Below are 72,089 nucleotides of genomic sequence, written 5' to 3'. Positions count from 1 at the left end.
TTACCCATCACTTATCTTTTCAATGAGACTTGTAAGATATAAACCAACTCCAGCCTCATTAGACCATGCATAGAAGTTGAATAGGAGGAGACTAAGTCGACTTATAGGTTTGGTATGTACAATCTAGATGATTCGGCTCCAGGACATAAACCTTCCTAGGGATTGTAAGATATACACTAACTCGATCCCATCACAACAATAAGTGCTTGCATATAATTGAGAACACGTTTGTATGATTTACTCCCATGAATCCCCTATGAACCCATGATATCCTAGCACTTTTAATCATTTGTTTACATCCTTCCTTCTATTGCTTGTTTTACTTTATTGCTTTCATTAGTCTAGAATACAACTACAAACCCAAATCAATTGTGACACTAGTATAAATTGAGATAGATAGACTTAGAACCTAAAACACACCATCCCGTAGATCGACCTCAACTTAACCACTAACTAGTTGTTTGTTGAGAAATATAAATGTGTTTAATTGAGAGCCCCAACGACACTCTCGTCACGCGGATCATGTATCAACTCCCAAGGAAATCTGCGCGGATTGGCCTGAAGAGAAGGCCTGCTGTAGAACGATCCTCTCGTCCTGGCATCGGGATGCGCGTATCCTAGGTCTGGGATGCGCGGATTGAGTACGGGATTCACGGATTGCCTCACAGGGTTTTGTGAAATGGCAAAGCAGCACTGGGACGCGCGGATTGAGTTCGGGACGCGCGGATCCTGGGACAACTTGTCTATTTAAGCTTGGATTGTAAAACGGATATCATTTCCTCATCCGGACTCCTATTGGAGTGATTCAAAAGCCTAGACCACTTGATTTTCCGACGCCGTTTCATCTAGCATATTTTCAGAGCCAAACATGAAACTATTTGTTTGGTTCCAAGCAATTTCTTCTTGTAATGGCTTCCTTCTCGTCATCCTTTCTTTTAAGCCTATGATCCTTCTATATAGTCTTTATTCCTACATCCTTGGTCATCATTCTTGCCTCCTCTTTATATTAGTCCATCCAAGATCGTCAACAAGCTTCCGAATATGCACGAGAGACGGGGATTCCGCATTATTATCCTCTTTCCTACAAGACATAGAGAATGCAATAAGAAAGCAAAATAGGAAGGAATTGACGGATAAAATGGCCATGAAATGATATATTAGTATGCAAAATGGGTTCAATTAGGGGACTAAATGTGCGCAATTAAGAGTCATATCAAACATCCCCAAACCGAACCTTTACTCGTCCCGAGTAAAGAGGTGACTAGAACTATTCCTTTATTTAAATTATTCTAATAATATAACCGATGTGAGACAATTAGCGGGTCTCACTCCGCCCCTTAAAATCACAACAAGACATCCATGAGGTAAGATGCCTTCTTGTAAGGCAAGGTGGGGCTTGCCAAAATGGCGATACATCCAAGCATTAAGCATACAAAACAAGTAAAGAGGTGACTAGAACTAGACCTTTATTTTTGCTCCTCATTTCATTTGATGCATTTTGCAAACTTTTTTATTTTAATTTTGGTACTTGATCTCAATTTGGAGATTTTTGTGCCCATTCCCTTTATGTTAGCAAAATATGATGATAGAAGTGTAAGAATAGTTGCATGGTTTCAAATGTCACCTTGGAATAATAAACGGTAGCCAAGGAGTTATCATACCACAAGGTACTCTTGACTAGGCCTTAGTCCATGGGTCGAAAGATACTAGTATGACACATCCTAAGGTGTCTTGAGGGTATTCTAGCAAAGAAAGTCTCAAGGAGAAAATTTATCTACAAGGGACTTATATACACTTGTCAAGCTTCCCAAATAGGTATTCTCACAAAATTTTCTAACCATGCAACTACATGCCATGATGCAACTATCATATATAGAACCTAATGCATATGTTTCTATCAACTATTATGCCACATGAACTAAATGTAAACTACTAACAACACATTGGTTCATACCGCATCAATCAAAAGATAGCCACATTGTCATTAACATATAAAAAAGAGGAAGGAGATTTGAAAAGATCATACCATGTGGTCTTCTATTTCCTTCATGCCTCGAAAGTGGCATAGTCGACCCAATGGGATAAGAGTGACAAACAAACAAACGAATATATACAATATATACAATTCTACACTACAAAGAAAAGAACATGTTTTTGGAATTTTTAAATTTTTTATGGATTTTGTTTTTATGAAATAAAGAACATATTTTTGAGATTTTTGGAAATTTTTCATTTTTTATGTATTTTGGAATATAAATTCCCACCCTCCAATTTATTTTGGACATTGTCCTCAATGTACATGTAGGAGTAGGAATGAAAAAGAAATACATGTTTTTGGATTTTTAATTTTATGGAAACGAAGTACAAATGCAATGATATGATATGAATGAATGCATTGCTCTAACTAAATGCAATTCTATATGACATATATAATAAATAAATGCAATCTAAACTACACCAGATGATGCATGCTATATATAGATGCTTGGGTCACCTATGAGCAAACCTCCCCAAACCGATTTAAGCACTATTTCTAGTGTAGAAAGGAATAGGTTTGGTCATTAGTGGCTATGCATGAATGCAACTAACTACATGAAATATGTGAGATATATTACAATGCAAACTATACTATATGAACTCATTAATGTAAATGCAATATGAAATATTTCACAAATGCAAGCTAAATGTAAATGTATATAACTAAATGCAAGTGTACATGTAATGCAATGACAAAGGATATGATATCTTACAAATGGTGGTTTGAGGGAGGACTCCACCAAACTCATTCCTTGTTGCCATAGACACACGGAATTTTGAAGTGGTTCAGTTTCACAAGTCGAAACCTACATCCACTTTTCTCGATTAATAAATTTAGTACCTTTTTACGGATTACAAATTTACTAACCCAACTCGTACAACTAACCCTAGTTGTAACTCAAGTGAGTATCCCTAAATACTCGAGTGACTAACTTACGCTAATAAGAAGGCACTAATGATTCTTCTAAAGGTTCACGTTAATAAACGAGTAAGAAATCAATTAAGCACTATTATCTTATAACGATAACGAAAGGATGAATGCACAAGTTTATATGACGCATGACCTTTTAAAAATAACAAAACGGTTTTTGCTTGTAAAACACGGTTTTTGCTTTTTAAAATAAAATCAAATTATGCTCAAAGGTCTTACATTCGAATGTTGCAAAGTGTAAAGTATTTAATGTAAGAGAGGAAGCAAGGTACTCGGTTTACACGAAACCCTAGAGGCCGAAAATAACAAACATGTAAACAAATCATATCTTTGTTATTTCCTTCCTTAAAACCCTAAGAGATAATAGAGAATATTCCAAAAGATAATTATAAATTATTCTTCTATTATCTTTTCCTTAAATCTTAAGATATGACAGAATTTTCCATAACAAAAATATCCTTATCATAAATAACCATATCAAGCTAAATATAAAAGATATGCTAAGATAATTTTAGAGAATAAAATCTTAACAATAGACAACTTTTATCCTTAAGCTCACACGAAATAAACACGGCTCATATGCCTTGTTTTTCGTGAAAACCCTAGCTTGAAGTTAGGTTAGATTTTAGGGTTTAAGAGTATGCTTTGTTAAAAACCCTAATTAGTAATATGGCTCAACTCATAAGTTGATCCAATATAATTACTAATTATAAGATTTAAAATAAAACCACACTCTATATGAATATGGGCTTCCTTGTTAAATAAATATTTTTGCTAAGACATTTAAAAGGGACAAAAACATTTTTCAAAAATAATTTGAAAACCTCTTAAGTCGTGCGTTATATATATTTGGCATCTCAATGTTATAGTTGAAGAGCTATTGTTAGAATTCATTAATCTCAAAAGTTTACATATTCATATATTCGATTATTTATTTAGTCATAAAATAAGTACTAGATCTTATGCATGCAAACATAAGACAAATTAGAGAAGAAATCACCACTTCTTACATTTGTGTGTCGGATTTTTGGGCACCAACAAGATCTCCTTCTTGTTAGTTCTTGAACTTTCCAACAATGGATGAACAAAGGTCCAAAATAGAACCTCTCCCAAAAGTATATACCCAAGGTGTTACTCTTAATAATTAATAATATTATGAACTAGTAATATTATTAATCTAGCTTAAAATTGACCCAAAATATTTATTTTATTCTCCTCTATTTCGGTTTAGAGAAGAGAGTTTTTGTGGTTTTTCTTTCTCTAAAATGTCTCACCAAATGTAGAGAATAATCAATTTTCTTATACTAGAAAATTATTTGTTGAAGAAGTGAATGATGAAAGAAAAGCCCTTGTCTTTTCTATGTAGAAAACCGGTTGGAGGGGGAAGGAGAGCCCAATGCATGGGCTAGTTTTTCTACCCAAAAATCATAGGTATGCAAGGCTATATATGGTTGTAAATATAGTGTTTTCCACTTAAAATAAAAACACAATATTCACCTTAAACTCCCTCCAAATTTCGGCACTTTTAACATAAAATGGATGGTCCATTTTATTTTGTCATTTGTCAATTGTGACAAATGTGACATGTTACTTGACATGTGAAATTGTAATGTATTTTTAACATATTAAAAATCAACATACTCATAAAATATGTCATATACAAAATCGATTAGTAATTCGTAATTACTTGTGCCAAAATGGTTTATCAAATTATAAATTACAACGTCTTGTATTTATAATAAATTATTCATTCAATTTCAATTTCAATTGTTTCGTAAACAATAATTTTATCTAAGTAATAAAACAATTCGATTACTTAGACCGTATCTCATTTAATCAAATTACAATAAGACACGTTAGCTTAACACACAAAATCACCCGTCAATTTTAAGCAATTTAATTAACTCGTATCGACATACAATTAATTAAATAATCAATTAAGAGCGTCACGCTTTAGGTATGACCTAAGGGGATCAACTGATCACCACCGTCGCACGACAGTAATGTCAAACTCTAGTCAGCCAATCATTACCGATATGTGTGGACCAGTTGACTGTAAAATATTACATCCCACACGTATTCTTAAAATGAGATTTAAACATGTGATCATTATGATCGACAGTTGTGATCGCATTATTGTCGGAGGACACTTATTCCAACAATTTCCCACTTGTCCTCGACAAGTGTGCGTCACCAATTCTCTTGTCCTATTACTATCTCCCACTCAATGCAAGGTGTCTTTCAGGTCGTACTTGCAAGTGATCATATCGAGAGTGGTTTCCTCGATCTGGAGAATAACTGATTGACCGGAATTATCTACCATAGATACCTTCCGAGCGTGGCTACGCATTTCCAGTTCATTACTCCTCGAGTGGCCCTGAGATATTGTTTTAACCCTGACAAGGGGTGGACAATTCCTATCGCACTTATCCCCTTCGACTAGCCACAACCATCATAACCCGAAATATGCCCACTTGACCCCATTTACGAAGGTCGTAGTAACATAAATCAAAGTTAATGTGAAACTGTGCCACCTTAGGCGAACAGTCTTTAGTCAAAAGAATCGACTCATCAGAATACTATAGTAGCTCTTGCCACGACCAAGCTATAGAAATTTGCCAGAACTCTATAAGCGGTCATAAGGCCCAACAAAGTGTTCCTAACAGTCTGCCTATGTGATCGACTAGTCATCTCACATGACTCTATGGCACTTGAACTTGCCATCAATCGCATCACACTCTAGTCACTTCGAGACGTCGCCTCATACAAGTGACTATGGGCAAATACCATGTTAATCCGAGTTCACTTTAACGGGGTTCAATATTGTCTCTACAACCCGTTTCGATGTAACAAAGTATAAAAGGAGTTTTTAGATTTAAAAACTCGAACGACAAATGTGAGTATCACATATGAATAGTCAATACTTGATTAGTACTTCATATTCTATAATCTAGTTTGATCTTGACTGTAGTTATTCATCTCAATTCAATTGAAATGACATGACTCATCATGTTAAGCCTATGAGAAGGCTTTGGTTAGTAGGTTTTATCAACTTCTTGTACCTTACTCAACCTTACTACATACTGGTTTTCCTTTGTAATGTATACATTTGCATTACAAAATTTTCTGAGTACGTGTTGAGATCCAATCAAGACATAGGCCCTCTAGCCTTAGAATAGCTCCCACTGTTTTCACAGTGTGTGGGACTCATCCTTCTTGCACATCTCATGATTGCAAGTGTACTCAATTTCCGTTGTAAATATCTCTCATTGTTCTTTATTGCCAAGAACGATTCTAGCAAATCTATTTCTTAAATGACATAGCCACAATGGTTCCTTAACCATCTTCACGTGTTTTGAATATGGTTTTGTCTGAAACCTTCCGCAATCTCAATTTTCATTTGTATAACACCCTTACACAAATTAGTTGATTGCATAAAAAACACTTAACTTTCCATCCTTAATGCTTCTTCAAGCACTTAAGATTAATCTATATGGCTACTTGGTAACTATTACTTGAATTCGATTTTGAAACGATTCATCATACTCAAAGTATATGAAGTGTTATACATCATTACTCATTTAATTGATCCAGCAGCGGAAGCAAATGGAATCAATCAAATATGTTCAACTCGATTGAACTAATCATGAATCTTATCAACATAAGACTTCTTATTTGACGCTAATATCATGTGGATTTATCTCCATAAATCTGGATATTAAAGATGTATTATATTTCTCCCAGTCTTAAATCATTCCCAATGATCAATATGTCATCCACATATAAGACTAATAAAAATTTCCGTAACTCCCACTAAACTCTATGTATAAACACAACTTCTCCACTTATCGAGAAAAGTTTTATAACATGATCAAAACATTGATTCCAACTCATTGATGTCCTACTTAAGACAATCTCTTAAGTTGCACATTATCTTAGGATTGTAAGAATCTATAAAACTCATGACATGTATTGAATACATTCCTTCTAATTGAAGAAGTGGGTTTTAGATTCACTCGTTATATGTAGATCATCATAATGAAATACAATCCCTAAGAAGATCCGAATAGTGCAAAACACTTTGCAACTAATCAAGCTTTGATATCTCTCTTTGATATCCAACAATTCCATTCGGAATTTATTTCGGATTTTCATGGCTCTAAGCCTTGTATTGAGTTGTGACTTAAACACTCTCATGTAAGTCATATATTCATTACTTTCCAGAAGTAACTTGAATCAAACAATTTCTTTGTAAGTTGTAAGCTCTTTACTTTAAGCTCTTTACTTTCTTAAAAGTAACACTAATTCATCATCTTCAACAAGTGATGGCTTTAACCTCCTAGGTTTTGAAGAAACAAAGTCTTACACAAAATGTCTCATGTAGCCAAGAAAGATCAGTTTCTTGCGACATAACATTCTTTGTGGCTCTTGAATAATTTCTCCCACTCTGTCTTCTAGAAATAAACTTGTATTTTAGAAAGACAGCTTCACGAGCCACAAACTCATTGTACTCGTGATTATAGGAAGGGAAAAATGAGCATTTGTTTCTTGTGAAAACTTACAAGCATGGTACCCTACCATTTCATATCTCATATGAGTCGTTTTAGATTTAGTGGAAAAATAATTTAGACAAAAATGATAAATTCCCCAAAAGGATCAAGTAACTCAAAGTAACTTGATTGAAGTCCAAACCATATCGAATAGCGTTTGAATTCTTTATCCAACCACACATTATCCCATAATGTATGCTAAGAGAGATTTACTTGTGATACTATATCACATTTCCTTTGGCTTATATCAAAGTCTTCACTTTGATAATCCCATCATGACTAAATCGTGATTCCTGGAACTCTTTGAGCTTCTTCAAAGATTTCTCTATTTACCTTATTAAGTGAACACATTAGTGTCAACTTAAATTGTTGGTAAAAGAAAATGATTAACCTATTCTGGATCAATGATTTACAACCTCGATCTCCTTTTCAACCAAAAGGCACGAGACATCTTGCTTTGAATACAAGATACGCATATACCATAAGATCTAATGGTTTCAAGAGTACTCGATAACTCTTTGCGTTCACCATTCCAAAATCTAAGGTTTAATCTTGGGTTACCAATTTGAGTCTTGCATCATCTTCATGATATATCATTCTAGTTTGGTTTAGAATATAATCACCTTGATAATGGGCTAGCCATACATCGGGTCACAAAAGTGAAACCTCTTTTGTATCTTAACAAGTTTATATTCTTATTTAGAGTTTATGTACTTAATAGTCACAATTAAGTACAACTCTAAACCCAAAAACTAGATTGAGTACACAATGACTCTATCTCTCAACATCATTGTTGCTAGTCGTCATATTCTAATCATCCTATGTATCAAATACAATGATGAAAACCACCACCGGTCTCTAATATTGACGAAGTAGTACTAGCAAAATTTATGTCAATAAAATAACATTTAAAGAAGAAGGTCCCATTAGATGTCCCACAACTAACTTGTTGATTCTTCAATAATTTGGGGTAGTTTCCTTTCTAGCGTCCAACACTTCCAAAAGGAAACTTTATCGATTGGAATGATAGGTTTAGTCTTTACTTTTACCTTTGTCGTGTCAATTCCATTCTAATCTTTACTTCTTGAACCTCGTCCTTTTCTTAACGATTTAAGAGAATGCTCCCACTCATTTCAAAGAATCTTTACTTAGAGAAGCAAAGTTGAATCATATGAAGACTACTCTTCAATTCAATCGTTTTAGTCTTAAAACTTTCATTGAAGTGGTTGCGTTATTTTGGTCAATTACGATTTCTAACAAATCTAATTACCAAAATAATTTATCGTTTCAAGGTACTTAATTCAATTAAGTATATGAAAAACAATCCATTGTAAGTAGATGTGTTACTCAAGAATCAAAAGCCTGTTTGATAATGAATAACTTTTATCTATACTCTTCACAAGAGATCCTTCCAATGGATAACACCAGTTTTTAGAAGAAAAATTCAAGTTTTGTCTTTAGGTACGATGTTTTAATGGATATTTGAATCAAAAATCAAAATGATATCGTATATAAATTGTGGTAAAGAAATAGAACAATATGATAACGGAATAGTGGAAAACTTAACATTTATCGTTTTATTAATACTTGTAAATAACAAGTAAAGCATTTACATAGTGACCTCTACCCAACTACGATAAATGATTCCAAGATCCAAATTCATATTAACTTGGGCATCGGTAAAGCCGAATACAACCCTCATCAATATAACTCGATGGATTAACTCTTTAATCGATTCTACTTTTAGAACTCTTGGTCGATAAAATTACATTAATATTTATCTTTAGCCCGAAACACATCCGGCAACCGTCGAGAATACTTTCGTTGTGTTCAACCCAAATTTCGAATAAATGTGTCCATGATCCAAATTTACATCAACTTGGGCATCGGTAAAGCCGAATACAACCCTTATCTTTATAAATTCGGTGGGTAGACATTTATCACCCACTTCCCCTACGTAGCAAGGTTTGTACCCCGGTAAGGCCGAGCACACTCCCTCACGAAATAGGTTTTCATGGTTTCTAATTTTTGGTAAGGCTAAGTCTCAATTGTTTATTTAAGCGAGAGGTCATGTCAATTTATTATTTCTCACATTTTAAGTGAACTAAAGCGGTGAACTACGATAATTGTAATTGACACGGTCGATTTACTCTATATAAAATGCATGTTTAGTTATGACGATTTAGCGATGCATGCAACATATAAATAAAATGCAAAGCATAAAAATAAAATCCTAGTATGGCCTTCCTAAAATAGTAAATCTAATAAACTATTACAAATTCGGAAACCAACTCCTTTGGTCCCTTGAACTTCGGTCTTGGCACGTATTTCAAGGCAACACATTCTTTGATGGATCGCCTTCTCGAGTGGCACCGTCTTCAAGGTACTCCGGAATAAATAAATTACAAAATGAATTAAATAATTTCCTATTATACATTTGTAATTAAAATTTAAATCTATTAAATTACAAAACGGTGATACGAGATCACAAAAATTACAACCGAATCGATATTCCCATACATTTCGGGTAATACCATTTAAAACTAAGGCCATACTAAGTAAAATTACATAAATAAAAAATTACATAAATTTAAAATATGACAATCATAAATAAAATGCAGCATTATAATATGTATGAACATGCTAGATTTTGGCCTTTAATTAGAGCCAATATCGTATATTAATCGGTTTTTACGGTTTTGCGTGATTTAACCTATTAAAATCACAATAATTACATAAATTCATATTTATGTACAAGTTAAGTACCCTAACTATCTTAGGACTCAAAATTAGTCTCCACTAATATTTTGACAATAATTAAACTTGATTTCTTAATATTACTCATAAAAGGACCTAAAAATACAAAATTATGCTATAAACTTCAAATTAAATTATAAATATTTCAAATAAATTTGAAATTTGAAATTTAAACTCATGAACATTCTGGAAAACTACCATGACACTCATAATGTTCAAAACTTAGGTAATGTGAACATTATTTGCACACATGTAGTCCCCTAATTGAGCCTATTTTGCATACTATTATAACATTCCATAGCCATTTTATCCGTCAAATGATTTCTATTTTGTTTTCCTAGTGCATTTCGTATGTTTTGTAGGAAAGAAGATAATAAGGCGGAAATTCCCGTCTTTCTTGCATATTTGGAAGCTTACTGATGATATTAGATGGACTAGTATGAAGAGGAGGCAAGAATGATGGCCAAGTATGTAGGAATAAAGAATATATAGAAGGCTCATAAGGTTAAAAGCAAGGATAACGAGAAGGAAGGCATTGCATGAAGAAATCGCTCGAAAACCGAACCAAGGGTTGCTCCTTTGGCTCTGAAAATGTGCTAGATGGAACGGCGTCGAAAAAACAAGTGATCTAGGCTTTTGAATCACTCCAATAGGAGTCCCGATGAGAAAATGACGTCCGTTTTACAATCCGAGGTCAAACAAAGAAGCTGTCCGCCAATCCGCTCGTCCCGAGACTCAAGACGCTCGGATTCCTGAGACCCAATCAGCCCGTCTTCCCCTCAAGACGCTCGGATTCTTGAGACGCAATCCGCCCGTCTTCCCCTCAAGACGCTCGGATTCCTGAGACCCAATCCGCCCGTCTTCCCCTCAAGACGCTCGGATTCACCCAATCCGCTCGTCTTCCCCTCAAGACGCTCGGATTGTTAGACAGAAAGAAAAAAATAAATACCTAATGATGCTCTATTATATATACCCCATTTGTAATAATCAAACCATCAAGTTTCTTTAGATTTAATCAAGTTCTCTTAGATTAGATTAGGAGTAGATTAGAATATATTACTCTTTAATCTTTCCACAAATTACACATTAATCTCTCCTTAATTATTGTTCAAGTTTATTATTCAAGTTTATTATTGGGTAATTGAAGATTATTGGGTTATTATTGGAGAATTGACAACTCTTCATCAATCAATCAAGTTTGTTCTATTATTCTTTGCTTTATTATTTGGATCATCTTAAGTTGGTATAATTCTTTTACCCTTTACTCTTTATTGTTTATTTCCTCATTCTCTTATCATGTTTACACTTGTTGTGATGATTGGCACCATTAATGACATGTTTACCATGATAATAAGTGAGTAGTCTCTTAACTAGGATTAGTGGGTAATTAGGGGAAACCAACATGGGATTAATCATGCTTAATCTAATATGTTTTCATAATTAAATTGCTTGTTTGTTGTGATGTCAACCTAAGCACATGTTATGTTTGATGAAATGCTAAGCCTATGAATCCTTGTATTTATAACCATCTCTTATCTACTCAACAAGACTTATAAGATATAAACCAACTCGAGTCTTGTTAAACCATGCATATAAGTTGAATAGGAGGAAATTAAGTCGACTTGTAGTCGTTGTACAATCTAATCGATTCGGCTCCGGGACCCAACTCTTCCTATGAACCGTAAGACATAAACCAACTCGGTTCTTTTATAACATTAATTGCTTGCAACTTTGTAAACATGTTTGTATGGTCAACTCCCATGAATCCCCTATGAACCCATGATATCCTAGTACTTTTAATAATTTATTTACATCCTTCCTTTTATTGTTTGCTTTACTTTATTGCTTGCATTAATTTAGACACAACTACAAATCCAAACAAATTGTGACACTAGCATAAATTGAGATAGATAGACTTAGAACCCAAAGCACACCGTCCCATGGATCGACCTCGACTTACCGCTAACTAGTTGTTTGTTGAGAATTATAAATGTGTTTTGATTGGGTGTACAACGACATGCCCATGTCAAAAATGGCGCCGTTGCCGGGGATGGTGCTATGTGATTAAGTTCTTACTTGTTTGTCTATTTTGATTTTGCTTTAACCTTGAGGAACTTGTTCCTCAAGGATTGTTCTTACCGTTTTTGTGTTGTTTCCATGCTTGTAGTCGTTTCCTTGTCTTAGCTATGATGGCTCAAGACTTGACATATGGAGTATGTGGTAGATTCTTTGAGAATGACTATGGGTATGGGGAGTTTGAGGAGCAAGTCAACACAAACCTACCTTACTATTTGTACAATGAAAATCCTAACCACTACCCCAATTTTTCCCACCAAAATCACCACATCCAATATCAACAACCATCCACCCAAAACTCACTGTAAAACCAATTCCAAATGCCACAATATGAGCACTTTCACACCCACCCACAACAAAAAGATGAGACCAACTTTGACATTCAAGATATGGTTCTCCAAATGATGGGAGACCAACAAAATTTCTTCACACAGATTCTAGAGGAGAGCCAAAATAGGAACAATGTTCTCCAAAGCATTGTTACCCATGGTGAGGAGTTGGCAATTCGAATTGCCCAAATGAAAGCAACCCAATCCTTGAGCATTGAACATGAATGTGAATTTGAGGCAATGACCTTTGATGAAGAAGATGTGAAGTGGGAAGAGCCAATCTCCTTGAGCTCTTGTGTGTATGAAAGTGGGGTATTTGATGAGGAAGATTTGAGGTTAAGTAAGCCAAATACTCTTAACCTTTGTGAGTATGAGGGTGTGACCTTTGATGTGAATATTGAGATGGTGGAGGAAGAATTAATGAAGAAGAGTGAAGCCCCTATCTATGATTCGTATGGAGATAGCGATGATGACAAGCCTATGAGATTGCCTCACTTGAGGAGCCTATCCTTGAGAAGTTTGAGGTATGCTTCCATGAAGAAGACGAATTCCTCTTTCCTATTGACCATGAAGACCTCTTCGCACCCACCATGGAACCTATGATTGTTGGAAATGATATGGTGGACCTTCCCCAAAAGGTCAAAACATCATATAAAGGGTACTTGGTGGAGAAGCTCAAGAACAAAGTTGCAAATGAACTTGCTTGTGGAAATTTTGCACCCACAACATCAATTCCTAAGGTATCCGGTCATCAATGTTATGAGAATTCTCCTTCTACTCTTGAAGGATTGATAAATCCAAATGCTATCATCAGCACAAAAATTGAAGGATAAGGTGGTAAGTGGAAGTCTCCGGACGAATATGAACCATACTTCATACCTTATGTTGGCAAGAATCATGGGCTTATCGGTTTGAAGCATTATAAAGACTCAAGTGCAAAGGGCAAGGTGAATGAGAGAGTAAGTGCCAAGCTACCTTGGCCAAGCTTCATATTGAATTGGAACAAACCGTATTCATGCTTATTTGAGGATTGTGCTCAAGCATTTGACCGATTATTGAGAGCATTGAGCAACATGGACAACATAAATCACCATGGAAACAAGAAATGAGTTTAGTGGAGTCCTCCCTCAAACCACCATTTGTAAGATACCCTTTTACTCTGACTTTGCATTACATTTACACTTGCATTTAGTTATATACATATACATTTAGCTTGCATTTGTATTATATTTCATATTGCATTTACATTAGTTAGTTTATATAGTATAGTTTGCATTGTAATATATCTCACATGATTCATGTAGATAGTTGCATATAGACTAGAATTCATGCATAGTCACTAATGACCAATCCTATTCTTTTCTACACTAGAAATAGTGTTTAAATCTGTTTGGGGAGGTTTGATCATGAGTGACCATAGTTTAATAGAAATCATGCATCATCTAGTATAGTTTAGATTGCATTCATTTGTTCAATATGTCATATAGAGTTGCATTTAGTTAGAGCATGCATGCATTCATATCATATCATTGCATTTGCACTTTAATTTCCATAAAATCAAAAAAATCCAAAAACATGTTTTCCTTTTTATTCCTACTCCTACATGTACATTGAGAACAACGTCCAAAATAAAGTGGGGGGTGGGAATTTATATTCCAAAAATATATAAAAATTGAAATTTTTTGAAAAAATCCCAAAAACATGTCATTTTATTTCATAAAATCAAAAACCATAAAATATGAAAAATTGAAAAAATCAAAAACATGTTCATTTCCTTTTTAGTGTAGTCTTGTATATATTGTTTTGTATATATTGTGTTTGTTCACCCTTGTTCACATTGATTGACTACGCCACATCCGAGACATGAGGATAATGAAGACTACATGGTATGATCTTTCCAATCTCTTTTTTCCTCTTTATGTTAATGACTATGTGGCTTTATTTTGATTGATGCGGTAAAAACAATGTGAATTTAGGATTGCATTTAGATTATTTGGCATACTAGTTGGTAGAATCATATGCATTAAGATGTATAAATGTTAGTTGCATCATGGCATGTAGTTGCATGTTAGGAAAATTTTTGTGAAACCGTCTACTTGGGAAGCTTGACAAGTGTATATAGGCCGTAGTAGATGCTTTTTTTCTTAAGACTTTGCTTGTTAGAATACTTGTAAAACACCCTAGGATGTGTCATGCTAATATCCTTTGACCCATGGATTAAAGCCTAGTCAAGAGTACCTTGTAGTGTGATAACTCCTTGGCTACCGTTTATTCCAAGGTGACCCTTGAAACCATGCAACCATCATTCATCCATGTTCTACCATACATTTTGTCATCAAAAAGGGAATGGGCACAAAAAGAAATTGTTCAAAAATTTGAGTTCAAGATAAGAAAAGAAAAGAAAAAGTTTGCAAAATGCATCAAAAGAAAAGAGGAGTAGCAAAAATAAACTCCTATGCTTCAAATATAAGGCACCCTCACTACATATGGGGTGACTTTGAAAATGTTCAAAAGAAAATGCAAAAAGTTGAAAGTCGTCAAGTATTGAAATGCCAAACATCAAAAGAAAATGGCAAAAGGAAAATGTTCTCAAATGTCAAATGCCACAAATTGGGGGGAAAAACAACAAAAGCAAACTCCCACATGAAACTCAAATATCTATCGATCCCTTTATCCATCGTATCCATTTTTGTGCATGGTAGAGAGGGGACGACTCTTCTTCTTGTCTAGGCAAGAGGGGGAATTCCGCGATCCTCCAGTGTTTCTAACACCATAGGGAGCCTATTCTTGACAAAAACATTTAACGATTGAGGACAAAGGTACCCTAGCTTGACACAACTTGGAGGTGATTTATTAGTATCCTTCTAGGCTTAGTAGTTTGAAGAAATTGCATCTATGAAGGAGTGTGTACCCTTGAATTGCTTCCCCTTTAGATAATTTCCGCCACTTAGATGAGGAAAGTGGCTATTCATTTTTGTAGATGCATCCATTACTTGTTTTGCGTGCTTTAATGCTTGGATGTGTCGCCATTTTGGCAAGACCCACCTTGCCTTGCAAGAAGGTATCCTACCTCATGGTTGTCTTGTTGTGAGTTGAAGGGGCGGAGTGAGACCCGCTAATTGTCTCACATTGGCTATATTAGTAGGTTAGTTTAAATAAAGGTCTAGTTTTTGTCACCTCTTTACTCGGGACGAGTAAAGGTTCGGTTTGGGGATATTTGATGTGAACATTATTTGCACACATTTAGTCCCCTAATTGATCCTATTTTGCATACTATTATAACATTCCATAGCCATTTTATCCGTCAAATGCTTTCTATTTTGCTTTCGTAGTGCATTTCGTATGTTTTGTAGGAAAGAAGATAATAAGGCGGAAATTCCCGTCTTGCTTGCATATTTGGAAGCTTATTGATGATATTAGATGGACTAGTATGAAGAGGAGGCAAGAATGATGGCCAAGTATATAGGAATAAAGAATATATAGAAGGCTCATAAGGTTAAAAGCAAAGATGACGAGAAGGAAGGCATTGCATGAAGAAATCGCTCGAAAACCGAACCAAGGGTTGCCCCTTTGGCTCTGAAAATATGCTAGATGGAACGGCGTCGAAAAAACAAGTGATCTAGGCTTTTGAATCACTCCAATAGGAATCCGGATGAGAAAATGACGTCCGTTTTACAATCCGAGGTCAAACAAAGAAGCTGTCCGCCAATCCGCTCATCCCGAGACTCAAGACGCTCGGATTCCTGAGACCCAATCCGCCCGTCTTCCCCTCAAGACGCTCGGATTCCTGAGACCCAATCTGCCCGTCTTCCCCTCAAGAAGCTCGGATTGTTAGACAGAAAGAAAAAAATAAATACACAGCCCAAAATCCGAGCGTCCCGAGACCAATCCGCTCGGATTCCCTTACAACAAATTTCGTGTTCTTCTTGTTCTATGAAGGATGCGCATATTTTTCAAAGACCGGCAAAAAGGAGACCGGAGTCTCTCTTGAGACCGGCGATTCCCTACCCAACAATTAACATTGTTAAATTACTATTTTACCCTTGTTTAACCTAATGATGCTCTATTATATATACCCCATTTGTAATAATCAAACCATCAAGTTTCTTTCGATTTAATCAAGTTCTCTTAGATTAGATTAGGAGTAGATTAGAATAGATTACTCTTTAATCTTTCCACAAATTACACATTAATCTCTCCTTAATTATTGTTCAAGTTTATTATTCAAGTTTATTATTGGGTAATTGAAGATTATTGGGTTATTATTGGAGAATTGACAACTTTTCATCAATCAATCAAGTTTGTTCTATTATTCTTTGCTTTATTATTTGGATCATCTTAAGTTGGTATAATTCTTTTACCCTTTACTTTTGATTGTTTATTTCCTCATTCTCTTATCATGTTTACACTTGTTGTGATGATTGACACCATTAATGACATGTTTACCATGATAATAAGTAAGTAGTCTCTTAACTAGGATTAGTGGGTAATTAGGGGAAATCATCATGGGATTAATCATGCTTAATCTAATATGTTTTCATAATTAAATTGCTTGCTTGTTGTGATGTCAATCTATGCACATGTTATGTTTGATGAAATGCTAAGCCTATGAATCCTTGCATTTATAACCATCTCTTATCTACTCAACAAGACTTGTAAGATATAAACCAACTCGAGTCTTGTTAGACCATGCATATAAGTTGAATAGGAGGAAATTAAGTCGACTTGTAGGTGTTGTACAATCTAATCGATTCGGCTCTGGGACCCAACTCTTTCTATGAACCGTAAGACATAAACCAACTCGGTTCCTTTACAACATTAATTGCTTGCAACTTTGAAAACATGTTTGTATGGTCAACTCTCATGAATCCCCCATGACCCCATGATATCCTAGTACTTTTAATCATTTATTTACATCATTCCTTTTATTTTTTGCTTTACTTTATTGTTTGCATTAATTTAGACACAACTACAAACCCAAACAAATTGTGACACTAGCATAAATTGAGATAGATAGACTTAGAACCCAAAGCACACTGTCCCATGGATCGACCTCGACTTACCGCTAACTAGTTGTTTGTTGAGAATTATAAATGTGTTTTGATTGGGTGTACAACGACATGCCCACGTCATTAGGTTAAAAATTTCGAAAAATTATCGTGAAAAACAATGTTGCGGTTTATCGATTTTAACAATTATGACCATAAAAATATGAGAAAAATTATTTTTATCAACTTTTCACTTTTAGATCTTAAATATATGATAAAATGCAACATGTGACGTTTTTCCTTAGTCATGAAATATGTTTTATCATTATTAGTAATTTTAGTCACTATTTATGTGATTTTTCATAAAAATTCATAAATCATGCATTAAAACTTCATTATAGCCAAATATTTTACACACATCTTGTAAAATTGCATATGACAAAATACTAAATTTCCATGACCAGATTCGAAATATAACTCATATTAACTTATTTACCCATTTAAATACGAGTTAATCTTGAAAAATCCATATTTCGAGCAATACAACTCATTTTATCATGAAAATTTACAGGACATCAGTAGATAATAAATGTGAAAACATAACCAAAAACCACTCGAAAAAACTATAAACCGATTTGCATGCAAATAACCTAATGCTCTTGATACCGCTTGTTAGAATTCATTAATCTTAAAAGTTTACATATTCATATATGTGATCATTTATTTAGTCATAAAATAAATACTAGATCTTATGCATGCAAACATAAGACAAATTAGAGAAGAAATCACCACTTCTTACATTTGTGTGTCGGATTTTTGGGCACCAACAAGATCTCCTTCTTGTTAGTTTTTTAGCTTTCCAACAATGGATGAACAAAGGTCCAAAATAGAACCTCTCCCAAAAGTATATACCCAAGGTGTTGCTCTTAATATTTAATAATATTATGAACTAGTAATATTATTAATCTAGCTTAAAATTGACCCAAAATATTTATTTTATTCTCCTCTATTTCGGTTTAGAGAAGAGAGTTTTTGTGGTTTTTCTTTCTCTAAAATGTCTCACCAAATGTAGAGAATAATCAATTTTCTTACACTAGAAAAATTATTTGTTGAAGAAGTGAATGATGAAAGAAAAGCCCTTGTCTTTTCTATGTAGAAAACCGGATGGAGGGGGAAGGAGAGCCCAATGCATGGGCTAGTTTTTCTACCCAAGAAATCATAGGTATGCAAGGCTATATAAGGTTGTAATCATAGTGTTTTCCACATAAAATAAAAACACAATATTCACTTAAACTCCCTCCAAATTTCGGCACTTTTAACATAAAATGGATGGTCCATTTTAATTTGTCATTTGTCAATTGTGACAAATGTGACATGTTACTTGACATGTGAAATTGTAATGTATTTTTAACATATTAAAAATCAACATACTCATAAAATATGTCATATACAAAATCGATTAGTAATTCGTAATTACTTGTGCCAAAATGGTTTATCAAATTATAAATTACGTCTTGTATTTATAATAAATTATTTATTCAATTTCAATTTCAATTGTTTCGTAAACAATAATTTTATCTAAGTAATAAAACAATTCGTTTACTTAGACCGTATCTCATTTAATCAAATTACAATAAGACACATTAACTTAACACACAAAATCACCCGTCAATTTTATGCAATTTAATTAACTCGTATCGACATACGATTAATTAAATAATCAATTAAGAGCGTCACCCTTTAGGTATGACCTAAGGAGATCAACTGATCACCACCGTCGCACGACAGTAATGTCAAACTCTAGTCAGCCAATCATTACCGATATGTATGGACCAGTTGACTGTAAAATATTACATCCCACATGTATTCTTAAAATGAGATTTAAACATGTGATCATTATGATCGACAGTTGTGATCGCATTATTGTCGGAGGACACTTATTCCAACAGCTATAACATTGAGCTCCGACGTAAGTAATGTTATTGCTGCCAAGCTATAACTTTACCAACATAAGAAATCCATTCTTATGTTACCATTACGAGATAATCACCTACACTATTCTAATCTTCTTAGGAGATCTTCGAGTGTAGGCTACTTCATCATTCAAGCTTGATCAATCTTTAAATAAGCTTCATATTCTCATGAATGCTTGAATATTTCTTTCACTATCTTGTAATATCTTGATCCGTAATTGAGGACTTGATCACAATAAAGTCTTGTATACTTTCATCACAATTCTTTAAGCTTTGAAAATAGTAAGTCTAATATGAAGGGACTAAACAAACAATTACGCGCAATGATTATATAAAGTAAAGTACTCTTGACATCATCAAAACATAAACATATATTCTGTATGGTTCAACATCCATGTTGCTCAATGCTCTCAATAACCGGTCAAAGGCTTGAGCACAATCCTCAAATAAGCAAAGATAGAACCATGGCTACTTCAAAATGGAATAGAGCCAATCCTCCACAAGGGAATTTTCATTGAAATTTCTCCCCTTCACCTTGGCCTTTTCATCATAGCCTTTTTGGCTCTCCAAATTAGCAAGCTTAAAATTCTTGTTATCGGGAGGCTTCCATTCTCTCCCGTCTCCCTCAAATATGGTGATGATGATAGCATTTGATTTATCAATCCTTCAAGAATATAAGGATAACTCTCATAGTATTGATGACGGGGTACCTTAGGAATTGAGATTGTGGGTGCCAAGTCTCCACAACTAAGCTTATTCATAGCTTTGCTCTTGAGCTTCTCCACCAAGTACCTTTTGATACAACAATTTGAGATTTTGGAGAAGGTTTACCATATTATCTCCAATAATCATCAGTTCTATGATGGGTGCGAAAAGGTCTTCATGGTCAATAGGAAAGAGGCATTCATCTTCTTCATAGAAGCATACCTCAAACTTCTCAAGGATGGGCTCCTCAAGTGAGGCAATATCATAACTCCTTTCCTCTTCTACATTCCATAAGTCATTGAAAGACACATATTCCGCATAAGCTTCTTCCATAGGCTTGTCATCATCGCTATCTCCATATGAATCATAAATGGGGGCTTTACTCCTCCTCATCAACTCTTTCTCCAACACCTCAACATCCACATCAGATGACAGACCCTCATACTCACAAAGGCTAAGAGTACTTGGCTTACTCAACCTCATATCTTCTTCATCAAATACAATACTTTCATACTCACAAGAGCTCAAAGAGATTGACTTTTCCCACTTCACATTCTCGTCACCAAAGGTAATTACCTCAAATTCACATTCATGGTCAATGCTCAAGGATTGGTGGGGGGTGGTTGGTTGGGTGTTTTCTTGGGTTGCCTCCATTTGGGTAACTCGAATTGCCAACTCTTCACCATAGGTAACAATGCTTTGGAGAACATTGTTCCTATTTTGGCTCTCTTCTAGCATTTGTGTGAAGAAATTTTGTTGGCCCCCTATCATTTGGAGAACCAAATTTTGAATGTCAAAGTTTGGCTCATCTTCTTGTTGTGTGTGGGTGTGAAAGTGGTCATATTGTGGCATTTGACATTGGTTGTAATATGGGTCTTGGGTGGGTGGTTGTTGTGGGTATTGGATGTGGTGATTTTGGTGGGGAAAGTTGGGGTAGTAGTTAGGATTTTCATTGTATGAGTAGTAAGGTAGGTTTGTGTTGACTTGCTCCTCAAACTCCCCATACCCATTGTAGTCATACTCGAAAGATCCACCACATACTCCATGTACCAAGTCTTGGGTCATCATCATAGCTAAGATACTACACAAAAACGGTAAGAACGACCTTGAGGAACAAGTTCCTCAAGGTTAAAGCACAATTAAAATAGACAAACAAGTAAGAACTTAATCACATAACACCGTCCCCGGCAACGATGCCATTTTGATGGTCACGTGGTCATCACACGCCCAATCAAACACATTTATAATCTCAACAAACAACTAGATAGCGGTTAAGTCGAGATCGATCCACGGGACGGTGTGCTTTGGGTTCTAAGTCTATCTATCTAAATTTATGCTAGTGTCACAATTGTGTTGGTTTGAAGTTGATGAGTCTGTAGATACCCAGTATCTGTTGAGTCTCCAACAAACACCCGATGATTATCGGACTACAACATGCTTAGGAATCGCGGCGTTTGATCGACAGTTTGTGTACAACTATACGTCGGAAAACTTAAAACGATTTCGAAAATAAAACATTTCAAAAATTTACAAAAGTACCTGGAGTGTTTAATGCATGACGACGGGGGCGCAATGACACTAATTAGTGTCAAAACCGACACCGGACCAAAAACCGACTCAAAATTCAAATCCCAACTCCAACAACGAGTCAAACACAAAAAACAAACCTTTCAAATGCTTCCATGTTAAGATTTCCCGGAATCATACATGGTCAAGTACAAATCAAGTTCTTCCAAATCCTAGGATAGAAAAAATCATGACTTCCTCGTGTGATAGTGACAAGACACCTCGAAGGCGTGCGACGTGGCCCGCGCCTCTTTGAGCAGCCCATGTGGCCACGTCGCTCAAAACTCACACAACCACCCATTTTCCTATAAATACCCCTCTAATGCCACCATTTGAGAGTTATGCGAGTGTCCGCCCCTCTTTTCTCCCTTTAAATTCTAGACTCGACTTCTCAAGTCACAATCTGACACGTGTTTACGACCTATCGATCGTAAACACAAGCCTTACACATGGTTTGGTACCATCATCATGCATTAAATCACTTGATCGACCATCTCGACCACTACACCATCACTAAACTTAACAAAACACTCTTTTACTTACTAAAACGGTTTTAAACCAAGTTTTCCGACCAAACAAGTTGATACACTTACGTTGATTTCTCGCCATAAGCCTAGCATGTAAGTATGACGGTGTAAAAATCCTCTTTTATCATGTTTTCATTTGTTTCAGGACTATAACATGCTAAATCATGCATAACATGGTCCAAAACATGGGAAGAATGAGCCAAAACCTGATTTTTGGTTGAGGCAGAGGCTACTTACGTAGCACACAGGCTCGCGCCTAAAGCAGCCTGCCCAACCTTAAATCCAAACCGTGTTTGGTCTCTTCATCTCCTTTATTTTTATTTCATGTTTGCAATCGGTTTTTACCATTTCAAGTATTTTCAAGTCATTTTTATGAATAGTTTAACCATAAACCATTTTTCACCCTTGGTTCTTAATACCATGACGGTTTAATCCGTGTTTCGGTGATAATATTTTGTTAATTACATTTCAAAAGGTATTTTAAAGCCTTTTGTTTCATTTATTTACATTTTGAAGGGTATTTTAAAGCCTTTCTAATTTCTTTACATTTTCAAAATAAATGTATTAGTCATCAACACAAAGTCATCCTTGGTTCCATATACCATGTCGGATTTTAACCCGAGTACGATGATGAATATTGACTAATTACAAACAAATGAACTTAAAATAATTAGTTCATATTTATTTTCAAAACTATTCATGTCAAGCTTGCAAAATCGAACCGATATCAAATATTGTCAAAACAATGACGATTATTCAAGTCTCGTTCTTCAAATCAACACAAAAGCGGCCTAAACGGTCTTTTCAAATCAAGACGGTTTCAAATACCCAATTTTCAAAATGTTTTACGAACTTTTTCAATGGTCAAAAGACGTTTTCCATCGTCTGTTGACCCGCGCCTAAACAGACCACTCACTTTTCTATTTTCAAACCAGTGCACACCTGTTTGCATCGCCAACCGGATTGCGCCTCTTATGCTAGTCTGATGTAGACCAGGGCAGACCCCTTTGCATCACCAACAGGCTCGCGCCTCTTCTAGCTGCCTGATGCAGGGTCTGTTCCCTTTCCAGCATTCGTCTATGATGATCCCGACTACGGTTAACCCGAATTCAGGACGGATCAGACGACGAATTTGCCCATTCAACATCATATTTGCAAAACGCCTTACTAAGACAAATGGATCACGTTATGCACCATAAACCTAATTTGGTAAATGGATGTTTAATTTCCGTCTTTCATGCAAATCAACGTTAAATCCAACTCGACATCTTATACTTGTATTAAACAAACTGACATAGAAAGCTCACATGTTAGGTTTAAACTTTTGGATGCGCATTCATGCATTTAAACCGTTTTATCAACTTTTGCATTTAACCAACCAAGATCTATCAGTAGCGGCCGATACTGCGGGCGGGATTGGGTGTCTGATTAAAGGGCTTCCCAATTCATACCTTCACCTCTTACGCAGAAACTTTGAATAGTGGACGACCTTATCCAGGGTGTACGAGAGCCATTCTAGAGATAGGATGCTATAGAGGGACGATTCCTTATCTTTAGTACCAATGTCAAACCCTGCTTTGTGCTTCGTTTAACCGAGGTATAAAGTGGATTTGAACGGGTTCCAGGCATCCCATAAATGCTTGGTGGTGACTCTGAACATCTCTTGCATCATTTCGAGACCCTTGCCGAGACGAAAGCGACCGATCTAAAATGATCCGGTCGAAAGAATTCTTACGACGCCGAGCGTGGCTTTTAATAGACCGCTATACGTCCACAGATTGGCTTGGCATGTAGGTGGATATGTCCACAGATTGGCGACTCCGCTGGGGAGAACTAGGACACTTGTGTCTTTGTGATCCCTAGATGGTGAGACTCAAACGAGGTCTTGGTTGAAATGTATTAATTGATATTACGGTCACGGTCGGGTTCCTTGTTCGGGCCCACAACATAACCCGTTTCGACCAATTGGCTCGTCCCGTCGGCGTGAGTTTTCTCATCCCCGCGTTTCGAATCCCGATTGAGTCAAGCATACCATTGACGATACACATTTCTATTTCATCAAAGAGCTTTCATCACCTTCGAGCACGAGGCTAGGGCACCCTCTTTACACATTTTGTTTGGATTGGTATGTTAGAAATCTATATCTCATTACTTGACATATTCATATATGTGTTGATTTAATTTAGTCATAAAATTAAAAGTTGATCTTATGCATGCAAACAATAATAAAATTAAAGAAGAAATCATCATCTTACATTGAAGATTTCGGATTTTATGGGCACAAGTGAGTTCTCCTACTCACTTGTTCTTGAGCTTCCTTAAGTGGATGAACAAGGATTCAAGTAGAGAATCCCTCCCAAGGATTTATACCCAAAGTAACAACTTAATAAAATTAATATTATTATTACTAGAACAATATTAATTTTGTATAAAATTGACCAAAAAATTTCTTTGCTCTCTCAATATTTCGGTTAAGAGAAAGGGAGAAAAGAGGAAGAATTTATCTCTCTAAAACTCTTATTTTAGATGTGTAGAATGAATGATACACTAGTTTCTCATGTACTGTATAAGGTAAATTATAGAGCAAAAGACCCTTGGCCTTGCTCTTGAAAAAACCGGGTGGGGGGGGGGGGGGGGGTGGAAATAGCCAATGCATGATCAAGGTTCTCTTCACAAAGACAAGTAGGTTTGCATGGCTATTTCTTAGGTTAATGATTGTGTTTTCCATATAAAATAATCAACACAATATTTTGCCTAATACACGCTAAATTTCGGTCATAATAGATAAAATGGACTCCATTTTATTTTTGTCAATTTGTCAATTTCTCACATGTCACATGTCACATAAAATTGTTATGTATTTTTAACATATTAAAAATCAACGCATTAATAAAAATACGTCATATACAAAATCGACTTAGTAATTCATAATTACTTGTACCAAAATATTTTACCAATTATAAATCACAACATCTTGTATTTATAATAATTTATTCATTCAAATGCAATTGTTTCCTTAAACAATAATTTCATCTAAGTAATAAAACAATTTGATTACTTAGACCGTATCTTATTTAATCAAATTACAATGAGACACGTAAATATTACTTCCAAAATTGTCCGTCAATTTTAAGTAATTTAATTGACCCGTATTATCATACGATCAATTAAATCATCAATTAAGAGTGTTACCCTTTAGGTATGACCTAAGGGGATCAACTGGTCACCACCGTCTCACGACAGTAATGTCAAACTTTAGTCAGCCAATCATTACTGATATGTGTGGACCAGTTGACAGTAAAATATTACTTCCCAATTGTATTCTTTAAAATGAGATTTAAACATGTGATCATCATGATCAACAATTGTGATCACATTATTGTCGGAGGACACATATTCCAACAATCTCCCACTTGTCCTCGACAAGTGTGCGTCACCAATTCTCTTGTCCTATTACTATCTCCCACTCAATGCAAGGTGTCTTTCAGGTCGTACTTGCAAGTGATCATATCGAGAGTGGTTTCCTCGATCTGGAGAATAACTGATTGACCGATTTATCCACCATGGATAAATTCCGAGCGTGGCCACGCATTTCCAGTTCATTACTCCTCGAGTGGCCCTGAGATATTGTTATAACCCTGACTAGGGGTGGACAATTCTTATCGCACTCATTCCCTTCGACTAGCCACAGCCATCATAACCCAAAATATGCCCATTTGACCCCATTTACGAAGGTCGTAGTAACACAAATCAAAGTTAATCTGAAAATGTGCCATCTTAGGAGAATAGTCTTTAGTCAAAAGAATCGACTCATTAGAATACTATAGTAGCGCTCGCCACGACCAGGCTATATAAATTTGCCAGAACTCTATAAGCGGTCATAAGGCCCGACAAAGTGTTCCTAACAGTCTGCCTATGTGATCGACTAGTCATTCTCATGTGACTCCATGGCACTTGAACTTGCCATCAATCGCATCACACTCTAGTTACTTCGAGACGTCACCTCATACAAGTGACTATGGGCGAATACTATGTTAATCCGTGTTCACTTTAACGGGGTTCAATTGTCTCTACAACCCGTTTGGATGTAACAAGGTATAAAGGTGAGTTAATAATAACTCAAACGACAAATGTCGACATCACATTCGGGTAGTCAATACCGTATTACAACCTTGTGATGCATATCATAAGTGTATAAACACCAGACGATTGCAATAGAAGTTTAACATACCATGTGTCCATGTGTTCAAACTTCTTTTATCGCATTTTCCTTTGCATTCATGTTATCTCTCATAGCATGAACCTCACCAAGTACACATACAGGTTCCCAACCTCGGTTTGGGTTCTTTATCTTGAAAGAACCTTCTGGTTGTTTATCACATAACCAACGAATTTGTGGTGAATGATATAACTTGCACTGATCAAGTACTCTACCCACACATAATGCACTAGGTAAATATTTTGCAGAGTCTTGCAACAATTGTCAAGATGATTAGACTAGCACTTCTCACAAGTCCTAGCATATTAGAAAATATTAGTTTTGAGTAACTTCTTAATTCAACTAAGTATCTTTCCAAACTTCCTATTTCTCCTTTTAGCTTGAAAAGCTTAGGATTTTCATAAATCCTTACATGTGTTCGAACTTTAATATGTGCAACCTCTTGACACATAACAGAGTCTTTTGTCCAACACTGAAATCGCTCATCGGTTCTCCTCGAGAATTCATGACGATTCTTCTATGGCTTGCCAATGATCTATCATGCTCTTATGCATATGATTCATCATTGGACATGTGCATGATTATTCCAATGGCGGAAACATTAGTAACTAATAATCATGTGATCAACCATTCTTAGGTTCAATGAACGACCATGACTGCTAAAGGCAATTCCATTTTCATTTACATGAATAACCTACATTTCTCGTTGATTCGATGTCTATATCTCAATACTTATCTAACATCTCATGTTGTAATTGGATTCATCATAGTCTATTTTCATCCCGAATTGAAAACTCAAATACTTCTTTGTGAAGGAAAGTATTAGCTCGTCATTCTCAATGAGTAGTGAGTTATAAATTTTACAAGATGATTGCTCCCACTAAATTCCATGTCTTCACATGATAATTTCCAAACTCCCACTTAATTCCACATGTTTCGAAATTGACTACTCAATCGAAACATTTCAAGAATTGAAATATATTTTGCTTCGCCAAGTTATTAAGATGAAACCATATATGTTCCCATCATATCCTTTCAAAATACCTATTTTGAAGAGGTCTCATCTTAACCTTATGGAAAGAGATTTTAATCTCTAATTCATTCATTTTATAATGATGTGTAGCAATGTCATTATTTAAATATGAATAATATCTAATACACGTCCTTCAAAATACCCTTTTCGGAAGGAGGTTTAACCATTTCATTATCATAATGAGGTTAAGTAATGACATTAGAGTTGTTAATACTTAACTTAGCTATTGTGGATATCGGTATATCAATCCTTGCAACTTCTAGTCATAAATCTCATTTATTTTCTAGGATGTAACTTTGATTCATTTAGGCTCTTAAGTAAATATCAATATTGAAACTATTGGTCAAAATATCATAAACTAGTCAATTAAGACTTTACATTTGTCACTCTTCTTCCAAAACTTTCTTTTGGTCTCCTCGTGTAGTTATCTTGAGATCATATTCTTTTCCTCGTGTAGTTATCTTAAGAACATATTCTTTTGATTACTTCATTTGGTCTCTTTTGTCATGTAGACCTATTCAAAACCATATATCTCATCTATTCGTGTATACTATATAAATAGATATACCTTTATTCAAATCATTCTTCCTTGCGTAGATCTCATTTTCACAAGTACACAAATTTATCTTGGTGTTCTTCGTGTCTTCATTTTTTCGCCCACTCTATCTTTAGAATGAATACACTAGAGATTCAAAGATAGCTTATGAGACACAAATAATGATTTTGAAGTAGAAGGAGGACTATCTCATAGGTTGACTAATTGTTTTAAATTTGATAAGTGTACTTGGTGATGTACATTCCTTTAAGAGAGTTCATCAACTCAATATGACTTTATAATTGATCATATACAAGCCTTAAGCTTGTTGACATATAATGAATCCCATCATTATAGTTGTCTATTAGATCACTTTAAGTGAATGATCATATGTTTCTATGAGCAAGCGGATGAAGACGAATTTTAGAACAAGGATAAAATACGATAAAACGGGTGACTTGGGTTGCAAACCAAGCCACCATTATCCAAAATACAACCAATATCCAAAATACATTTCCATGTCGAACATGGAAATCAAAAGGTTCTAAAATCCGAAACATAAATTAAAATAAGACAATAAAAAGACAAGCTTCATGGAAGCTACTCCTAGCTTCTCGATGGTTTCTCAAGCTTGCTTTTCTTTTCCCTTGTCCTTGCTTGGTGGAGGCCCTATTTACAAGAAAAAGGGGATACATTATCACAACTTTGTATCACAATACCTTAGTTGAATTAGAAACATAAAAGAAAGGATAGTCATTTACCTACTGGAGTGATCTTTTCAGCTTTAATGTCACCAAGGTTTTTGGAACAATTTTTTTTTGAATGTCCAACACCATTACAATAATGGCATTTGTCAAGAGGACCCTTCTTGATCTTGGAGGTGCTAGCTTCATAAGTCTTAGCTTTGGTGAAAATGGGAGCTTGCTTCTTACCCTTCTTCCCATTCTTCTTGAACTTCCCCTTGCTCTTGGTGCTTATGTTAAGCACATCCTTAGGTGGGTTGACATTTAACCCCATGTCTCTTTCGGCTTGCACAAGTAACTTGTGCAATTCTTCAAGAGACACGTCCTTGTCTTGCATGTTAAAATTCACCCGGAATTGAACATATGCCTTGACTTTGGATAAGGAGTGTAGAATCCTATCTACAATGAGTTCTTTGGGGATTTCAACCTTTTGAATCTTCAAAGTCTCGACTAGCTCCATTAATTTGAGCACGTGAGGGCTAACCTTTTGGCCCTCTTTGAAGTCGAGATCAAAGAATGCCGCGGCCGCCTCATATTGGACGATCCGCGGAGTTTGTGAAAACATTGTCACAAGCTTGGAGTAGATTTCATTAGCGGTGCCCATCTTAAAGGCTCTCCTTTTGAGATCCGCCTCCATCGCAAAGATCAATACATTTTTCATTGCGGCGGACTCCTTATGGTAAGCCTCATATGCTTCCCTAGTAGCGGCACTGGACCTAGCATTAGGTTCGGGTGGAGAGGCCTCGGTGAGGTAACGAAGCTTGTCGTCACCTTGGGCGGCTAATTTGAGTTGGGCATCCCAATCGGAGAAATTTGACCCATTCTTTTCAAGTTTACAACGATCCATGAAGTATTAGTGAGAGGTGTGGCGTTTGGGTTTGGAGTAGCCATTTGTTATGAGAAATAGAAGCGGTCTACAAAACAAAATATAGAAGGAATAAAACATATGTCGTTTTCATAATAATAATAATACTCGTAAAATATTAATTTAAACAAGTTTTATTGCATTTTTCTAGTGACCTCTACCCAACTAGATAAATGATTCCAAGACCCAGATTCATATTAACTTGGGCACGGTGTGGCCGATGAAACCCTTATCAAAAACTTTTGTTGAGTTCAATCCAAATTTCGAATAAATGTGTCCATGATCCAAACCCACATTAACTTGGGCACGGTGTGGCCGATGAGACCCTCATCAACATGAATTCGGTGGATAGACATTTATCACCCACTTCCCCTACGTAACAAGGTTTGTACCCCGGTGTGGCCGAGTGCACTCCCTCACGAAATAGGTTTTCATGGTTTCTACTTTTTGGTAAGGCTAAGTCTCAATTGATTATGTTAGCGAGAGGTCATGTCAATTTATTATCTATCAAGTTTTAAGTGAACTAAAGCGGTGAATCTACGATAATTGTAATTGACACGGTCGATAAACTCGATTAAAAGAATAATGCATGTTTTAGTTATGGCGATATTCGGACCCTAACCAACTTAGGACTCAAAATTAGTCTCCACTAACTATTTGACTATAATTAACTCATATATCTTAAAATTGTTCATTAAAGGTCCCAAAATTCCAATAAAATGCTATAAACTTCAAATAAATCACAAAAATTTCAAATAAATTTGAAATTTGAAATTTAAACTTATGAACATTCTGTTAAAGTAACATGACACTCATAATGTTCAAAAACATAGGTTAAAAATTTCGAAATTTATCGGGAAAAATAATGTTGTGGTTTATTGGATTTATCAATTATAATCATAAAACATGAGGAAAAAATATATTCATCAAATTTTCAATTTTAGATCTGAAAAAGATAATAAAATGCAACATGTGACGTTTTTCCTTAGTCATGAAGTATGTTTTAGCAATTATTCACTAATTAAGTCACTATTTATGCTATTTTTCATCAAAAATTCATAAATCATGCATAAAGACTTCAATATAGCCTATTATTTTACACACATATTGTAAAATTGCATGTGAAAACATACTAAATTTCTATGACCAGATTCGAAATTTATCTCATATTAACTTATTTTTCATTTAAAATCGATTTTTATCATGAAAAATCCATATTTCGAGCATAAAACTCCAAAAATTATGAAAATTTACAGGTCATCTAAAAATAATATATGTGAAAACAAATCCAAAACCACTGTAAAGTTCGAAGTTTAGCTAATTTTAGTCCGAAAATGACATTATAATCATAAAAACACATTTTTATTGCCATTATTATATAAGATGAACAATAAAAATCCATAAATTAACCAAAATATCCTAAATACATTTTAGGATCAGAAACTTTAACATGCATAAATTATTTCGTGATATATCATAATAACACAAATTTACAAGTTTTATATGTTAATCGTATAACTCGGAAAAACTATAACCGATTTGCATGCAAACAACCAAGGCTCTTGATACCGCTTGTTAGAAATCTATATCTCATTACTTGACATATTCATATATGTGTTGATTTAATTTAGTCATAAAATTAAAAGTTGATCTTATGCATGCAAACAATAATAAAATTAAAGAAGAAATCATCATCTTACATTGAAGATTTCGGATTTTATGGGCACAAGTGAGTTCTCCTACTCACTTGTTCTTGAGCTTCCTTAAGTGGATGAACAAGGATTCAAGTAGAGAATCCCTCCCAAGGATTTATACCCAAAGTAACAACTTAATAAAATTAATATTATTATTACTAGAACAATATTAATTTTGTATAAAATTGACCAAAAAATTTCTTTGCTCTCTCAATATTTCGGTTAAGAGAAAGGGAGAAAAGAGGAAGAATTTATCTCTCTAAAACTCTTATTTTAGATGTGTAGAATGAATGATACACTAGTTTCTCATGTACTGTATAAGGTAAATTATAGAGCAAAAGACCCTTGGCCTTGCTCTTGAAAAAAAAACGGGTAGGGGGGGGGGGAAATAGCCAATGCATGATCAAGGTTCTCTTCACAAAGACAAGTAGGTTTGCATGGCTATTTCTTAGGTTAATGATTGTGTTTTCCATATAAAATAATCAACACAATATTTTGCCTAATACACGCTAAATTTCGGTCATAATAGATAAAATGGACTCCATTTTATTTTTGTCAATTTGTCAATTTCTCACATGTCACATGTCACATAAAATTGTTATGTATTTTTAACATATTAAAAATCAACGCATTAATAAAAATACGTCATATACAAAATCGACTTAGTAATTCATAATTACTTGTACCAAAATATTTTACCAATTATAAATCACAACATCTTGTATTTATAATAATTTATTCATTCAAATGCAATTGTTTTCTTAAACAATAATTTCATCTAAGTAATAAAACAATTTGATTACTTAGACCGTATCTTATTTAATCAAATTACAATGAGACACGTAAATATTACTTCCAAAATTGTCCGTCAATTTTAAGTAATTTAATTGACCCGTATTATCATACGATCAATTAAATCATCAATTAAGAGTGTTACCCTTTAGGTATGACCTAAGGGGATCAACTGGTCACCACCGTCTCACGACAGTAATGTCAAACTCTAGTCAGCCAATCATTACCGATATGTGTGGACCAGTTGACGATAAAAATATTACTTCCCAATTGTATTCTTTAAAATGAGATTTAAACATGTGATCGTCATGATCAACAGTTGTGATCGCATTATTGTCGGAGGACACATATTCCAACATGGTATCCCTCTCGAAAATCAGGGTTTGATTGCTTGGTGTGTAACACACCCTTTAAGCCAAAACCCGTGTCAGCATTATGCATAATATAATGAAACTGCGAGTGCTTATGTGTTATGTGATCATAAGTCCTTCCGTGTCATTTTCAAACTTTCAAGAACACCTTTTTGAGCCTTTATAGTGGCCATTTCAAACCTCGGTCGTCCGCCGACCGTTGCATTTCAACACGCCTTTCTAGGCCGTCGTAATGACGATTTTTAAACCTGGTTTTCTATAACCATTTCAATACGCCTTTCTAGGCCGTCGTAATGACGATTTTCAAACCCGGTTTTCTATAACCATTTCAACACGCCTTTCTAGGTCATCGTAATGACGATTTTTAAACTCGGTTTCCTACAAACACCTTTTTACCCCGTTAAAATCGCCGCGTCAGGAAACGGATTTTAACCCGTTTCGCGCCGACAATGGCTCTTTCAAAAACCGAGGAAAGCACACACCCTTTTCTCGAGACACTTTCAAGATCCCGAGGACCATTCACCGTCCCCAAGACCTTTTCAAACATTTCAAACTTCGATTTTCAAAACATACAATTTTGAATTTCAAAAACCGTCTCCGGAAATAGTACATTGTTTTTCGAGCCGACTCAAACTCAAACCGTCTTTTGCAAACAAACTTAAGACGACCTTTTAACCGACCGACTTGCAGAGATCCCTATTCTTCGGAAACCGTCCATAAAGCGACAAACGAATCTTTTTGAAAATCTCTATTTTCGAAAACTCCAGTCCACCATTCCAATTCCGCCTCGTGTCTGTCGAGTCAGAGCAAACGTACTTATGGGTATTCACTTATGAGTCGTCTCACCACGAGACTTGTCTAACAGCTTCACGCCACTACATTGGATGCAAGTCAAAGTCCGGTCAACATCGTCACGTTATAAATCGAGTCAGCACCGAGGTACCACGCACGATCATCCTCGTCTTGTTGAATCTGATCTTTGTTCCGTCCTTTGTGTTGTCTGCGTTCAATCTTTAAACCGTGTCGAGTTGAGTTATAATGTGAGTCGTTTTATGCCTCAGAACCATGGCCTTGTCTTCAGCTTCGTCCAACAATAATGACAACAGAGATGTTACAACTGCTTAGCTAGCCAGCCTACTAACTGCTCTTAAGGTCACCCTGGACCGTGTCGAGACCCTGGAAAACAAGGAAACTGGAGAACACAACACTCCGCCTTTGACTGAAACTGAGAAAAGACTCAAACTCTTGGAAGAACAACTCCTAGCCCGGGGTAACAATATCCACCTTGAGAACAATCAGAGATTTGAACTCGTTGTGGATCAACTACCCGACAACTTTACATTGACTGATGTGCCTAAATTCAAGGGAGTGGAGGAGCTACTCAATCACATTCGAGCCTTCAAAGACTACATGGCCATAAAGGGGGTCAAACAAGAAATCTTCACCCGGATCTTCCCATCATCCCTGGAACCGATCCCTCGCCAATGGTACTACTCCCTTGACCCGAAGAACCTCACTACCTGGGATGAGGTTGCAGTTGAATTTGCTAAGCAATATGCCGACAATGTCGAGATTCAAGCCAACACCCGTACTCTTGAGGTCCTCACTCAAAATGATAAGGAGGGATTCACGGAATTCCTAACCCGTTGGAGGAGGGCAAGCACTCAATTGGTCAGCAAGCCAAGCGAGTCAACTTCGGTGGAAAAATTTGTCAACAATCTCCGCCCGGTATACGCCAACTTACTGAGATACCAAAACATCAAGACATTCCAGGATCTGCAAATCCTTGGAACCCGCATTGAAGACGACCTTCGAAAGGGTGTCCTAGCCATAACCACCGGTAGAGGCTACCAGGGATCTACATCAACCGGATCTCGCCCTTATGGTCAAACAAACAAAACTGACGAGGTCAACCTCCTTGAACCAACCGTAAAAAGAGCTGAGCGCCCTCAAAGAGTGTTCAGCAACCTAGGTTCAACTTATGCAAGCGCCCTAAAAAGGCTCATGGACCAAGGGAAATTAAAACCAATCGGACCCACTCCGAATCCGTCTGATGCTATGAAATCCCTTTTTGGAACCCTAATGCCTGTTGCCAGTACCACCAAGGGAAAGGTCATGACACAGAAACCTGTTTTAAGCTCAAACACATCATTCAGGACATGATCGAGAGAGGGGAATTACCTTTACCTCCACCAACTAAACAAAACAACAAAACGAACCGTTTGGGAATCCATGTTATCTCTGATGACGAGCCAACTTTGGACTGCTCACATCTCATCTTACCAATTGATGACTAGGTGAATGACCTACAGAAGGATGCCTCGGACGGGGTATTCGTATTCAGCGCCACAACTATGCTCGCTATGTTCCAACAGGTTAAGGAGGCTATAGCCAGTCTCTTCGAAATGATTACTCGACCTGACGATTCCTACCGACGATTGATTTTCAATCCTCCAACACCGCGCCCGAGGGAGGGTCCCCCAAGCACCCAAAACTACCCTCACCAGGAAGGATTGCTCCCGCGACCAATCTGACACGCACCCCACAATAATCACCCTCACAATAATCAACGCCACAAAAATTACCCTCACAAAAATTTCCCTCAAAAAAAATTCCCTCACAAAAATTGCCCACCGAGGAAAACCCCTCCAAGGTACCCTCGAGATCCCGAAGTCAATGGTATCTGAAGAGATGGCGTTGAGGACGTTTATGTGGTCCCGGGAAAAGAGAAACAGGCAAAAGAGATCGGTCATCTTACCCGGTCCGGACGCCTCTATCAAAACCCGAACAATTCAACAGTCGTTCCAACGACGAATGACCAAGTTGTCCCAGACGTAGACACTCAACCAAAGGCTCCCGAGAATTCGATCCTCAAACAACTGCAAAAAGCAAAAGCCAAAATTTTAATTTGGCAACTGATTGCTACATCCCTCGAGCATCGGCAAGCTCTACTACAAGCGTTGGGAAAACTGACTGTGCCATCTACCTCCTCTCTTGAGGAAGTGGTTGCACACATGATAAGGGATGTCCTCGACCTGAACAACCCGGTCATCTTCTCTGATGAGGATATCCCTCCCTTCGGAGCCAACCACAACCTCGCCCTATTGATGCATGTATTTTATATAAGGTTTTTACCTCATTTTTAAACGCCTTTCTGTACTATTTATGTATCATCTAGCTACAAATACCTCCGAATAGTCTACTTTGGTTTGTTTTGTGTAAATTGTAGGTACGGACCAGAAAGAAGATAAACCGAGCCTAAGTTTGTCTCATTTGCATGCTTATGTGGAGAATAAGGAATCGGAGCTTGGAATATATCAATTAAAAGATGCGTGAGCTGATCTCAGAAGGTGTCAAGGTGTCCTACGTGCTAATATAGCTCGATCGACCACTTTTTAGTCGCTTTATCTATTGAAGATTCACTCGATCGAGTTGTTATGAGGCTCGATCGATGGGGCTGAAACAAGAAGTACTCGATCGAATGGTTTTTCTATTCAATCGAGAGGAATTGCTGGTTATGTCCTCGATCGAGTGGTTTCATTCCACTCGATCGAGAGGTTTCACCTTGTACGTGTGTTTTTGCGTTATTTCGTGTTGGGCTTTGTAATTAGTTTTAAAATTAGGTTAAGGAGGACGTGTTACTTCTTCTTCATCATCTCTTAGACTATGATACTCTCTCTTCCTCCCTACTCTCTCATACACTTACTTTAGAACTATTGCTTGGATCGAAACTTGTAATCGGTATCTCTTCCTTTAATTTTAATCTTAGTCTTTTACTTCTCTTTAATTCTTTCTTTCTCTCTTATTTGCATTTGTTATCATTAATCTCTTATTACCATGTTTAATCCTTCTTGTTTATGTATGATTGTTTCTACTCCGATAATTATGCATAGCTAATTCCCCTTACTAAGACATAGGGGAGCCATGATTTTAAGGGACTTGTAAATCAAATCATTAGGTTTGATGCTAGTTTAGTTTATGTTGTTAATCATTACATTTAATTGTTTCTGCCTAATTGAGTCGACACAATTAGTCATTAAATCGCAGTAAACCTTGACCTAGATCGGAAGATTGGAAAGGGTGAGACCTGTAGCGAACATTAGGGCACGTAGTGAGGGAGGAAGCTAAGCTATCTGTGCTTTAGGGCGAATTGTGACCGGAAGGAGATATTCACTGCCCCGTAGACCATATTTGCATGGACCCGAGACCTAGATTGCATGACTGAAGAATCATGGTGAACCGACTGTCTTAGCTGTTTTCTATCTGTTTGCTTAATCTAAACTCCTTTGCTTTTCTTCTCTTTCTTGATTTCTTTTTAGATTAGAATAAACAATTAAAACCCCCAGAACTGTTACCTAGACGGACTTAATCAAGGCTGACATTTTCCCATCTCCCTGTGGACATCGACCCTGCTTGATGCTAACTTCTGTTAGTTGTATTTAGGTATTTATTTTTGGTACCTGACGACGGTATCAAATTTTGGCGCCGTTGCCGGGGAGGCGGCGTAATTTTGTTGCTTGTATTAAGTTTGTCTCTCATCTCAAGGATTTTATTCCTTGAGATAGATCTCATATTTGTTGTTAGTTCTTAATAAGTTTTGCAGGATACCCGTTCTAGTAGAGAACATTGTCGTACCTGGTTCACTGTAAATTCTATCTGCTAGGATGCCGAATATAGCCAGTCATTCATAACCTACAGTGGATTCCCTTCCAAAAGGTTTCCTATTACCCACTACTGATTCGGGGACCTTTGGAATCCACCCCTTTTACATACAACTGGTCGAGAGAAATCTCTTCAGGGGGGTACTTGGAGAAGATCCGTTCAAGCATATAGAATTATTTACAGAATACTGTTCCACCATTCCTTTTGGTGCTCGGGTGACACAAGATAGAGTGAAGGGAGTCCTTTTTCCCTTCTCTTTGACTGATGATGCCCGGGAATGGTTGAGAGATTTAGACAGGGAAACTGCTGGTGTAACCGACTGGAATTCCCTTGCCTTGCCTTTTACAGGCGATATTTTCCACCACAGCGCACTAATGCGTTGAGAGCTCAAATTACTGCATTTGAGCAACTACCTACTGAAGACTTGAACGGGGCTTGGACTAGGTTCAAGAAGCTCGTCCGTTCTGTGCCTCGTCATGGTTTCAAGCGCTGGTTCTTATGTACCTAATTCTACAATGGGTTGTATCCAGATCAGAGGACTGTTCTTGATAATGCAGCCAAAGGGAGATTTCAGAAGAACGTAGAGGATAGTCATGGGTGGCATCTTATTGAGGAAATGGCCATCCATGTTGCTGAGTATGGAAATCCCCGAGGAGGTAGGAATGTAAACGAATTGGTAGTAGCTGAGGTGGAGAATCCTAGCGGAAGTCTAGGTAGTCCGGAGATTATATAGACTACGGGTGAGCATGCACAAGTTTGTGCTATTACTGAGCACGAGACAATATGTGGTAGATGCGGCATGGAGGGGCATGACCCTATTAGTTGTATGACAAATGTAGAGCGTGTCCTTGCTCATCAAAAAATCAAGCAAGGAGTTCCTTTTTCCAAATTATATGAAGACTTGACCTCAACGAGTGCTTCTATTCCTTCTACACCAACGCCGCTGATGCCTGTCATTGTGTGCACCAAAAATAATATTTATAAAACCAAACTACAACTAGCAAGTGGTAGTAAGGGTCGATCCGCAGGGAGGTAGGGAGATAATAGTTGCTTTATATTTCAGTCTATCGGTAACAGTGAGGGGGGTTTTGATGTGAATTAATTCTAAAACTAATAACATAAACTAAATAAATAAATAAAAGTTGCAAAAGATGTAAACAATGATAAAAGAAATGCTAAGATGGTCGGTTTACTATAGCTGCGATGGCACATAATCCTAGGTAAGTCCGAAATACAGTCGTGTAGGATGGGTAAAACAAGTCTTCTCGGTCCAAGTTAACTAGTAGTTCCTTTCGACCTATGCTACCAGTCCCTAAGTCTCACTAATACTAGCTCTCGCCCTGAAAAGTGATTCCTAAAGCCTAAATTACTTATCTCTCGATCTCATCAATTTAGTCGTCTCAACTCGTTAATTAATGCCCTTCCCTATCTTTCGATCTACGGGTTGGTCAAAACTAAGCATCTAACAAGTCTCCTCTCGGTCTCATTGTTAAATATTGCACATAACGATTCAGAAGATGCAAATCAGACACGAAGTCGGTCGATCGACCAGCTACCCCAGTCGATCGACTAACCGGCTCCGTCGATCGACTAGTTAAGCCAGTCGATCGACCAAGCCCTAATTCGGGGTCACCTATTCTAATGCCATCTACGCTATAGTTCCCCTACATCCTAGCACGGGGTATTTAGCTATTCATAATGGTATTAATAACGAAAACAAAATTAAAGTTGCGAATAATGGAATTCATAATTAAATTGAATAAACAGTAAAACCGCATAAAAGAGAAATTAGGGCTTAGGGATTCTAAACTAGCAAGAACTAATTCTGATGAAACGAATACAACAATACGGAAATTAAGGGTCTAGAATTACCGAAGCAAAGGAACAAGCCGTGAATCCGAAAGTAAGATGCGAACTTTATTGAGAATTCTAAACTACGAAAATAGCTACTGTATTTTAGGAACTGAATTAAACTAAGCTAATGAATGATGATTAATGAATAGGAAGGGGTTATGTTATATAGGAATGTCACGTAAAACCCTTATTCTGAAACCTAATTACAATGGGCTTCCTCGTCTTTTAATTTGCGCATCAGCTCGTGGGGTGGTCGATCGACCACTAGAACCAGTCGATCGACCACAGGCGCTGTACAGTAATGCATTCTGACAATTCCTGCAGCGCGCACCGATCTTAAAACAGCTGCCATTTCTTCGTTACTTGGTCAAATCAGGCATTCTACACGGAGTTGGAAAGATAAGAGGATAAGCTTTCACCTCCAATAGGAATCTCTCGATTATCAGGTCTAGAACCAGAGATATAGCCATCTGAAGCAGGCTGCAATATCGTGAAGTGCTTCTTTGCTTGTAAAACTCGTACGCACCCATGCTTTTGCTATCTTTAGGCCTTGAAACGCGCACCAAGCTCATTCCTCGAGTCAATAATTCATGTCAAATCCTATGCTAAACACTCGGGTACGGATTCAGCTCATTTTCCGCTGGATTCTTCACATTTCTGCAATATTATACAAAAACACGAAAGTAGACGGAAATAGGGAAAATAGTAGCATAAACTACATAAGTGAGCTTTGAAATGCGTGTAAAATAGAGTGTAAAACATCATATAAATGACACGCATCAAACTTCCCCAAACCAAACCCTTGCTTGTCCCCAAGCAAGAACTAGACTCGATCCTAAAACCTAATGGAACGAGTTCAATCTCAGAGCGAAATGCAACTGTAAAGCCTAAACCAGTTTAATGCAACAACTAACAATCAATTAGCAATATGAATCATGCAAACGAGTTATATAGTCGTTAAAAATTGCTGAACTGTCAACTATAGAGACTTAACATTATGGACTCTCACGGGTCACTCATATCACACATAAGCACAGGTGAATATATGTAAAAGATAGAAAGAAGTAATTTTGTAATGACTCTCACCTAACTACGACCTATAAGAACATGACTGCAGTCTAATATGAAAATAATCTCTACAACCGTACATATGCATTCCAACCAAACAAATGACCATGACACATACCGAGGTAAATATGGATATGTGAGGTAATGGGTAAGAAGAGGCAAAACATTTATGGGAATGTGGAGGTATAGGTGATCGAGCTAGTACCTAAACAAAACCATATGACAACATCCACTTCCTTACTCAAAATTAAATCGATGAAACGGTGCTATAACTAGCACTAAACTCACAACCCAACAACAAGTCAACTCCCCAACAATTAGAAATAATACATGGGAGTACAAAATCACCAACTCATAATAATTGCAACATGTGATTTTTCGAATTCTCTTTTTTTTTCTCTTTGATGTACTCAGTCGATCGACCACTTGGTTCCGTCGATCGACTGGCTTCTTTTTTTTCGAACTCTCTTTTTTCTTGTCCTTTTTTTTTTTCTTTTTTTTTCTTTTCTTTTCATCTTCCCAACATCATCTCAAAATGAGCATTAGCCACCAAAAACAAAATAACAATCCCGAGAACATAATCTCCTAGCTTGACAAGGGGAGGCTAAATGTAGGATGTAGTAACGGGACAAAAAGGCAATTTTTGGCAGTGTGGAGCTTATGGGCAAAATGAATAAGGGCCGACCTCTTCCACATGTGTCAACTAACCACGAACCCGAATGCATAAAGGTATTAAGCAGATTAAGTTCATATTTATGCATATTAATGTAACATGTCTCATAAGGAGTACTACTCACAATCCTAGATAAACTGGTCATGAATGACACCAGTTATAAGGCTCTAAAACTCAGAATATAATGTAGTTTGCCAAAAATCTAAGTCAAGTCTCAAGATTCAGCGAATAAATTAACGAAAACTCGTAGACTATGCAAATGATTCTACTAATAACATGTTAATTAAGCACGGCTTAAGCAAAAACAGCTGAAAATGCAATTCATCATTGAAATACTACCGTTCCGACTCAACCTATATGCTAAAATAAACATGCATTTTTTGAAATTTTCAAATTTTTTTGGTATTTTGTATATATAAGAGAAATGAAATAAACAATGCAAGCTGAAATGCAATAAAACATGTGAATGCAATGCAAAACCCTTCCCCAAACCAAATCACACAATGTCCCCATTGTGCAAAATCATGTAATGAAATAAAAGGGAAACGGGAATTTGCGTTATTATAACTAAACAAGACATGAAGTTAAACTCGGAAACTCACAAGACTTTAAGCGCAGCAGAAGGAAACCTCCCCAAACCAGCGTGAACTAGGAGGTTTCAGTAGCCAGCAGTGCTACCATAGGTACCTGAAAAGAAACAAAAGTACCGCGCGTAATTCCGAGAAAGCAACTTAATAAACGCAAAATTTATGTGTAAAATAAGAAAACGGAAGAAAACAGAAATGAATCGGAGAATTAAGTGGAGAAAAGACTCCCTCAACTCCGCAAATCGACCAAACACAGCAGGGGAATGGTCGTGAACAGGTACAGCAGCGGGTATCGGTCGATCAACCACCTTACCCAGTCGATCGACCAGGGTGACAGGAACAGAAGCTCTTGGAACTGTAGCGGTCAGTCGATCGACCACACAGTCCAGTCGATCGACTGAGATAACTGCTGTAAGTTTCTGTTGTCTTCGAATTTGCTCAATAAATTGAGCTAATATGGCCTATGAATCTGCAAATACACATAATAACGCGCCCAAAATTGCGCAAAACCCAAAGTAACAGTCTAAAGCCTAAATAAATCCTAAGCAAACTTATTAAAGCGAAGTCTCGCGCACACGAAAAACGATAAATAGTCTAAAAGCAATAAAATAGTCTTTAAAAGGTCTATGAAACGCATAGATCAACGGAAACTGCGGAAAATCTCCGACCAAGGCTTCTGTCTACATGAAGTAGCTTCCGCAGTGCTCATCTCAGAAGCTAGACTCCACTCTACTCCGACTGGGATACTCAATGGATCATCTCTAGCATCTTCCCAAGCATGGCCATCATCTTCTAGCTCCTCACACTCAAGATCCGACTCCGAAATTTTTACTGGCTCCTTCTTCTTGGGCTCCTCATCTGGCTCCTCGTCAGTTGCATAGCTCAGACATCCCAAACCGCCTCTCTGAACAATGGGTTCCTTCACAGCTGGAGCGATCCGCGGTTCTTTCTTCCCCAAACCAGTTCCTGCAACAGTCAAAACAGAAAAATCTTCCTCCAATTTGCTTCCAATCTGGGGCGGAGGTGTCATAACAGGAATAGGCACAGGTAATGAAGGAGGAGTGTCAGTAATTACAACATAAGACTTACGAGTAGAAATCGCATTACAAGTCACAGGACACATAGCATCTTTCTTCCTATAAGTCTGGGCAAAACTTGATACTGTCGTTTCGTACCAAAAATAAATACCTAAGTACTACTAACAGAAGTCAGCGGTAAGTAGGGTCGATCTCCACAGGGAGGCGGTTTACTATCTACTTGTCTATTTATCTGTCTAATGTCACAATGCTGGGGGTTTGATTGAATTGGACTAACTAAACTACTGAAGCTAAAGGCAAGAGAAAAGGGGTAAAGGAAATTAACAAAAACAGAAAGGAAATATGCTAGGAGTCGGTCAACCGTGGCAGCTATACTATCGGGTATACTGAGGCGATTAGACTATTGATAAGAAGAGCTATGGTCGTCACCTTTCGGTCCTTAAACCGCCCTAGAGCGTAAATAGCTTAGCTTTCGCCCTCACTACAATACCCTATTATAACTAAGCAAGCCTCCCCTTCCAATCTTTCGATCCAGGTCGGGGTTAACTAGATTTATTGGTCTCCTGCATGCATTCATTCGACCTGATAACAATTAAATTGCCTAATACAATTCTTATCGCAAGACTAATCTATTCAAGTCAATTAAAACATGCTACCACGGCTTCCCTAATCCTAACATACTAAGGAATTAGCTACGCATTGCTCGGGATACTACACTAGCAATTGCTAATCTAATAACATAAGACATGATAACTAAATAATAAAGAAACAATAAAAGCAATAAAGGAACAAGGAAGAATAAAAGGGAAGAGAAATGTTACTGAAATAAATCCGGAAATAGGGAAGAACAAAAGTAACAGTGTTTAGGAGATAATTAGAGAGGAGAAGCCCCCAAATACTCACGTCCTAACTCCTATTTATAAGAAAATAGGAGTATAGTTAAACCTAATGACGGAAATTAAGTAAAAAGCCCAGCCCATAGCAAAATCCACTCGATCGAGTGATTTAAAACCACTCGATCGAGCAACTGAAGCTTAAACCACTCGATCGAGTAACTCAATAGGTGCAACTAGTCGATCGAGTAGAAAAAGGACTCGATCGAGCAAAATTCTACTCGATCGAGTACTTTCCAGCGACAGTTTCCTGCTTTGCGCACTGAACTTCAAACGGCTGCCATTTCTTTGTTACTTGGGCAAAAAGGGTGATTACGGTGGCATTGGAAACTAAAAGGACAAACTTTCATCTCCAATTGGAATCACTTGAATATCTGTTGTAGAACTCGAGATATAGCTCTTCAAAGTAGGCACTAGCAATTTGAAGTTCTTCCTTTGCTCGCCTAGCCATCTTTCTTCTTTGCGCATCTCAAAATAGCTTCATTCCCGCTCCAAATTCACTCTTTCTCCCACTGCATGCTAAACGGACGGTAAAAGGCTTTATTTCATTACTTTTGGGTTCATTCCTGCAAATAAGACAAAATAACCCAAAGTAGCATATTCGGGGCATTTCGTAGCATAAAACTACGATAAAAGCATAGGAATACGTGCATGAATTAGGCTAAAAAGACTATATAAAATGCACGTATCAAATCTCCCCAAACCAAACCTTTACTTGTCCTCGAGTAAACTAAATGCAAACTAATGGAACGGAAAAGATAACTCAGAGCTAGCTACAAATGCCCACTTAAGCCAATTTAATGCAAGCAAACTAACACTTATAGCTAACAGTCAAATGCAAACGAGTTATAAGATGTTTATAATAAAGCTGAACCGTCGACCTTGCAAGACCTTTAACAATGGACTCTCGCGGGTCACTCTTCCCTCATGAAGCAAAGGGTGAACATATATATGTAAAGGAGAGAAAGAGGAATAGTCGCTCACCTAGACTACGACGCACATAAACATGCATGCAACTAATATGATAGACAATTCTAGCTACCGTTCACACATTCCAACCAAACAAGGTCCTGTCACAGCCGAGGGATTACAAAAATATGGTAAAGTGAGGCAATGGGTAAGAAAAGGCAAAACATTTATGGGAATGTGGAGGTATAGGTGATCAAGCTAGTATCTAAACAAAACCATATGAAACATATCCATTTCCAACTCAATTATGAAATTAGCACATGCTCTTCATTTGGCACAAAACTCACCAAACCGATCTGAAAATACTCCTCAAATGATATAAATAAAGCATAGGAGTGAAACCGTCTCATATCAAACAACTTCTTTTTTTTTCTTCTTTTTCTTGGTTTTCTTCTTTTTATGACTTTTTTTTTTCGATTTCTTTCTTGTTTTTTTTCTTTTCTTTTTTTTTTCATTTCTTTTTCACGTCTTTTTCATCAACCTTTTTTTTTTCTATTTTCCTCCTTTTCTTCATAAATACCAACTCCAAAACAATAGATATAAGCCAAACTTGATACAATAGACAATATACCGCAAAAACAATCTAAACTAGCTTGACAAGGCAGGCTAAATTTGGAATGTAGTTAAGGGTCAACAGGCAAATTTGGCTAATGTGGAGTTAAATGGGTAAAAATGAAAGAAAGGGAAATTGTAAGCACCTCCCTGCATGTGACACCAACCACTAACCCGAATGTATGTAGGCGAAAAGCAATTGAATTTCATATATGTGCAAATTGATGAACATGCTATGCAAGGAGTAACTACTCACAATCCTACATGAAACTGGTCACAAATGACACCAGTTTATAAGACTCTAAATCTTAGAAATTATAAGTAGGTTGCCAAAATCTCAGGTCAAGTCTATAAGTTCAGCTAAATTTTAACATAAACTCGTAGATTATGCAATAAGACAAAGCTAAAAGATAACAGTTTATTGCAAGGCTTAAGCAAAAAGACAGGTATAGTGCAATTTCATCATTGAAATCTACCGTACCGACTCAACCTATATGCAAAAATAAACGTAAAATTTTTTGAATTTTTGAAAATTTTTCAATTTTTATGGAATTTTTGAATTTTTAACAAAAATAAACAACAATGCAAACATAAATTAAACGTGATAACTGAAATGCCATGAAAACAAAATGCAGACACAGATATGGATGTATAACCTCCCCAAACCAAACCGTACAATGCCCCCATTGTACCAAAACATGGAAAGGAAATGCAAACTGAAGGAGAAAGAGAGTAAAAGCGGAAAAACTCACAAAATGCACGAATAAAGGGACCTCCCCAAACCGACGATGAACATGGGAGGTTGCTAAAGGCCCGGAAAACCGTCTCAATAAGCTAATCCAAGTCAAAAACACTCGATGGCAGTTGAACAGTAGTGGATCGAGTGAAATGGGGATTCAAAACTGCTCGATCGAATGGTGTTGTGGTCGATCGAGCAGTTCTTCTTTTGCAGGTAGTCGATCGAGTAAATATTTCACTCGATCTAGTGAATTCATCAGCAAAAGTGCTCGATCGAGTAGAAAAACTACTCGATCGAGTACTTCTCAGCGTGTTACCTGCAAAACGCAATAAAAACAGCCCGTAAACTAACTAGACAAGCAAACTGATAAAGTCTATGGTATAAAAACCATTTATTACAACTGAAATTAAATAAAAAGCAAAATAAAATCTCCGGGTTGCCTCCCGGTAGTGCTAGCTTCATCGGTCCCAGCTCGACCTCCTTTTTCTTGAGCCTCTATAATCGCTACAATAAAAACAGCTCAAAGCGCGCAAAGATCGGATCGTACATCTGCGCATGTGCTACACAAAACATAAAGTAGCACCGAGTGGAATACAAAAATAAGAAATAAGATTAAACAACCGTTTAAGTCTAACAAATTTCCTATGTGAGCTCCTAAATTTATCCACAAAATAAAGGAGCGCGGGAGCAATAGACGATATATTAGGGTCCCGATTCAGATTAGCAATTTTGAGATGACATGTACGGTGAAAATTCGTTAATTTATTCGTCCACATAGGAGGGGGTATAGCATTAAAAGAAATAGCGCGAGTCAAATGAGGTAGCTTACTTTGAAAATTAACAATAATAAAATTACCGCTAATTACCTCAGGTAGGTTGCTCTCAACAATGGAATCACTGACAAAAGAATGTAATACCTCATCCGTGCTAGGAGCAAATACCGACTCAGCTGTACTTTCGTCGCCCTCAGTGGAATTCGTCCCCTAAATCTCAGCCTCAAGTGCATCTAACTCGGCTTTGAATAAGGGGGATTCACCGTAACCATTATCATCGTCAAAATCGTCATCTAAATCAAACCCATATGACGAATCAAAGCTCCCAATGGCCAACTCACTCGATCGAGTAGAGTTATTACTCGATCGAGCACTTTCCTCTTGATTTTCACTCGATCGAGTGATTTGAACTGCTCGATCGACTGATTCTTCTGAAATTTCACTCGATCGACTAATATAAGTCACTCGATCGAGTGCTATTTCCTGGACAGGGTTGAAATCTTCGCACAAACTCTGGAAATACGATAGGAATTCGTCATCCGAGATACATAAATCATTCTCAGCATTGGGCAACACGGGTTCTTCATGGGAAAAACCGCTCTTGATCAAGTACACCTCTTCTGGTTGCCTACCATCCGACTCAGCTGTTAACTGAGCTATTCCGGACTTGATTTCGTCAATGTGCGTGAAAAATCGTCTATCATATTCCTGCACTAAAGAATTCAGCTCCGCAAATTCTTTTTTCTGTATATCACGAGGATCTTGTTGCGGTGGCCATTAATGGGGTGGATGTGGTGGCACAACTATAGCTGCTTGACTAACTCGACTACGCTGCCTGAACGCGTAAACTTCGTCATTCTCTGCCAAACAAAGGACTGCATTATGCCCAGCCGCACCACATCTCCCGCAGTAAATCACCGGCTGTTCCATATAATAGGACATTGGTGATGGGTCAAAGGTACTCAAGCCTTCCCTTTGACGGTCTTTCACCTAGAACTATCCAGGTAGTACCTATAAGGCATATCAAAACAGCACTAAACAAAAGATTAAAACGGCCTCAAGGGAAAAATCCCCTGAGGCTTCAAACAGATAAAATTAAATAAATAAATAAATAGATTGCCTCCCCGGCAACGGCGCCAAAATTTGATACTGTCGTTTCGTACCAAAAATAAATACCTAAGTACTACTAACAGAAGTCAGCGGTAAGTAGGGTCGATCTCCAAAGGGAGGCGGTTTACTATCTACTTGTCTATTTATCTGTCTAATGTCACAATGCTGGGGGTTTGATTGAATTGGACTAACTAAACTACTGAAGCTAAAGGCAAGAGAAAAGGGGTAAAGGAAATTAACAAAAAGAGAAAGGAAATATGCTAGGAGTCGGTCCACCGTGGCAGCTATACTATCGGGTATACTGAGGCGATTAGACTATTGATAAGAAGAGCTATGGTCGTCACCTTTCGGTCCTTAAACCACCCTAGAGCGTAAATAGCTTAGCTTTCGCCTTCACTACAATACCCTATTGTAACTAAGCAAGCCTCCCCTTCCAATCTTTTGATCCAGGTCGGGGTTAACTAGATTTATTGGTCTCCTGCATGCATTCATTCGACCTGATAACAATTAAATTGCCTAATACAATTCTTATCGCAAGACTAATCTATTCAAGTCAATTAAAACATGCTACCACGGCTTTCCTAATCCTAACATACTAAGGAATTAGCTACGCATGGCTCGGGATACTACACTAGCAATTGCTAATCTAATAACATAAGACATGATAACTAAATAATAAAGAAACAATAAAAGCAATAAAGGAACAAGGAAGAATAAAAGGGAAGAGAAATGTTACTGAAATAAATCCGGAAATAGGGAAGAACAAAAGTAACAGTGTTTAGGAGATAATTAGAGAGGAGAAGCCCCCAAATACTCACATCCTAACTCCTATTTATAAGAAAATAGGAGTATAGTTAAACCTAATGACGGAAATTAAGTAAAAAGCCCAGCCCATAGCAAAATCCACTCGATCGAGTGATTTAAAACCACTCGATCGAGCAACTCAAGCTTAAACCACTCGATCGAGTAACTCAATAGGTGCAACTAGTCGATCGAGTAGAAAAAGGACTCGATCGAGCAAAATTCTACTCGATCGAGTACTTTCCAGCTACAGTTTCCTGCTTTGCGCACTGAACTTCAAACGGCTTCCATTTCTTCGTTACTTGGGCAAATAGGGTGATTCCGGTGGCATTGGAAAGCTAAAAGGACACACTTTCATCTCCAATTAGAATCCCCTGAATATCTGTTGTAGAACTCGAGATATAGCTCTTCAAAATAGGCACTAGCAATTCGAAGTTCTTCCTTTGCTCGCCTAGCCATCTTTCTTCTTTGCGCATCTCAAAATAGCTTCATTCCGGCTCCAAATTCACTCTTCCTCCCAATGCATGCTAAACGGACGGTAAAAGGCTTGATTTCACTACTTTTGGGTTCATTCCTGCAAATAAGACAAAATAACCCAAAGTAGCATATTCGGGGCATTTCGTAGCATAAAACTACGATAAAAGCATAGAAATACGTGCATGAATTAGGCTAAAAAGATTATATAAAAGGCACGTATCAAAACTAATGGACTGCTTCCCCACCTTAAAGGTCAGTGTCCCTGAGCCAACATCAATAACTGCACCAGCAGTGTGCAGAAAGGGTCTACCCAAAATGATAGGGATATGGGCATCCTCGGGTATGTCTAACACAACAAAGTCAACTGGGAAGAAGAATTTTCCTATTTGGACAGGAATATCCTCTAGGACTCCTACGGGTTGGACCGCAGAACGATCAGCCATTTGCACTGTCATATTAGTGACCGCAAATCTAGTCAATCCTAATCTCCTAGCAAGACTCAAAGGCATTACACTAATGCTAGCCTCTAAATCACATAATGCCTTCTCAATTGAGAAGGTACCAATATTACAAGGGACTGAAAAGCTACCCGGGTCAGCTAACTTATGTGGAGCAGTGTGAGTCAAATAAGAGCTAGATTCTTCAGTTAAATTAACAGACTCGACCCTATCAAGTTTCCGCTTCTTATTTAAAAGCTGTTTCATGAATTTCATATAAGCGGGAACTTGATTTACCAACTCAAGAAAAGGTACTTGCACATTAAGACTATAAATGACATTTTTAAATTTTTCAAAATATACCTCATCCTTCGTTGGTACCAGCCTCTCTGGATATGGGGCTTGCAAAAGTAACTTAGCCCTCTCCTCTAAGTCTCTCATACCGGCATCGGTGGACTTAGGCTGAAAATCCACTACTTTATCCTTGTTATAGCTCGAACCTTCTTCAGCCCGTCTCAGGAATGAACCATTGACCGTCGTAGGGTCATACTTTGGAATCGGAACGGACCCATCAACATCTGGATCTTGCCTCGTTCGGAGCCGTCGTACCCCGAAACAAGAAATCCCTCAAGTTGTCTGGCATTGGAGGACGAAATGTCTCATCATCAGCTGCGTTTTCAGTCGATCGACCAATGAGGTCGGTCGATCGACTGGCTTCCTCAGGACCAGAAACTGCACTGTTGCGCGGACTGGTCGATCGACTGGGTGATGTGGTCGATCGACCGTGATTACTGCTGATCGTCTTTTTCTCGCCCTTTTTCTTCTTCCCTATTTCAAAGACTTTCTCGGTCCATCAAGAGTAGACCCGCTCCTCAGCGTCATTGCATGTACGGTCTCAATACGCTGATTCAGAGAGTGAAATTGACTCGGTATCTCAGCTACATTCTTATCTAATGTAGCAAATTGAGATTTCAGCTCCGTGATTGAGACCTCATTTACCGCATTACTTTTCTGTACCTCCACCATAAGCAGCTGCACTAGACTCGTCAATTCTGCAACTTCATTATTCGAATCTTGCTGTGACGGAGTGGATGGTGGTGGGGCTACATAAGAGGCACATATGGTTGATGCGGTGAAGTAGGAGCGTAATTATACGCATTGTCGTACTTAAATCGATGAAAAGCAAACATATTCTCATTAGGGCTCCTGCATGCATCAGCTATGTGTCCTGCTCCGCCGCATCTCCCACAAAACGGCACCTGTTGCTCCTGAGAATGGGACATGGGTGGACCCTTCTGAAGTACTATAGATAGGACCTAACAAAACAACACTAGAGGAAATGGTAAGAACTGCCTCAAGGTACTCAGTCTTCCCTTGAGGTGAAACACAGACTAAAATAAAAAACAACTAAAACTAGCGCTGCCTCCCCGGCAACGGCGCCAAAATTTGATGCCTGTCGTTGTGTGCACCAAAAATAATATTTATAAAACCAAACTACAACTAGCAAGTGGTAGTAAGGGTCGATCCGCAGGGAGGTAGGGAGATAATAGTTGCTTTATATTTCAGTCTATCGGTAACAGTGAGGGGGGTTTTGATGTGAATTAATTCTAAAACTAATAACATAAACTAAATAAATAAATAAAAGTTGCAAAAGATGTAAACAATGATAAAAGAAATGCTAAGACGGTCGGTTCACTATAGCTGCGATGGCACATAATCCTAGGTAAGTCCGAAATACAGTCGTGTAGGATGGGTAAAACAAGTCCTCTCTGTCCAAGTTAACTAGTAGCTCCTTTCGGCCTATGCTACCAGTCCCTAAGTCTCACTAATACTAGCTCTCGCCCTGAAAAGTGATTCCAAAAGCCCAAATTACTTATCTCTCGATCTCAGCAATTTAGTCGTCTCAACTTGTTAATTAATGCCCTTCCCTATCTTTCGATCTACGGGTTGGTCAAAACTAAGCATCTAACAAGTCTCCTCTCGGTCTCATTGTTAAATATTGCACTTAACGATTCAGACGATGCAAATCAGACACGAACTCGGTCGATCGACCAGCTACACCAAACGATCGACTAACCGGCTCCGTCGATCGACTAGTTAAGCCAGTCGATCGCCAAGCCCTAATTCGGGGTCACCTATTCTAATGCCATCTACGCTATAGTTCCCCTACATCCTAGCACGGGGTATTTAGCTATTCATAATGGTATTTATAAGGAAAACAAAATTAAAGTTGCGAATAATGGAATTCATAATTAAATTGAATAAACAGTAAAACCGCATAAAAGAGAAATTAGGGCTTAGGGATTCTAAACTAGCAAGAACTAATTCTGATGAAACGAATACAACAATACGGAAATTAAGGGTCTAGAATTACCAAAGCAAAGGAACAAGCCGTGAATCCGAAAGTAAGATGCGAACTTTATTTTCGAATTCTAAACTACGAAAATAGCTACTGTATTTTAGGAACTGAATTAAACTAAGCTAATGAATGATGATTAATGAATAGGAAGGGGTTACGTTATATAGGAATGTCACGTAAAACCCTTATTCCTAAACCTAATTACAATGGGCTTCCTCGTCTTTTAATTTGCGCATCAGCTCGTGGGGTGGTCGATCGACCACTAGAACCAGTCGATCGACCACAGGCGCTGTACAGTAATGCATTCTGACAATTCCTGCGGCGCGCACCGATCTTAAAACAGCTGCCATTTCTTCGTTACTTGGTCAAATCAGGCGTTCTGCACAGCGTTGGAAAGCTAAGAGGATAAGCTTTCACATCCAATTAGAATCACTCGATTATCAGGTCTAGAAACCTAGATATAGCCATCTGAAGCAGGCTGCAATATCGTGAAGTGCTTCTTTGCTTGTAAAACTCGTACGCACCCATGCTTTTGCTATCTTTAGGCCTTGAAACGCGCACCAAGCTCATTCCTCGAGTCAATACTTCATGTCAAATCCTATGCTAAACACTCGGGAACGGATTCAGCTCATTTTCCGCTGGATTTTTCACATTTCTGCAATATTATACAAAAACACGAAAGTAGACGGAAATAGGGAAAATAGTAGCATAAACTACATAATTGAGCTCTGAAATGCGTGTAAAATAGGGTGTAAAACATCATATAAATGACACGCATCAGCCGCAACCGGATTCCCCCTCTACAAATGGGGAGTTAGCCGAACTGAAATCCTTGGTATTGAACTTAACACAACAGCTTGGGGAGAAATGCAACAAGGATAATACCGCTATTGTGGAGCTAAGAGAGCAAGTTGTGCAATTAACACTCGCGCAACACGAAATTAATCATCCACCCTCGTGCGACCCAATCAATGCCATTAATCTCCGAAGTGGTCTTGTATATGATGGGCAAAAAATGCCGGAAGATGAGGTTATGACAGCTGATGATACCCCGGATGACGAGTTAGAAGAGCTGATGGACGATATCCCTGCTGAATACCGTCCTGCTACTCGATCGAATGAAATCTCTGTTCGATCGAGTGAAATATCCCATCCCATTAATCGATCGAGTATAAATCCAACTCGATCGAGAGGTGCCCAATTAACAGATTTCGATCGAGGAGTTTATTCCTCTCGATCGAACACTTTGGCAGAATAAACAACTCGATCGAGTGATTCTGGGACTCGATCGAGAGAACCTGAAATTCAAGAACTCGATCGAGAAGTTCAAATGCCTCGATCGAGTGATTCTCATGACAAAACCACTCGATCGAGTGAAGAAACTGCTCGATCGAGTGCCAGAACCAGCAGAGCTTCCATTTTAATATTTAATCCCACTACCGTGTCATCTTCCCCTGCTGTGAAGATGTCACGTGCTGATAAAGGTAAAGAGAAGGTAGCAGGCCCACTCATTGCTACCAGAGTGCCCTATCCAGGACGTTTGAAGGACGCCAAGGTAGAGCGAGAGTATGGTAAGTTTATGGACGTTGTCAAGAACCTCCAGGTAACTGTCCCTTTTACCGAACTTATTACCCAGGTACCTACTTACGCTAAATTTATAAAAGATATTGTGACGCGTAAGAGAGAGCTATGTGAATTTGAGACTATTGCTTTCATGAAAGAATCTAGTAATTTACTTTTAAATAAAGCTCCACCTAAAATGAAAGACCCGGGTAGTTTCTCTATTACCTGTATTATAGGCAATGAAGTAATAGATAAGGCTTTTTGTGATTTAGGAGCCAGCGTCAGTGTCATGCTTCTGTCTGTCTGCAAGAAATTGAATATTGGTCACCTTAAAATGACAAACATCACATTACAGATGGCTGATAGATCTGTAAGACGACCCTTGGGTATCTTAGAGGACGTGCCTGTGAAAGTAGGCAAGTTTTTTATACTAGTGGACTTTATTGTTTTAGAGATAATTGAGGATACCCGGACCCCAATTATACTAGGAAGACCATTCTTATGTACAGCTGGGGCTATCATTGATGTCAAACAAGGGCGTTTGACTCTTGCAGCGGGGGATGACGCGATTACTTTCAGTCTGCCTAGTACTTTGGCTCGGCCAATGATAGAGGATACATGTTATTCTGTTGATATTGGTGACGAGTCTGCCTATGACTTCTGGTCGGGTTCTTTTATAAAGGACCCACTAGAAGCCCTAATGCTTTTGGATGAGTGTGCTGATAACCCAGATAACAATGGCGCTGTGTTGGAATTGCTTGAAGCTGCTTTATATGAGCGTGAACTCACCGACGCTGAAGGAGAGAGAGTGGAACAAATGATTAGTACTCTTTGCGCCATAGAGGTAAAGGTACCTGAGCGTAAGCCTCTCTCTTCTCATCTTAAATATGCTTTCTTAGATGATACAGAGCAATATCCAGTTATTGTTAGTGCTAAGCTTGATGATGATCAGTTGACTGCCTTGTTAGTTGTGCTTAAGAAAAACAGGAAAGCTATGGGTTATTGTTTGGATGACATCAAGGGGATTAGTCTCGATATTTGTATGCACAGGATTGAGCTGGAGGAAGATCACAAGCCTTGTAGATAGGGTCAGCGCCAGCTGAACCAAAAGATGCAAGATGTTGTGATGGCTGAGGTAATGAAGCTGCTTGACGCAGGTATTATCTACTCTGTTGGTCATTCTAAGTGGGTGAGTCCAGTTCAGGTAGTTCCTAAGAAAGGAGGGACTACCATGGTCAAGAATGAAAAAAACGAGTTAATACCTACTAGAGTAGTAACTGGCTGGCGGATGTGTATAGATTACAGACAGCTGAATGCCACCACCAAGAAGGATCACTTTCCCCTTCCTTTTATTGATCAAATGGTAGAAAGGTTAGCTTCCCACAAGTTTTTCTGTTACTTGGACGGATACTTAGGGTTCTTTTAGATCCCTATTCTTCCAGATGATTAGGCTGAGACTACTTTTACTTGTCCTCAGGGCGTTTTTGCTTATCGCAGGATGCCTTTTGGTTTGTGTAATGCCTCTACTACCTTTCAAAGGTGCATGATGGGAATATTTTCGGAGTACATGGAGTCTATTATGGAAGTTTTTATGGATGACTTCAGTGTCTATGGAAGTGATTTTTCTAACTGTCCGTCTAACCTTGATAAAGTGTTGCAGCGCTGCATTGAGGTTAATCTTGTGCTTAACTGGGAGAAGTGCCATTTCATGGTCAACGAGGGAGTTGTCTTAGGGCACTTAGTTTCTGACAGGGGTATAGAAGTTGACAAAGCAAAAGTGGAAGTGATTCAGCAATTACCTCCTCCTGTTAATGTTAAAGGAGTGAGGAGCTTCCTTGGTCATGCTGGTTTTTATCGCCGGTTTATCAAGGATTTTTAAAAAATTGCTAAACCACTTACACAACTGCTGCTTAAGGACGCCTCTTTTGTATTTACTGACGAGTGTCATTCTGCTTTTAATAGGTTAAAGCAGGCCTTGGTATCTGCGCCGATCATACAGCCTCCCGACTGGGATTTACCGTTCGAGATTATGTGTGATGCTAGTGATTATGCACTAGCAGCAGTGTTAGGCTAAAGGAAAGGCAAAGCTTTGAATGCAATCTACTATGCGAGCCGAACTCTGGATGTGGCTCAAGTGAAGTACAACACTACTTAGAAAGAGCTGCTAGCGGCGGTTTATGCTTTAGAAAAAATTCGTTCTTATTTGATAGGGCCAGAAGATACTATTTTTACTGACCATGCAGCACTGAGACACCTTCTCGCTTAGAAGGAAGCTAAACCACGGCTATTGAGATGGATACTCCTTCTTCAGGAGTTTGATTTGCAGATAAAAGATAAGAAAGGTGCTGAGAACGTTGTAGCTTATCATCTATCAAGGCTGTCACAACAAGAGGGAGAAGATTCTTTACCTATTGATGATTCTTTTCCTGATGACTCTTTGTTTGCTGTTTTGTCTTCTATTGTTAACCAAGATCCTTGGTATGCAGATCTAGCTAATTACGTTGTCAGTGGCACGCTGCCGCCTGACCTTTCTCATCAGCAGAGGAAGCGTTTTCTGTATAACGCTAAGCAGTACTTCTAGGATGACCCTTATTTATTTATGGAGTATGCAGACGGTCTCTACAGACGGTGTATTCCGCAGTGGGAGACCAAAGTGATCCTAGAAGGCTGTCACTCATCCTCTTATGGTGGTCACCACGGTCCATCGGGTACCGTGGCTAAGGTACTTCAGTCTGGTTTCTACTGGCCCACTTTGTTTGCCGATGCTAAAGCTTTTGTTTCAGCTTGTGATGCCTGCCAACGATCAGGGAACATTTCAAAGAGACACAAGATGCCACAAAATGGTATCTTAGAGGTTGAGGTTTTCGATGTCTGGGGCATCGATTTCCAAGGACCATTCCCATCTAGTAAAGGTAACTAGTATATCTTAGTAGCTGTTGATTATGTGTCTAAGTGGGTGGAGGCAATTGCTTTGCCCCATTGTGATGCCAGGACCGTGATTAAAATGTTTAAAAAGATTATATTTCCCCGTTTGGTGTCCCTAGAGTGGTCATTAGATATGGGGGAATGCACTTTAAAGAAAAGAAACTAACTTCCATCTTGTCCAAGGTTGGTGTTCAACACCGGCGTGGTTTGGCGTATCATCCCCAAACTAGTGGTCAAGTTGAAGTCTCTAATCGTGAGATTAAAGAGATTTTAGCTAAGGTAGTTTCTAAATCACGGAAGGACTGGAGTCTTATACTAGAAGACACATTATGGGCTTATAGGACTGCCTTTAAGACACCGATTGGTCCATCAACTTATCGGTTAGTTTATGGGAAGTCATGTCATTTATATATTGAGTTAGAATGTAAAGCTTGGTGGGCAATTCGTGAACTTAACTTTGATCCTAAGTTGTGTGGTCAGAACCGTCTATTGCAGCTAGATGAACTGGAGGAGTTTAGGCTCAACGCCTATGATAGCTCACGCATTTACAATGAGAAGACGAAGAGATGGCATGACAAACGGATCTTACCACGTGAATTTCATGTCGGGCAGAAGGTGTTGCTGTTTAACGCCCGACTGCGATTATTTCCTGGCAAGCTGAAGTCCAGGTGGAGTGGCCCTTATACACTGACAGCCGTCACTAAATTTGGGTCTGTTGAGCTAGAAGGTTCCGAGGGAAATAGGTTCAAGGTGGATGGGCAATATGTGAAGCATTACCACGAATCAAATGATGCAGACAACCGTGTTAAAGTCTTGTACTTCGACGAGCTTGACGAGGCAGATAATTGAAGCCAGAAAGGTCGTGCGAGACCTCTTAAACCTGCGCTTTTCGGGAGGCAACCCGGACTGTTTTGTTGTACTTTAGTTTAAACTTATTTTCTTTCTTTTTGTTGTGTGTTGGAACTTTTAACGCTGAACTATGCGTCTTTCGTCTTTCATATACTTCTTTTATACGGTTTGCAGGCGATTTAGGTCGATCGAAAGGTTTTTCTACTCGATCGAACCTTTTTGGCTGGAGTATTACTCGATCGATCATCTGCTGCTCTCGATCGAAATGCTGCAAATCCACTTCTCTCGATTGAGTATACCATCTTCTCGATCGAGCCCTTTTGACACCCAATCTTCTCGATCGAGCTATTCTGCTCTGTTCGATCGAGGAGTTACATGGTCCAGCTACTGTTTTTCGTCCTTTGAGCTACTGTGTGGCTACCCATGACCTCCCGTGTTCATGGTCGGTTTGGGGAGGTTCCTCCTTATGCCGTCGTTAAGTTTTCCGACTCCCGCTATCCTTTTCTCATTAGTTTGCATTTCTTTCCCTATTTTTGGTACAATGAGGGCATTGTACGGTTTGGTTTGGGGAGGTATGCATCCATATCTGTGTCTGCATGTTTTCTTGCATTTCCGTTTGCACGTTTATTCATTTTCGCATGCATCGTTGTTTTTAAGTAAAAAAAAAACATCACATAAAATTCAAAAAAATATCACGTTTATTTTAAGTCATAACGTTTGAGCTTTGACGCTGCATTGAGTCTATACCCTTGCCTTGCATATTCTTAACATTTTGTTAGCGTGGTATTTTGCATAATCTACGAGTTTTTGTTTCTTTCTTATTTGAACGAATAGACTTGACTCACGTATAAGCAAGCTACATTATATTCTGAGGTTAGAGCTTTATAAACTGGTGATATTCATGACCAGTTTCATGTAGGATGTGAGTAGTACTCTCTATAAGGCATGTAACATCAATTTGCATAAGCATGAATCTAGTCTTCTTAATACCTGTATGCATTCGGTCTGTGGATGGTGACACATGTTAGGAGAGGCAGTTCTCTTTATTTCATTCTACCTATGAACCTCACATAGCCAAATTGCCTTATTTATCCTGTTTAGCTACAATCCTTAATTTTGCCTACCTTAGCCGAGCTAGTAATCAGTAGCTAATGGGAATGTTTCATTGTGGTTTGGTTATATATCTGATTTGAAGAAGTTGGTGGAAATGTTGAAGGGAATGGAAAGAAGAAAAATACGAAAAGAAAGCATGTGTGGAAAAGAAAAAAATTAGAAAAAGAATTGAAAAAGAAAAAAAGAAGAAAAAAATTATTATGAAAAATCATGAGCTGAAGTTAATATGTTGTGATTTTTACTCCCATGTCTTATTTGTATCTGATGGGAAGTTGACAAATTTATGGAGTATTGTGAGTTGAGTGCATCCAATTTGCACTGGTTTGTTTTGCTTTTTTGAGTATGAAGTTGGGATGTATCTCTAGTTTGGACCCGTTGTTGCTAGCTTGGCTGCTAACTCCACATATCCATATTCATCTTAGCCCCTTCTTACCCAATACCTCACTTACCCAAATATAAGTCCTCGGCATGTGTCTTGGTCATCGGTTGGTGGGAATGCATATGTACGGTTGTAGAGATTTGTTCATGTTAAACTGCATGAATGCTCTTATAGGTCGAGTTAGGTGAGTGTCTTTACCTCTTTCTATCTTTCACTTATACAGTCACCCTGTGCTTAATTTGAGTGATGAGCGACCCGTGAGAGTCCGATATCTATGAGTCTTGCAAGGTCGACGGTTCAGTAAGTTGGAGACATTGATTTAATTCGTTTGCACTTGTCATTTGCCACTTTGTTAGTTGTTTCATTAAACCGGTTTGGGTGGATGATTTTTAGTTGATAAGTTGGTCCCGTTTTACTATCTGTTCTTAGTTGCATTCATAGTTTGCTTGGGGACAAGCAAAGGTTTGGTTTGGGGAGATTTGTTGCATGTATTTTATATAAGGTTTTTACCTCATTTTTACACGTATTTCTGTACTATTTATGTAGCATCTAGCTACAAATACCCCCGAATAGTCTACTTTGGTTTGTTTTGTGTAAATTGCAGGTACGGACCAGAAAGAAGATAAACCGAGCCTAAGTTTGTCTCATTTGCATGCATATGTGGAGAATAAGGAATCGGAGCTTGGAATCTATCACTTAAAAGATGCGTGAGCTGATCTCGGAAGCTGTCAAGGTGTCCTACGTGCTAATATAGCTCGATCGACCACTTTTTAGTTGATCGAATGCTTTGTCTATTGAAGATTCACTTGATCGAGTTATTCTGAGGCTCGATCGATGAGGCTGAAACAAGAAGTACTCGATCGAATGGTTTTTCTGTTCGATCGAGAGGAATTGCTGGTTATGTCCTCGATCGAGTGGTTTCATTCCACTCGATTGAGAGGTTTCACCTTGTACGTGTGTTTTTGCCTTATTTCGTGTTGGGCTTTGTAATTAGTTTTAAAATTAGGTTAAGGAGGACGTGTTACTTCTTCTTCATCATCTCTTAGACTATGATACTCTCTCTTCCTCTCTACTCTCTCATACACTTACTTTAGAACCATTGCTTGGATCGAAACATGTAATCGGTATCTCTTCCTTTAATTTTAATCTTAGTCTTTTACTTCTCTTTAATTCTTTCTTTCTCTCTTATTTGCATTTGTTATCATTAATCTCTTATTACTTATTACCATGTTTAATCCTTCTTGTTTATGTATGATTGTTGCTACTCCGATATTTATGCATAGCAAATTCCCCTTGCTAAGACATAGGGGAGCCATGATTTTAAGGGACTTGTAAATCGAATCATTAGGTTTGATGCTAGTTTAGTTAATGTTGTTAATCGCTACATTTAATTGTTTCTGCCTAATTGAGTCGACGCAATTAGTCATTAAATCGCAGTAAACCTTGACCTAGATCGGAAGATTGGAAAGGGTGAGACCTGTAGCGAACATTAGGGCACGTAGTGAGGGTGGAAGCTAAGCTATCTGTGCTTTAGAGCGAATTGAGACCGGAAGGAGATATTCACTGCCCTGTAGACCATACTTGCATTGACCTGAGACCTAGATTGCATGACTGAAGAATCATGGTGAACCGACTGTCTTAGCTGTTTTCTCTCTGTTTGCTTAATCTAAACTCCTTTGGTTTTCTTCTCTTTCTTGATTTCTTTTTAGATTAGAATAAACAATTAAAACCCCCAGAACTATTACCTAGACGACCTTAATCAAGGCTGACATTTTCCCATCTCCGTGTGGAGATCGACCCTGCTTGCTGCTAACTTCTATTAGTTGTATTTAGGTATTTATTTTTGGTACCGGACGACGGTATCACATATATATCACCGTGAAATGCCTCAAAAAGAATGTGCCTATGGTTCTTGTAGATGACGGGTCTGCGGTTAATGTGATTCCCCTCAAAACGCCTCATAAACTGGGTATCGAAGAAGCTGACTTGGTCCCAAACAATCAAGGAGTACGCGCTTATGACGGCACTCGTCGTAAGGTTGCGGGGCTTATCACCATAACCATTTCAACCGGACCTTTGGAAAGGCAAACAAGTTTTCAGGTAGTCGACGTCGATGCCTCCTTCAACATGCTTCTCGGACGCCCCTGGATTCACGCCGCCAAGGCAGTTACTTCAACCCTTCACCAGAAAATCAGGGTCCCTTTCAACGGGAAGACGATCATAATTCCCGATTCCCCGATCAAAGCCGTTATGAAAAAGGGAATAGCTTCCCAAGCCATTAAGGAGGACGACAGTGAAATGTGGGGATTCCAAGCCGTGAATGCCCTAACCGACGACTCAACACCATTTGATTGTTACCCGTTTTCCAACCTCACAGTCAACCGCATTCTGATGCGCCAAGGTTATTTCCCGGGTTTACCTCTCAATCCCCTGAAGAGCACCTTACCTCCCTTGAAACAGGCTAAGGTCCCCAACATCCCCTTCGGGCTAGGCTATGAACCTACTGATGAAGACATCCAGAAGATGAACTTCCTAATGCGGAAGCGCAAGAAGCACGAAGTTATCCTCCGTCCCTATCATTTGACCCTCAATGGTTACTTCGTCCCCGAGGGAGAGTCCGAGCTCTACCATGGCTTTCCTGAGCCGATCTATGACTCTGTGACTAAGGTCAGGCATCCGGGTGTATAAGTCTTTCAAGACTGCTACTTCATCCCCGACAACACCAAAGCTGCATCAACCAAGTCTGAGTCGACCCCATGCCTTGACGGACAAGCTGTCACACTCCTCTTCGGAGAAGATAACATCAAGCACCTCGACTATGAGGACATCATCAACATTGCCCAGAAGGACAACCAGTTTGACCCCACCGCCTTAATCTCTGATACTGACCCAGAGAAAGCTACACAGGGCTGGAGGAAAACTGTCAAGTGGACCGATCGTCAAGGCCGCGTTCTCAAGACTACAACTGGAGAAGGCTCTATGTTCAAAGATGGAAATGAAGAGGAATCTGAGTCTGAGTCGGAGTCTGAGTCTGTCGTAGCTCCTAGCGCTCCTGATGCCCTAGTCAGGGACCCCTTCCCACTGTTTTATCACAAACTTGTGGATGATTCAGAGGCTGAGTTAACTAAGGTCGTCCCCACTCCCATAGAAGGTGACAACCTGGAGCTTGTTCCAAGGGCCACCTACTCTGCTGTGTCACCTCTGACTGCCCATGAGATGTCTGTCCTATCCGAGCTTTTCACTCAAGTCAACTTAATGAACGCTAAGTTTTCTTATGACTCGTCTCAATTTAACTGCAATGTAATTCTGAATGACTATGAGGAATTTGACTTGAGTGACTACCCACCTCATCTAGCCAAAGAACTTGACAAACGGGAAACAAGGACCCCCATCATTGAGGAGACCGAACCTATTAACGTAGAAACCGACAACACACCTCAAGAACTTAGGATAGGGGCAACCCTTGACCCCTCGAAAAGACAACTGTTCATTGACCTCCTACACGAATACAAGGACGTATTCGCCTGGTCCTACAAAGATATGCCTGGGATCGACAGGGAGATTGCAGAGCACATGATACTCATTAAGCCCGTGAAGCAAAAACTGCGCCAAATGCGCCCTGAATGGGCTTTGAAAATCAAAGATGAAGTGGATAAACAGTTCAAAGCCGGGTTCATCAAAGTGTCTGAGTACTCTGACTGGGTGGCCAACATCGTGCATTTACCCAAGAAAGACGGAAGGATTCGGGTTTGCGTCGACTTCAGGGATCTGAACAAGGCGAGTCCAAAGGACGACTTCCCTTTGCCACATGTTGACATCCTGGTGGACAATACCGCCGATAATGCTCTCCTATCATTCATGGAGGGAATGTTGGGTACAACCAGATCAAAATGGCTGAGGAAGACATGCACAAGACTGCATTCACTACATAGTGGGGTACATATTGCTACACTGTCATGTCGTTCGGCCTCAACAATGCCGGAGCAACCTATCAAAGAACCGCTACCACTCTCCTACATGATATGATGCACAAGGAGGTAGAGGTATATGTCGATAACATGATCGTCAAATCAAAAGAATGGGATGGCCACATTAGCGCCCTCCGGAAATTATTCGCTCATCTGCGGAAATATAACATGAGACTAATTCCTCAGAAGTGTGTGTTCGGGGTCACCTCCGGAAAACTATTGGGACACGTCGTCAGTAAGAGAGGCATTGAGATTGATCCAACCAAAATCAAGGCCCTTCAACAAATGCCTCGGCCTAAGAACGAGAAGGAGATTCGGGAATTTCTCGGTCAGGTTCAGTACATCAGCCGCTTTATAGCCCAACTCACCATGATTTGTGAACCAATCTTCAAGAAGCTTCGCGCTTCCGATCACACCGATTGGGACGACGACTTTTAAAAGGCCTTCGACAAGATATAGGAAATCCTATCCAAACCTCCTGTCCTCATACCACCTCAGCAAGGTATTCCCTTATCCCTATACCTGACTGTCACTGACATAGTCATGGAGGCTATGCTAGCACAAACAGTCGACAGCGAAGAACGAGCCATCTACTACATCAGTAAAAAGTTCATCGAGTATGAGACAAGGTACACCCAACTAGAAAAGATATGCCTTGCCCTAGTATGGTCAACAAAGAAGCTGCGACACTACATGCTCAGCAACACGGTTCACATCTTCGAAAAACCCGTACTAAACGGAAGACTGTCTAGATGGACACTCATGCTATCCGAGTTTTATCTCATGTTCGTACCCCTCAAGGTTATCAAGGGAAGGGCAGTCGCCGATTTCCTGGCAGAAAATTCCGTCAACGAGGATCCAACGACCGACACATGGTCACTTCCTAACGAAGACATCCTTTGTGCCGACTCCGACTCATGGGACCTATATTTCGATGGTGCGTCTAATCTGAGAGTCTTAGGGGTAGGGATCCTTCTAATATCACCAGAGGGAGAACATGTTCCGATCTTAGTCAAACTAGACTTCGCCGTCACCAACAATGCTGCCGAATACTAAGCATACCTCATCGGCCTACAAGCAGCCATAACACTTGGCATCAAGAGACTGAGGGTCCATGGAGATTCCTCACTCATCCTCAATCAGGTGTCCGGATCATGGAAAATCCCAAGTGACAGCTTAACTCCCTACCGAGCAAAAATCAATCAAGAGGCCGAGTTCTTCGACCAAGTCGACTACTTCCACTTGCGACAAGACGAAAATCAATTTGCTGATGCCCTGGCAAAGCTTGCCGCGCTCGTCAATATACCTGACGACATGGCATCGATGCCCCTATGTGTCGGGAGAAGGAGCGAGCCAGCTCACATCTGTACCATCAACAACGACGAGGAAAACCATGATGAACCTTGGTACCAAGCCATCCTCAACTACAAAACCAAAAACGAATTCCCTCCTAACTCTGATCCAGCCATCCGTTTACTTACATCACAATTCGTGATAAACCAAGAACAATTATATAAAAGAACACCCCAAGGGATTCTCCTCCTTTGCATTGACCATCACAAAGCCAAAAAAGTCATGGAAGAGATTCACGACGGAGAATGTGGCCCTCACATGAGCGCAATGATGCTGACCCGAAAAATCATGCGGTTAGGCTACTACTCGACCACCATGGATGCCGATTGCCGCAACTACGTCAAACATTGCCACAATTGCCAAATATTTGCCAACATACAACACATACCACCATCCCTTTTGTACACCATGACATCACCCTGGCCTTTCTCGACCTGGGGCATCGACATCATCGGGAAAGTCAACCCGATAGGCACCAAAGGGCATTGCTTCGTCCTTGTCGCCATCGACTACTTCACCAAATGGGTGGAAGCGCAGTCCTACGCAGTCTTGACCGCCAAACAAGTGGCTAAGTTCATCCAGGACAACATCATCTGCAGATATGGGGTACCCCATGAATTCATTAGCGATCAAGGTTCTCACTTTCGGGCGGAAACACAAGCCTTGTTGGACAAATACAAGATCAAACGACATCAATCATCCCCTACCGTCCCCAAACCAACGGAGCGGTGGAAGCAGCAAACAAAACTCTTGTCACCATCATCAAGAAAATGCAAGATAATTACTGCAATTGGCCGAGCAAACTCCCATTCGCTCTCTGGGGATACCGAACCTCCATTCGAACACCGACATGCGCCACGCCCTTCTACTTGGCATATGGTATGGAGGCAGTTCAGCCATTAGAGTTAGAGGTCCCATCCCTACGCGTTCTACTGGAAAGTCAAGTTCCTGGGGCGGAATGGACCCGTCGAAAGTTCGAACAACTCACACTTCTTGACGAGCGGCGGCTCAACGCCCTGCATAGCGTCCAGCTTTACCAATGATATATACAATGGGCATTCAACAAGAAGGTTAAACCGAGGAAGATCAAGGAAGGCGACTTGGTCATCAAGTCGGTTCGAGCACCGTTACCCGTCGATCCGATGGGGAAATTCAAACCCAATTGGGTCGGGCCATACCTGGTCAAGAAAATACTTTCGGGGGCCGCAGTGAGACTGAGTGACCTAGACGGGGAGGATTTTACAAACCCGACCAACCTAGACCAACTAAAGAAGTGTTGGAATATGTGTCCTCCGACAATAATGCGATCACGACTATTAATCATGATGATCACATGTTTAAATCTCATTATAAAGAATACAATTGGGATGTAATTTTTACTGTCAACTGATCAACATATATCGGTAATGATTGGCTGACTAGAGTTTGACATTACTGTCGTGCGACGGTGGTGATCAGTTGATCCCCTAGGTCATACCTATAGGGCAACACTCTTAATTGATTATTTAATTAATCGTATAACGTTACGAGTTAATTAAATTACTTCAAAAATTAACGGAGGATTTTGGAAGTAAAATTTACGTATCTCATTGAAATTTGATTAAATGAGATACGGTCTGAGTAATCGAATTGTATCATTACTCAGATGAAATTATTGTTTAAGGAAACAATTAAATTGAATGAATTATTATAAATACAATTTATTGTGATTTATAATTGGAGAAATATTTTGGTAAAAGTAATTATGAATTACTAAAGTCGATTTTTGTATATGACGTATTTTTATTAATACGTTGATTTTTAATATGTTAAAAATACATAGCAATTTTATGTGACATGTGACATATTGACAAATTGACAAAAATAAAATGGATTCCATATTAACTATATGTACCGAAAATTAGAGGAGGATTAAGCTAATTATATGTTGATTATATTAGTGGAGGGCATGATGATTACCTACTAATCTAGCCATGCAACCCTATTGTGCATTGTGAAGACAAATAAGTGCATGCATTGGCTCCCCTCCCCCTCCTCTTGTCCGGTTTTTTAGAGAGGAAAACCACTTGGTTTTTCCTCTCAATTTTTACCATATACTCAATAGTGTTATTGATTATTATTGATTCATTCATCTTATCAAATAATTTTAGAGAGATAAAAATTATTCTCTCCTTCCTTCCCTTTCTCCTACCCGGTTTTAGGAGCTAAGACCAAAATTATTTTGGGTCAATTTTCATAGAAGATTAATATTATACTAGTAACTATAATATTAATTTTAATTAAGAGAAAGCTTTGGGCATAAATCCTTGGGAGAGATCCTACACTTGGGTCTTTGTTCATCCAAAGGAAAGCTCAAGAACAAGAGAGAAAGGTGATCTCTCTTGTGCCCATATTAACCAAATTTCCAATGTAAGAACAATGTTTCTTCCTTATCTTGTTTTAATGTTTGCATCCATAAGATCAATCATTAATTTTATGACAAATTAAATTATAACATATATGAATATGTAAGTATATAGATCTACTTTTCCTTCAATTGGTATCAAGAGCCATGGTTGTTTGCATGCAAATCCGTTAAAAGTTTTTCCGAGTTATAAAGATTAACATATAAAACTTGGAAAATTTGTGTTATTATGATATATCACGAAATTAATTCATGCATGTTAAAATTTCTGGTCCTAAAATGTTTTAGGATATTTTGGTTATATTTACGGATTTTTTATTGTTCATATTTTACAATAATGGCATTTAAATATGATTTTATGAGTAAAAATGTCATTTTCGGTCTAAAATTAGCTATACTTCGAATTTTCAAGTGATTTTTGGATATGTTGTCACATATATTATTTTGAGATAACTTGTAAATTTTCATAATTTTTGGACTTCTTATGCTCGAAAAATGGATTTTTCAGTATTAAATTCGGATTTAGGTGAAAAATAGGTTAATATGAGATAAATTTCAAATCTGGTCATAGAAATTTAGTATGTTGTCACATGCAATGTTACAAGATGTGTGTAAAATAATGGGCTATAGTGAAGTCTTTTTACATGATTTATGGATTTTTGAATAAAAATAGCATAAATAGTGACATTATTAGTGAAAAATTAATAAAACATAATCTATGACTAAGGAAAAACGTCCAATGTTGAATTTTATTATCTTTTTCAGATCTAAAATTGAAAAGTTAATGTATATAATTTTTCACATGTTTTTATGATTATTTTAGTTAAAACCGATAAACCGCAACATTGTTTTTCAGGAAAAATTTCGAAATTTTTGATCTAAGGTTTTGAACATTATGAGTGTCATGGTATTTTTTCCAGAATGTTCATGAGTTTAAATTTCAAATTTCAAATTTATTTGAAATTTTGTGATTTATTTGAAGTTTATAGCTTATTTTTGTAATTTTTAGTCCATTAATGAACAATTTTATAAATATGAGTTAATTATGGTCAAATTATTAGTGAAGACTAAATTTTGAGTCCTAGGAGGTTAGGGTAATTAACTTATGCAAAAATATGAATTTATGTAATTTTTGTGATTATAAAATGTTGAAATCACGCAAATCCGTAAAAACCGAGTAATATACAATATTGGCTAATTAAAGGCGATTTAGCATAAAATTGGGCATGTTCTTACATATTATAATGCTGCATTTTCTTTATGATTGTCATAATTTTAATTTATGTAATTTTTGAATTATGTAATTTTACTTAGTATGGCCTTAGTTTTTAATTGGTATTTCCCGAAATGTATGGGAATATCGATTCGGTTGTAATTTTATTGTGATCTCGTATCACCGTTTTGTAATTTAATAGATTTATTTTATTTTAGTTACAAATGTATAATAGGAAATTATGTAATTTGCTTTGTAATTTATTTATCTCGGAGTTTCCCAAAGACGGATTTCTTCAAGATGGCGATACATAAAGACGGTGTTACCTCGAGATGTGTGCCACAACCGAAGTTCAAGGGACCAATGGAGTTGGTTTCCGAATATGTAATAGTTAAATAGTTTTTCTATTTTAGGAAGGCCATACTAGGATTTATTTTTTTTATGTTTGCATTTTATTTATATGTCGCATGCATCGCTAAATAACCATAACTAAAACATGCATTGTCATCTTTATCGAGTTTATCGACCGTGTCAATTAAAATTATCGTAGTTCACCGCTTTAGTTCACTTAAAACGTGATAGATAATAAATTGACATGACCTCTCGCTAAAACAATCAATTGAGACATAGCCTTACCAAAGAGTAGAAACCATGAAAACCTATTTCGTGAGGGAGTGCACTCAGCCACACCGGGGTACAAACATTGTTACGTAGGGGAAGTGGGTGATAAATGTCTATCCACCGAATTCATGTTGATAAGGGTGTCATCGGCCACACCGTGCCCAAGTTAAATATGAATTTGGATCATGGACACATTTATTCGAAATTTGGATTGAACTCAACAAAAGTTTTTCGATGAGGGTTTTATCGGCCACACCGTCCCCTTGTTGAATGTGTTTTGGGCTAAAGATATATGTTAATGTAATATTATCGACCAAGAGTTCTAAAAGTAGAATCGATTAAACGTTAATCCACCGAGTTATATTGATAAGGGTTTCATCGGCCACACCGTGCCCAAGTTAATATGAATTTGGGTCTTGGAATCATTTATCTAGTTGGGTAGAGGTCACTAGAAAAATGCATAAAACTTGTTTAAATCATACATTTTTACGAGTATTATTATTAAAACAACATTTGTTTTACTCCTTATATTTTGTTTTGTAGACCACTTCTTTTTCTCATAACAAATGGCAACACCAACACCAAACGCCACGCCTCTCGCTAATACTTCATGGCTCCGATCCTTCATGGATCGATGTAAACTTGAAAAGAATGGGTCAAATTTCTCCGATTGGGATGCCCAACTCAAATTGGCCGCCCAAGGTGACGACAAGCTTCGTTACCTTACCGAGGCGTCTCCACCCGAACCTACTACTAGGTCGACCGCCACCACTAGGGAAGCATATGAGGCTTACCAAAAGGAGTCCGCCGCAATGAAAAATGTCTTGATATTTGCGATGGAGGCGGATCTCCAAAGGAGAGCCTTTAAAATGGGCAATGCTAATGAGATTTACTCCAAGCTTGTGAAATGTTTTCACAAACTCCGCGGATCGTCCAATATGAGGCGGCCGCGGCATTCTTTGATCTCGACTTCAAAGAGGGCCAAAAGGTTAGCCCTCATGTGCTCAAACTCATGGAGCTTGTCGAGACCTTGAAAATTCAAAAGGTTGAAATCCCCAAAGAACTCATTGTAGATAGGATTCTACACTCCTTGTCCAAAGTCAAAGCATATGTTCAATTCCGGGTGAATTTTAACATGCAAGACAAGGATGTGTCTCTTGAAGAATTGCACAAGTTACTTGTGCAAGCCGAGAGGGACATGGGGTTAAATGTGAACCCTCCAAAGGATGTGCTTAACATAAGCACTAAGAGTAAGGGGAAGTTCAAGAAGAATGGGAGGAAGGGCAAGAAGCAAGCTCCCACATTCACCAAAGCTAAGACTTGTGAAGTTACCACTTCAAAAATCAAGAAGGGTCCTCTTGATAAATGCCATTATTATAATGGTATGGGACATTGGAAAAGAAATTGTTCCAAATACCTTGGTGATATTAAGGCTGGAAAGATTACTCCAGTAGGTAAATGACTATCCTTCTTTTATGTTTCTAATTCAACTATGGTATTATGATGCAAAGTTGTGATAATGTATCTCCCTTTTTTATTGAAAATAGGGCCTCCACCAAGCAAAGACAAGGGAAAGGAAAAACAAGCATGAGAAACCATCAAGAAGCTAGGGATAGCTTTCATGGAGCTTTGCTTTTCATTGTCTTATTTTAAATTATGTTTTGGATTTTAGAACCTTAAGTTTACGTGTTCAACATGGAAAGGTATTTGGAAAGGTATTTTGGATAATGGGTTGTATTTTGGATAATGGTGACTTGGTTTGCAACCCAAGTCACCCGTTTTATCATTTTATCCTTTTGTTCTAAAATTCATGTTTAAATGCTTGTTCTTAGAAACATATAACTTAAAGTGATCTAATAGACAAATATAATGACGGGTTTCATTATATGTCCACATGCTTAAGGCTTATGTATGATCATTTATAAAGCGATTTTTGAGTCTATGAACTCTCTTAAAGGAATGTCAATCACCAAGTACACATACGAAATCAATAACTATTAGTCTATCTATGAGATAATTCTCTTTATACTTCAACATCATTAGTTGTGTCTCATATGCTATCTTTGAATCTATAGTGTATTTATTCTAAAGATAGAGTGGGAGAAAAATGAGGACACAACACACAAGGCAAGGTAAAATTGTGTACTTGTGTAAATGAAGATCTACGCAAGAGAGAATGATTTGAATAAAGGTATATCTATTTACATAGTATACCGAATAGATGAGATCTATGGTCTCAAGTTAGTTCTATATGACTAAAGAGACCAAGTGAAGTAATCATAAGAGTATATTCTCAAGATAACTACACGAGGAGACCAAAAGAAAGTCTTGGAAGAAAAAATGACTAATGTAAAGTCTTAACATGTTTTTGACTAAGTTTATGAAAATTTTGACCAATAGTTTCAACCTTGAGATTTACTTAAGAGCCTAAATGAATCATAGTAACATACTAGTTATGATCAAGTTGCAAAGATTGATATACCGATATCTTCAATGGCCAAGTTTTAACCACGCAAATGTCATTGCTTAACCTCATTATGAAATGGTTAAACCTCCTTCCGAAAGGGTGTTTTGAAGGACGCATTCTAGATATTATTTATATTTGAATAATGACATTGCTACACATCATTATGACATGAGTGTGTTAGAGATTTAAAATCTTTTTCCGTAAGGTTAAAATGAGACCTCTTCGAAATAGGTATTTTGAAAGGATATGATCGGAACATATATGGTTTTATCTTAATAACTTGGCAATGCAATTTATATTTCAATTCTTGAAAAGTTTCGATTGAGAAGTCAATTTCGAAATATGTAGAATTGAGTGGGAGTTAGGAAATTATCATGTGAAGACATGGAATTTAGTGGGAGCTATCATCCTTTGAATGCTTACAACTCACCACTCATTAAAGAATGACGAGCTAACACCTTCCTTCATAGAGGAAGTTTTGAGTTTTCAATTCTGGATGAATTTGGACTATGATCAATCCAATTACATCAAGGGATGTTGGATAATTATTGGGATATACACATCGAATTAACAGAAACATAGGTTATTCATCTAAATGAAATGGAATTGCCATTAGCAGTCATGGTCGTTCCTTGAACCTAAATATAGTTGATGTCATGATTAAAAGTTACTAATGTTTCCGCCATTAGAATAATCATGCACATGTCCAAATAATAAATCATATGCATAAGAGCATGATGATTCATTGGTAAGCCACAATAGCAACGTCATGAATTCTCGAGTAGAATCCGATGAGCGATTTCGGTGTTTGTCAGAATGCTCTTATATGTGTCAAGAGGTTGCGCATATTAATGAAAATCCGAGCACATGTAAGGATTTATGAGAATCCTAAATCTTTCAAGCCTAGAAAGAGAAATAAGAAGTTTTGGAAAGATACTTAGTTGAATAAGAAGTTACTCAAAACTAATCTTTCCTAACTATGCTAGGACTTGTGAGAAGTGCTAGGCCAATCGTCTTGGCAAATTGTTGCAAGACTCTACAAAACATGTACCTAGCGCATTGTGTGTGGATGGAGTACTTGATCAGTATAAGTTATATCATTCACCACAAATTCGTTCGTTATGTGATAATCGATAAGAAAGTTCTTTCAAGATAAAGAACCAAAACCGAGGTCGGGAACCTTGATGTGTACTTGGTAAGATTCATGCTATGAGAGAGAACATGAATGTAAAGGAAATGCAAGTGTAAGAAGTTTGAACACATGGACACATGGCATGTTAAACTTCTATTGCAATCAATAAGTGTTTACACTTACGATATACATCACAAGGTTGTAATATGATATTGACTACCCGATTGTGATGTCGACATTTGTCGTTTGAGTTATTATTAACTCACCTTGTACATTGTTATATCCAAACGGGTTGTGGAGACAATTGAACCCCGTTAAAGTGAACACGGATTAACATTGTATTTGCCCATAGTTACTTGTATGAGGTGACGTCTCGAAGTGACTAGAGTGTGATGCGATTGATGGCAAGTTCAAGTGCCA

This window comes from Silene latifolia, chromosome 11, assembly GCF_048544455.1.
Source record: "Silene latifolia isolate original U9 population chromosome 11, ASM4854445v1, whole genome shotgun sequence".
Classification (NCBI taxonomy): domain Eukaryota; kingdom Viridiplantae; phylum Streptophyta; class Magnoliopsida; order Caryophyllales; family Caryophyllaceae; genus Silene; species Silene latifolia.
This window is presented reverse-complemented; position numbering follows the sequence as displayed.